We start from the raw sequence: 72089 nt of genomic DNA on the forward strand, positions 1-72089 counted from the left end.
GTATGACAATCTCAATATTTTTGATCACAACACTGGATCGCGTCTAAGTTTCAAATAGATACTATAGTAATTACGAATAATCAAACTAAAGTATCATGAAAACAACTTGTTTAATTCAGGCGGTAGCCTTTACAATAAAATCAGCATCAAAATATAATTCTCGAAATAATTTACACAGAAAAAAAATTTTTTTTGTTACTAAATGTAAAAATTGTGAAATGTTTGAAATGTCATAACTTTTTTGTTTATCAGTTTACCATCACCAAAATTTTATGGTAGATAGCTGATATAATGGGCCATTTCCCCTAAAAAATTGAAGTTGGTAAAAAGATAGGGTTTTGAGATATTTGAGTTTTTGTGACAAATATCATATTTTTTCAAAGTAGAAAAAGAAATTTTTTACAGTGTATATTTTCTAAGGAATCATCATTTAGTTATCTAACTTTGCTGAAAAATTTATAACAATCGAACAATCCGTTTTTGCTGTACAGCTTTTAGAATATTTTAGAACTATTTTCGCATACACCCTTTTGAAAAGTTAGTCGTGAGTGAATATGAAGGTTTAATATCAAAAAATGGCGATTTATATGAAATTGAAAAACTGTGCAAAGTTTCAGATATTTTTGAAATGGTCGCTCAGGATCGACTGACATGACTCCGTGGAATTCCTCTATAGCATCGATTGCGGTGTTGACAAGCTCACATGCTCAAGGCATGACACGCAAGTTTGCCATTTCACTTTTGCTGGAAATAGCAAACATCGGGTTCAAATGGTTTCCTAGATAGAAATTCTCTTTAGGGGCCGTACACAAATTACGGCACACTTTTAGGGGGGAGGGGGGTTTCACAACGTGACGACCCATACAAAAAATGGATGTAGCACACAAAAAGTGTGACATAGGGGGAAGGGGGTTGCAAAAGGTCGATTTTTGCGTATCACCACTTACGAAACTAAGGATCTTGGACTGTACCATGTTGCCATCCTAACCATAGCACAATGGGAAAAATAGGTATAAAACGCGAATAAATTCAATATCTTTGCTCGGAGTCGATGGATTCGAATGAATTTTTGACACAAGCTGCAATAATCTCTATCGTTTCAGATCAGGAGGGTGTTATTCACCGCACGATGCTTGAAATAGGTTAATTAAAGGGATTTGGTTCAAGAACAACCGATCAGTATTCAGTCACGTCGGAAAGATTGGGCTTTGTTAACGTTGAACTGTTCATCATTGAAATCATCGTCATCATCAAACATTTGAAAGCAGTTTTTTCGTTCAAAACAAAAGTTTATGCTATGAAAATATATTCACTGTACTCCACATGAGGAATATAATGCAGTGAATATATGTTCATGATCCTTGTTTTGATTTGCAGCGAGAAAACTGCTTTTTATTTTCCGAAAAATGATGACGGATGCTTGAGCCTTAAGAATCGGACAAAGGTTCCAGAGTAATGGTATAATGCGCTCATGCCCGTGTAGCTGCCGGCTTAGAATAGCACTACGGACCACCTGTTCCGGGGGTAAAAGTCCACCAAACAGGTAATTCCAATCCAAGGTGTCAGGCGACCCGTGCTGAGGGATGAATGGTTGAGGGGGTTTAAAAGATGCTTGATCTTTAACGGAGCCCGTAGCGTTGGTAGATCGCCTTTTTGGGTTGCGTTGCGGTGATAGATCTACCAAACCGAAATCTAGTGTCGTCGAAATCAAATTGGGTTAGGGATCCATGTATGTACTAACTCTTCGAAGACTGGAAAGTGCTAGTACGCAAGGAACATGCTAGAACCCATATTACTGAACACATGTTCCATTATTGGAATGAAATTGCTGCTAATGTTAAAACCCGGGTCCTAAACTTCCTACTGGGGAGAATTTAGCAGTAAAACAAGGGTGATGCTAGGTTTCCGATGCATGGCCAATATCAGTACTCTTGTTTTGTTTTCTAAGAATGTATCAAAATCGATACTTTATTGCCCCTCAATGGCAATTGAGTAATGCGACATGCACTACACTAAGGATACGGGTAATGTCACAATAGATCTAAAAACTGGTCGCAATGACAAACCCGAACAGGAATAAAAAAAATGCGCTCAATTATTTTTAGAAATTTAATCGGTTGTACGAAGGTTCAAAGCTATGAGCCTCTGTACGAATTTGCCCTGTCCTGCTCACTCCCATAGAAAATTTAATAACACCGCGCACAGTAAAAGTCACATTTGACTTTAACTGTGCGAACTGTTTTCAAATTTTCTGTGGGAGTGAGCAGCAGACAAGGGCAAAACACCAAACCGTGCCGCACCGGTGGCGTGTTTGCCCGTAAACACACCACCGTGTGTGTTCATATCACCACCTTCGTTCAGCTTCTACTGATGAACACGCAGTGCGACTGGCGAAACACTCGTGTCGGTGTTATAACTCGAGCCTCCGTGTTTCAGTTTTGGTAAGGCACGGAGGCCGAGTGTTTCCGATTGTATGAAACACCAAAGCAGTGAGCTCGGCCACAGTGTCTGGTAGCTTGGCTGCATCAGAGCCACTGAGTCAGAAGGGACGAGAAAGACACAAAAGGAGCCGCCAAGTACTTCACTCTCGTCGTCGACCAGCAGCATTTGCAACTGGTGCTGGAGAATGAACGGCACCGAGCGCTTGAACTCGCACGAGTGTTTTGCATAATCGGAAACACTCGGGCTCCGTGTTACCCGAAGCGTCAAACACCGTGCCCAGTGCCTGAGCACCGCCACCGACACCGGTGTTGAGCCAGACACGGTGCGTGTTCGTTCTGAAACACGGAGAGCTAGGTGGTGGCTTGGCACCCACGGTGGTGTGTTTGAGCATCGACTCCTCGTGCAGTGCGGTGTTTGGACATGTCTGGTGAGCAGTACGCCAGATTCGTGCAGAGGCTCATTGCTCGAAAATGATGGTACTGGTTGTTTTTGACACTTCTTAATCCAACACTTTTCAGTCCACTTCGTTTCTTAGTTATTGTTTGTTGTTGTGATATTTCAGGGATTTCAGTGATTAACGACAAACGGTGCGGTTTTAACTGAACTTTATTTCTTTCTGTGTTGAATTCTCGCAAAAGTAGGGCTTTCGTGAGAATTGCATGTGAAATTATTCGCTATGCTCTAGGGATGCAAAGTCGATTATCGTAGCAATGTCTCGAGCAAAGTAGGGCGATCGGAGTAGACTCCAGATCAATTTACTTCTTTAAATATATCCATGTTATTGCATAATCTAAATCTCCACCACAAAATTGATCGAATTCTAGGAACTAGGGCCACCGAGCAATTAATAATTTTATGCTACCAAATTTATCCTATTCGTATACTACATAACGATTACGGTATCGATTGGTTTTGTTCTTTTTGTTATCATTCATGCTTTTTGCCAACAAAAAATTAAAAAAATAAGCAATAAACCAACAGCACCTCTCTCTTTTGCGATATGCGTGGAACTTTTGAGAAAACTTCTGTGTTTCTTGAGAACGGCACAGAAGTTCCATTTCCTCGTATTCAAATTCTTCCGGGTGGCGTTTTTCGTTCTGTTTACGCCTCTGTTGGTATCGTACCACATTCTGCCGCGTTCCATGCTGCAGCATCACCGGCCGCTATTCGTTTTCTCCTCTGAAATCCCACTGCACACCACGCCGAACTATACATTCCGACGATTCTGACAGGGCTGTCGGCTACGCCGTTTATGGCTGCTTTTACTGTACTTCAGTCGTCCTCTAGATGCAATGCTGCTTGGAGAATGTGTGGGTGGGTATGCTGACGCGACATCCAGTTGCTTCAGCAGATCTACGTTGTACCGTGGCCTTCGCCGTTTCCATACATTGTTGATGACGAAGAGTTTTGTGTGCAGTTTGATCAATTCCAGGTAGTGGTCAGAGTCTATATTAACGCCACGTTAGGTCCCGAGCTGACGTCGATAATGTCGAAAAAATGTCGTTCATGAACCAAGATATCATGATATTACGATATGGAGGCTGTGCTGGACGACGGTGTTAAAAATGGTTATGTTATTGGAGGTGGCAGGATCAATGAGCCGTAATTAGTTTTCGTTGAGCTGTTGGGCGCTGAACTTTTCAATCGTCTTCTTGGCCTACCTGAGTGTTTGGAACCTATAATGATCTTCACGTCGTGGCTTATGCAGCCAACATACTTGTATCCTTGTCATCATCAGTGCATCCGAAGTAAGGGCTGCGCACGTTGATCATAACAAATTTGAAGAATCGGTCCTAGATTAATATTGTTCAAAGAACTTAAAAAAATAGAGTGGAATGCGTCATTTGATCAATCATTCAATGAGGTTAATTTGTTACAAAAAAATCAACATTACGATGTGTAAGCAAAGATTGAGCTATAAATAAACGAACAAAAGAAAATAAGATCTGCAAGCAAAAAATTGTGATAGAAAATGAAATGACGTAAAAGAGATTTTTGCTCTAATGAATATTGCTAGGTGAACGACTAAATAATAATGTAAATTATAATGGATCTTCCTTCAACACTTTGATTTTGCCCATCTTATTCCTAACTTGAAAAATAAATAAAATAAAATTAGTAAATAAACTCAGCAGCATTAGAAAGAAGATAACCCTGATAAGCATTTTGAGACGATGCAGAATAGAAAATCACTTAATTACCGGTAGCAGTCTTCTTTATTGTTACACTTTATTGTTAAAGCTCTTGATTTTTTTTCTTCGCGTGAAACGAAGGCGTTAATCGGAATGCGACCGATTTGCAACACAAATTAGAATCTTTTCTTTTTGGGCTGCTTAAGTGGGCTCGGTCGACGGGAAAATGCCATAGAAGGTCCCACTCAGATCACTCGAGCTCAGCCGGATCGGTCCGGTTTTTTTTTCGGGTAACTTGAGACGTCTCCATTCCCTTGCAGAATTTCGCACAAACAACCCAACCAACAACAACAGTACATAGAAGTAAGAAGATTGATAGCGCGAACAATGTGTGAAGTGTGCTTTTTCGGTGGATAGGATTTCGCAAATGTAAATTTGGTTCAATAAAAATGTTTTATGTGCTTGGAAACCCACTCCGCGCGCGGGGAATAAATCTTGTCCGAAATTCCTTTGTGTGGTGGGTGGGCGACGGACGACGGACGTACGAACGACCAGTGTGCGGCGGGGGTGGACCGGAGAGAAGACGGCCTTGGTGACCTTTCGGCGAAGATGATGATCACCGTGACCGCCGATGCCGGCAGCCGCAGTACCATGAAATGCTGAAGCGAAGTTGTGTAGAGTAAGGCCGCATTTTTTTGTGTGTTTGCAGGCCGTGTAGAATTTCTCATCGGAGTCAAGAACGCGGACGTACCGAACCGGTTCTGAATGGGGGTCCGGTTTTCTCCATATCTGCTCAGAAGCCGATTGAGGATGGCTCTTTATTCAGCCATCATCGGAGCAACCCCGTTTGCGGAATAGATATTACATAAATTTCAAATTTAAACATTTATTCGTTGAGGTTAGAACCGTCGGAATGTCTGTCGGAAAAAAAGTTTTGGGGACCATCTGAAAGTTAGCAAATATAAGAAGAAATTAAAACCTGCTTACAAATTTAATATTCTAGTTAAATGGGGCACGTTCGGTGTAGTACTAGAATTGTAGTAATGAGCTGAATTTTAGTATGGTGAGAAGGTCAATAGGAGGCAATCAGTGAAGTACTAGATTGAAAGTAGTGAGCTGGATTTTTGTATGGTGAGATGATCAATGGGGCACGTTCGGTGTAGTACTAGTTTTGTAGTAATGAGCTGAATTTTTGTATGGTGAGAAGGTCAATTCTCCGTTTCTGCAGTGAAATGGTGCAAAAAGCGTGGGTATTATGATTCCTTGCCTAATTTGATGCTGTTTGAGCAAAACTTTGGATAACTATGTTGTTTATGTTGCAAGAAATGAAGAAAACAACAACACTGTTGCCCGAAGTTTTGCTCAAACAGCATCAAATTAGGCAAATAATCATAATACCCACGCTTTTTGCACCATTTCACTGCAGAAACGGAGAATTTACCTTCTCACCATACTAAAATTCAGCTCATTACTACAAATCTAGTACTTCACCGATCTGTCCTATTCTCCATTTCTGCAATGAAATGGTGCAAACAGCGTGGGTTATATGATTTCTTGCCTAATTTGATGCTGGTTGAGCAAAAGTTTAGGTAACTGTGTTGTTATATTATTTATTTCTTGCAACTTCAACAACACAGTAACCCAAGCTTTTGCTCAAACAGCATCAAATTAGGCAAGAAATCATATAACCCACGCTGTTTGCACCATTTCATTGCAGAAATGGAGAATTGATCATCTCACCATACAAAAATCCAGCTCACTACTTTCAATCTAGTACTTCACTGATTGCCTCCTATTCTCCGTTTCTGCAATGAAATGGTGCAGAAAGCGTGGGTATTATGATTCCTTGCCTAATTTGATGCTATTTGAGCAAAACTTTGGATAACTATGTTATTTGTGTTGCAAGAAATGGAGAAAACAACAACACTGTTTTCCAAAGTTTTGCTCAAACAGCATCAAATTAGGCAAGGAATCATAATACCCACGCGTTTTGCACCATTTCACTGCAGAAACGGAGAATTGACCTTCTCATCATACTAAAATTCAGCTCATTACTACAAATCTAGTACTTCACCGATCTGTCCTATTACTAATACGACCGCTTCCCTGCTCCATGCAACTATCAATCCCTTCCTACTAACAATACTTTTTGCTGTGACAACTGTGGAGGGTCCAGTAGTACATACAACCTCTACTAGAATCTGTTGCCGAACTAACAATCCTTCCCTTTCCCGGTAGACCGCAAGGATGTGGCCGGTGCTGTTATTGACCAAATAAACTTTGAGCTCTCGAAACGTGTACAATATTGCGGATGGTGTGCAAATCCCAAGCCCCAAGCCTATTGGTTCTCTGTGCAATTTCGCTAGCTTAGATCAATCACGGAGTACCGGAGTAGCAGCTACGAAGTGTACCGTCACCGATGAACAGATACTCGGGAACTGTTGCTGTAAGACTCAGAACTATTATTCAGCACACTGTAGTGTTTACCGAATGGGGCTGTCCATAAACCACGTGGTCATTTTTTTGGGACTTTTCAACCCCCCCCCCCTGCGTGGTCATTAGTCCATACATTTTTTTTTTATTTGTCCATACAAAATGGTCATTGGCCGAACCCCCCCCACCCCCCCCCCCCCCCTCATGACCACGTGGTTTATGGACAGCCCCAATGGTTGTGTGAATAGGATATCTACCTACATGAAATGCTATTCATGACGGTACCTAAATGTCTAGTCTGATTCATTATGTCTACCTAAGGTAGTATAAATACGGGTGGTCATTGGACCGCACAGCTGATACTGCACAAGCCTTGGACTATGTCAACATCTTTAATATTCTTCTTTTGAAGGATATAAAACACACTATATACAATTCAGTGTATTCTAAAGGTCCATAGAATAAGCTGCCAGTTTGGCGTGCGCCTTGGCGTCAGGCACATCAGATGGTCTCAAATCTGCTGGCCGCCCGCCCGGCCCGGCTAGACGCGTGTCGCGACTTCATTTTCGCGCAATAATCTCGTTAATCTCCATCAACCAAGCTCATTAGATTTGATGCCGAACTGCTCTCCGATTCGGCGTGTGATAACCACCGCAAAAGGAGTCCAAATAGATTACCAAGAGGGGATTATGGCAAGCTGAGTATGTGGCTCATGCCGCGGTGGTTTTAGATCGAACGGTAGACAGTAAAGCTCTCTAGTCCCGATCGTTTGGCGCGACAAAACGATCAATATATCAACGATTGAGCGGCTGGCGAGAGTTCCGGAATGTGACAGGTAGGCCGTCGTCGGCTGACCGGCGACATTGAGGAGCGTCTAATTTTGGCGACACGGATGCTTTATGAGCTGTTGATTGGGAGATTCGATGTGATTTGAGGAATTCGTATAGAATCAGTAGAACTTTGACGTAAATACGCATACTATTTTCGTATTTGGTTATTCTGAACTACTCTTTATATCTGACAGAAAATTTATCGAACACATTTCAAATTTTCTTATTAAATAATTCCACGGAATATTCCGATTTTGCAATAAATACTGTCAAGAGTAACTTCAGAGATTTTACAGAATTTCTTTCCAAGATTTGTTTTAGGATTCTCCTTAAATGATTTTCCGCGATTCCTTCCGGAGTTCATCAGGAGATTTTCCGGTAGTTTTTGTCAGAGCTTTTACAGGAGTTTTTTTTTTTTGTAATTTCTTCAAGATATTCCCGTGAGCTTTCTACTGGAGTGTCTTCCGGGATATTTCTGAATGGTTCTCGCGGGATTTCTCTTAGAGTATCTTCCTGGACTTCGCTTAGAAGAAACCGTCCGATGATGCTCTCAGAGTTTTTTCTGCATTTATCCTCTAACGTGTGCAGCATAGTTATCACATGTTCTATAGGAATCCCTATTAACATGGGACAACTATGCCACACGCCAGTCCTGGAATTGCTCACTAGATTTTTTTCTGAAGGATCTGGAGTTGCTTTGAGGACTTCTGTAGAAGCTGTTGCCGATTGACGCAGAAATTCTTCCATAGTTTTTCCCAGGGTTATCCTCGCAGTTGTTAGGGGCCGTTCATATACCACGTAGACAACTTAGAGGGGGGAGATGGCTCAGAGAAAGTCCAGGCTTACTTCGGAGAGGGAGGTAAGAGTATTTAGAATGTCCACGTAAACAATATTAGGCAACCGGTTCTAATCAGTCGAAATTAATCAATTTGAGTGACCCCGCTTACATCGACGCTTTGATTTGAATAACAAGGAATAACTCTCAGAAATCCAGGAATTAGTAGCCAAAACTTTAAGAAAGAGCTCTGGCAGTCGGCATACTCAGTGCGATGCAAAGAGTCTTGTGCTTCCCAGGGGGTAGTGGGTGGTTTCTTTTCAGGGAATTTCGGAAATTATAGGAGGTTGCGTTTCATTTACGTTTAACCCTTATGTGGCCGACAGGGTACCCGGGTCCAGCACCCATTTAAAATACACGGAGTAGAAAAAAGCAAAAAAAAAAAAACGGACACATAACGGTTAAGAGTGCCTCAGGGGGTTTGAAGGACGTAGCATTTTAGGGGTAATTTCTGAAAGCTTTAGGAGAGTTTGAAATGGCTTAAGGTGGCTTTACGGATGCTGCTGAGAAGTACAGAAGTGTTCAAGGGGATGCAGGGAGCTTAAAGAAATTTGACTATCAGGGAAACTAAGGCTGCCTTAAAATTTTCATGAAACTAGCTCTGAAAATACTTGAAATGGCCTCACCTCCCCCAAACCCCCCATATGCCCCTCTTGTCCCTTGAAACGCCCTGATGCTTTCTAAACCATCCCTCAATCCCCCTGTAAGCTCCTAAAGGGATGTTGGGTTGGGTCATTAGGTCGAAGCACGTTAGGCCGAATGTGTTATTGAGCCGAATAGGTTCATCATCATTAAAATTTATATTTTGAGTAAATTCTGATCAAAAATAAAATACTTCATCCATTGCTTAATCTGCGTATACATATAGATAAGGTAACAATTCATTTGTTTTTATGGTGGACACACTCAAACTCTCGTAATACTTTATTTGCTGCTACTTTGAAATTAAAAGAATTTCACCATATGAAAAACATGTTTCAATTTCAATGATATTTTGATTATTTTGGAGGACTATAGACTACCTAAATGGTTCTTTTGAAAAATAGAACAATGACTTGTTCTTTCACACTTATGCATTGAAAGTTTATCATAAAAGTAAACGATTTCGGCAAAAACAGGAGTGTCCATTTCGCCCCGGGTGTCCATTATGCCCCAATCTCCCCTAGATTCCAAATCTGGCCTTGAACTTATTAACGAAGTGTGTTTTTACGAGCTGGAACCATTTTTGTAAATTGGAACATAAATCTCCATACATCGTTAAACGTCTACAAGTATGCAATACCCTTGTAATTTCATGTAATTAAATCTGTGGTGTTCAAAATTTGTTTATTAAACATTCAAAAACAACCCAAAAACAGAGAACTCACAGTGAATAGTATATTTTAGCATAATAAAATAGCATATTTTAATTTGTAAAACAAAGTTAACAATTTTTAATAGCTTAACAGCTGGTACTACACAAACTCATTTTTAAATGAAGAATTTTGTGAATAATCCATGTTTAGTTATAAAAATTCAATCTGATATATTCCACATGGCTTCTCTCATCTTGTTCATAATTCAATCTGTGATTTTTTAAAGATTTGATGTTTTTTCAGGGCTTTATCAAAGTTAACCCAAAATGAAAACGTGATTCTCGCTCAAACATACATTACATACATTTATTTGTTCAACATCACATATAAGACAAGACATTATCAACAATAGTACGCCACAATACTCGGTTTGTGGCTGGCGCTCTCCATCCTCGGTCGCGCCAAATGCTCGCCAGATCACGCTCCACCTGGTTCGCCCATCGTGCCGCTTCACGCCTTCTTGTGCCAACCGGATCAGTAGCAAACACCAGCTTTGCAGGTTTGTTGTCCGGCATTCTTGCAACATGCCCTGCCCACCGTATCCTTCCGGCTTTGGCCTCCTTCTGGATGCTGGGTTCGCCGTAAAGTGCAGCGAGCTTGTAACCGGTTGGTTCCAATTGTTAGATTTTCTTTTGTATGAGTGTTTGTTTTGTTAGAAAATTCACGTTTTTAATATGTCAATATCAGAAGGCTTCACCCTAGCAAGAAAATCCGTACAAATGTAAATATGTTTTTCATCGTTGCTGAAGGGTGAAAGGGAAGCTCACACGAATGGGTACTAAGATGGCTTACGTGGAAAAGAAATAGGCTTTGAGATGAGTGCTCATGGGCGCGGCCATCTTCATAAACTGAAGATAGGCCAGAAAGAAAACAGGCGTCCGTGCGTGAAGACTGTTGAAAAGTGCAGTGCAACTATTATTACCCCCCCTTAGTAGGGGTTGGGCAAGGGAGCTGCCTCCGTTCAGGTAATTAGATCGAGCATAATCCTTTTAACAAACCTGACGGACCAATATAACCCGATTTAGGACCTCGTATCCGTTATTAAGAACGGTCACACACGGCGGCTCGGAAGTCAAGATGGCTTCCGAGCCTAACAGCAAAGGAACCACCATCGTCCCATTCAGGACGATTCCCTCAGGCCGTTGGCCTTAATCGCCAAGGAGGGGCCCTTCTCGGCACGGTCATTCCGGTATTCCGATTAGGCCAAAGAAGGATGACGCCTGATGCCCAATACCAACCAGCAACGCCCGCTGGTTCCCGTCGGCCAAATATCGGCCCGACAAACCCGCCATTGCATTCCCGAGCTGCCCCGGCGGCGAAATTCCGGCCACACGGTAGTGCAGGAGCAGCCGTGTGGGCCAAAGCGACGAGGCGGAAGTATCTGCAGCAGCGGTCGTGAGTACCATCTACAAAAGTCTCGCTTACACGCCACAAGAACTGTCCAACCCACACCCACACGACACCCTAGGAACCAATAAATTGTTCAAAAATGTAAAAGTTCCATGGTTTTCATACGTTGTCCGCGAAGCCCCTCCGATTACCGAGTAGCATGCCGGCCCTGAGACCCAGCTCGAGGGGTCTCATGCTACTGAGCTTGTTTCCGGGAGTAATTTTGAGCCACTGTGGCTGCGGAGCAGCCCCATAAGTCTCCGTAGTTACAAGCTCATGGTTCAGCCTTCTTCGCCACACAGTTCTCCTGCACACCGCCGAAGATCGTCCTTAGCACGCGTCGCTCGAAAACTCCGAGTGCCTGCAGGTCCTTCTCGAGTATGGTCTATGTCTCGTGTCCGTAGAGGACCAAGAGCGGTGCGTTTGTGCATGGTGCATTTGGTGCGTGAGCGTGGGTGAATCTTTTTAGACCGCAGCTTTTTCTGGAGCCCGTAGTAGGCCCGACTTCCGCTGATGATGCGCCTCCGAATTTCACGACCCACGTTGTTGTCAGCCGTCAGTAAGGATCCGAGATAGACGAATCCTCCACCACCTCGAAAGTTACCCCGTCTATCGTAACATTACTACCCACACGGATCCGGTCGTGTTCGGTTCCGCCTACCAGTGTGAACTTTGTTTTTGAGGCATTCATCACCAGTCCGACCTTTGCTGCTTCGCGTTTCCGGCGGGTGTACAGCTCTGTCATCGTTCCAAATATTCTGGCAATAATGTCCATGTCGTCCGCAAAGCACACAAATTGACCGGATTTTGTAAAAATCGTTCCCCGGCTGTTGAGCCCGGCTCGTCGCATCACATCTTCAAGAGCGATGTTGAAGAGTAGGCATGAGAGTCCGTCACGTTGTCGCAGTCCCCGGCGAGATTCGAATGAACTGGATAGTTCACCCAAAACCCTTAAACAGTTTTGCACACCTTCAATAATGAGCTAGGACCGACTGTGATGTTAATTTGGGGAATATTTCTTGGCGTTCAGTTTATCGTTGCTTTAATCTGACTAGTCAGCTTCCCAGGAAAGCCATTTTCGTCCATGATTCTTCATAGCTCTGCGCGGTCCATACTGTCGTATGACGCTTTGAATTCGATGAACAGGTGAGGCGTTGGAACCTGGTATTCACAAAATTTCTGGAGGATTTGCGTACGGTGAAGATCTGGTCCGTTGTCGACCGGCCGTCGATGATGCCGGCTTGATAACTTCCCACGAACTCATTCGTTTTAGGTGACAGACAACGGAAGATGATCCGGGATAGCACTTTGTAGGCAGCATTCAAAATAGTGATCGTCCTGATGTTCTCACATTCCAAATGGTCGCCTTTCTTGTGAAGGGGTGATTCCTTCCACTCCTCTGGTAGCTGTTCGGTTTCCCAGATCCTGACTATCAGCCGATGCAGACAGGTGGCCGACTTTTCTGGCCATCTTGATGAGTTCAGCTGCAATACCATCCTTACCAGCAGCTTTGTTGGTTTTGAGCTGGTGAATGACTTCCTTAGCTTCCTTCAGCGTGGGAGTTGGTTCATTTCCGTCCTCCGCTGCACTGGCGTCGTCGTTTCCTCCGTTGCCGTGGTCTTCCGTGCCTACGTTCTCTACGCCATTCAGGTGCTGATCGAAGTGCTGCTTACACCTTTCGATCATCTCACGTCCGTCCGTCAAGAGGGCTCCGGTTTTATCCCTGCATATTTCGGCTCGCGGCACGAAGCCGTTGCGGGATGCGTTGAGCGTCTCATAGAACTTCCGTATTTCATGAGAACGGCACAGCAGTTCCATTTCCTCGCACTCCGCTTCTTCCAGGCGGCGCTTTTTCCCCTGAAAGAGGCGGGTCTGCCGCTTTCGCTTCTGTTTGTAACGTTCCACGTTCTGTCGGGTCCCTTGCTGCAGCATTACCGCCCTCACTGCGTTCTTCTCCTCCAAAACCGTTGTGCACTCTTCGTCGAACCATTCGTTCCGTCGATTGCGTTCCACGTACCCGATGGTGCTCTCGGCTGCATCGTTAATGGCTGCTTTCACTGTCTTCCAGCAGTCCTCTAGAGGGGCATCACCCAGACAACCAGTAATCGTATAAGATGTTGCATAAGATGATGTAGTGGAGGCCATATGCGTGCATGCCTTCATTTAGGCGCATGTAAAATGTACGCATATCGCCTCCACTTTAACATCTTATGCAACATCTTATACGATAACTGGTTGACTGGGCATCGAGCTCGCCCTCGTCCGACAACGAGGCCACGAGATTCTGCGCGTATGCTGAGGCGACATCCGGTTGTTTCAGTCGCTCTAGGTTATACGGAGAGTTTTGGGTGCAGTTTGACCATCACCAGATAGTGGTCGGAGTCGATATTGGTGCCACGATAGGTCCTGACATCGATAATGTCGGAGAAGTACCGTCCATCAATCAGAACGTGGTCGATTTGAGATTCCGCCTGCTGTGGTGATCTCCAGGTGTAACGATGAGGGAGGCTGTGTTGGGAAAAGGTGCTACGTATGGCCATATTTTTTGGAGGTGGCGAAATCAATGAGTCGTAGGCCGTTTTCGATCGTCTGCTGGTGGGCACTGAACTTACCAATCGTCGGTCTGAATTCCTCCTCCTGGCTTACTTGAGCGTTTAAATCTCCTATGATGATCTTGACATCGTGGCTTGGGCAGCGGTCGTGCACGTTTATTATCACCCATCACGATGAAAGCTGTTCCCACCTCGCGTGTGTTGCCTTAGCTCTGGTAGATGGTATTATTACCTCTAAACGTTCGCACCATGGATCCTGTCCAACACACCTCCTGCAGCGCTACGATGCCGAACCCGCGGTCCTTCAGTAGATCGGCGAGTATGCGGGTGCTCCCAATGAAGTTGAGAGATCGGCAGTTCCACGTACCGAGTTTCCAATCGCAAGTCCTTTTTGTTCGCTGGGGTCGTTGCCGTTGGTCTCGGTTCGTATTTTTCTTTTGCTGATTTTCCGATCTCGTTGCTCGTAGTTTCCGGCCGGTACCACGAGGAGGTAGGGATAGGAGTTGCTGGGCAGAGGCTAGTGGATCACACTGTGATCTGAATTGCGCAGCATATGTCCACATTGAATAATCGAATGGAAAGTATTCATCAGACTAAGCATTTTACAAAAATTACTCTAACTTGGATTTCCATGCAAAAAACAGTTACGCTATCCACGCACTTTGAGTAGAAGATGTTAAATATTTCACAGAGAATAATGGAAATACCAGAATTTAAGAACCATCATCTATTTTAGTCACCCAATAGCGGCTGAAAGTTGGTAGCATCCGTTCGGAAACGGTTTATGATCTTGTTCACCTTCCCCACATTCCGCTAGTTCATTAGGAAGGCATTTCTCGGCTCTAGCAGCTAATAGCTCGCTCTGCCGGTCTCGCACCCGCAACTAAATTGAGCTATTAAAACTACTCATCTTCCCACATAGGCGGTAGCCGAAGCGTATGCTTACACCTCATAGGCAAACGCTATGTAACCAGCTAGCTAGATAGGACCAGATCCGCCGCCCCTGTACGACTGGTTAAATGTCACATCGGGGACGAGCCTACTAATCACAAGAACGCGGAAATAACGGCCGGGCAGATGCTCTGCGCTGCGCTGCTTCAGTTGCTTCGCACGTTGGGCGCTATCCACGAGCACACGCGCCTATTACCTACCAAGGTGGCCGATCGTGAAGGCCGATTTCACACTGCCTTCAGAATTATCGTTTCCTCTACTACCTGACGATACCGATCGAAGGGATCTCCAGAGGGGTTGCAGAGGGTTGGCGGTGGGATTGAAAAGAATAACATAATATTAAAATATAGGAACGTGATTTACGATTTCCCATCGAAGGGATTCTGTTTTGGAAATTTGGCTCAAGGTCGTGCGAGCCCCTGACCGATATGTGAATAATGATGATGGGCGATGGCGCAGTAGAACTTCCTGTACGATTTGTTTTGTTGAGGTAGGGTTTGGTCTAGGTGTAATTTATTCTGACAGAATTATGATGATTTAATGATAGCTCTTGTAAGTTGGTCATCCGTCTATCCATCAAATTAAACAGATGGATGATTTGATTTTTCATTTTATTTGTTTAGATATCTATATTGTGATGATAATTTCAGAACCTGGTTTGCTACAAATATCTCCTTGAACTTGCGTTGAATACTTGTGACCAAACAGGCATTAGGCAATAGTTAGAAAAGCTTAATCAATCGATACATACATCAATGCACCAAATGCAATATATGTGTATCGTTTATAAGTCTTGGCCTCTATTGAAATAAATTCAACCAACAGGAGCAGGTACCCACGGGTTTGAAGAAATTTGAAGGACGTGTGCTAAAGACTTTCTTTGGCAGTGTGAGTGTTAGGGAGACGATGAAGGATATATCATGGACTAGTAGCGCACTATCCTGAAGGGTTCGAAGTTGAATGGATTCGTTAGGCAGGGCTACTTCCAAGAGTCCAAAAATTGTGTTCGCAAAGGATTCGGATAATAGAAGACGACGTCAAGCTCAGTTGCAGAGGTGAACTACTCCAAGTATCCAAGTAGTTATTACATGAACATAGTTTCAAGGTCGAGTTAAGGAACTTCAACAATATTGACTTAATCAATGACAGTTATCAGAATCCGTTAAATTTAACGATATCAATAAGGTGATAGCATTGTTTGGCAATTTATGAAATGTCTCCAAACGCTCACGCATCGCATCGAAATCACCACACTCAGCTGCGTGCAACCAAAAACATACCACTAATCCATGCTGTCGCCACCGGTCCGGGCAAAAATCCGGGAAGAGGCGACGCGTTGGCGAGAAGCATCTTGCAAATCCATCACAAAACAGCGAAAATCCCCACCAATTGGTTTGGCGCGTTGTTGTTTTGCTTTGTGTCCGACGGGCGATGGCTCGCTGAAAAAATTATGACGGTAGGTCGTGCGAGACAGGCGAAGAAATTCCTTGCTGGAAAAAAATAAAATAAAAAAAAAAAACAAAATAAAAACTAAAAAGAGATGTCCATCAGAGATTGGTTCGCAATCATGTTTTGACCGGCCGGCAGAAAAGAGCAGGGGTTTTCATTACTTTGGGTTGACGTAGCGCTCGAACAAAAATCTTGCACAAAAGATATAACTATCAGACTGGGTTAACAGTTTGAGATAAGAGGTAAAAGTACTGAAAATAATAGCAAAAATTTATTCTTGAACCATCTAACCAATAGCAAAATATGATATTTGAAGATCAATCAAATAGCTCACTGCTATTGGTTAGATCATACCAAGAGCTAAATGTGCTATTATGATGATGTTCCAGGAGTTAAATTGAGATATTATTTTCAGTACTTTTACCTCTTATCTCAAACAAACAAATATCACTTTTTGATCTCCATATCAAAATATGCTCTTATTGAGTTTTTTTCCTCTGCTCGGGGTCTCAACTGAGACAGAGTCTGAGTTTCAGCTTAGTGTCTGATGAGTATTTCCACAGTTATAAAATTCGTAACATACACATGTCCCATGATGGTGAACCTGGGCTTGTTAGGGGAATATCTGTAAGTAAAAAGAAAATCGTGTTAAGTACTGTTCCTTTGAATTCCACTAAGAATTTGCATCCTTTGACAGATACGTATTTCGACCTCAACTGTAAGGTCGTCTTCAGTGTCTTGTACTTGACTCGAGTCTCCAGTGGGGACGTAGAGCCATAAAGAAGAAGAAGAAGAAGAACTTAGCAAAATAAACTTAAGATTTTCATAAGGCCATAAGGCCACATATTAAATGGCTTTTAAATAATTCATAATGATTAGGATGAATTTCATAAGGTCACGCTATGACACAGAATCGTCTCACAGCTCTTATATATGTTTAGCAACATGGTATTCTCAAGCGTCGGTAGCCGTGTGGGTTAAACTCGAGCTCAGTAATCCCGGTGTTCAAGGGTCGATTCCAGTCTGCATCATTTTAAGATTTTCTTGCTTTTTTCATAAATCTATCTTATGAAATTGTTCATAACAAGCACCATCAATTTTCATAATGGCATCCATAATTTTTAGTTATACAGTCGACTCTCCACATGTCGATTTTCTTCATCTCAACATCTCTCCCTATCTGGATGGTTTGGTCGGTCCCATTGCATACATTTTACCATTCTACATGTCGATATCTCCTTATCTCAATAAATATCTCTCTATCTCGATGCGATCTCGTTCTAGATTTTCCCTCCATATGTCGTTATGCCCGTTTTAACGTGTGCTAGATCTCGTTTCTTAGGTGCAAAACATTCTGGGAAGGCCAAGTGACATCTGTTAGTTGACGGTTTTTCCTAGTTACGGGCGATTTTTCAATCTAATGGGCATTAAAAATAGATTCTTGTATTCGATCTCTCCCTATCTCGATGGTCCCTTCAATATCGAGATGTAGAGAGTCAACCTTGGAGTTAACTGTAGCCATTCATAAGGCATTTAATGATTTTCGATAGTTTTTTTTCGCTAAGTGCAGGCTGTTATTCCGAGTTATATAGATATACGAAGAACAGGGGCATGGTCATTTAAGTTAATTATTCATTTTTTGGCCAAACGGCATTCGGCCAAATGGTTTTCGGTCAAATGATTCTCAAATTACTTTTCAGGCAATTCCTTTGGGTATTTTTTTTAGTGTACCCTTCGGTATTTCATTCGACAATGACTGGGAACTTTCTCGCATTTTTTGGAACTGTCTTCGGCAAGCCATTCTATTTTTTTTTTTGATTTTTTGGACTTTCATTATCTTCGTCAATTCTTTCTAAAAATATTTTATAAATCGCGTCTATAATTTTAATGAAAATTCTTTATACAATTTTACTCAGTAATTATGTAAGGAATTCCTATAGCAGATGACTTCGGGATACCTTCGGTAATTCCGATGTTACTTGCATTTATTTTATTACAAATTTATTTGTTTTATTTATTTTTGGTGAATATTTGAGGAAAATTTTATAGAATATGTTTTGGTAACTTATTGGATTCGGCCAATTTCTTTGAAAAGTCTAAAAATTGTCTTCAGAAATTCCTCTAGTAATTCGTATATGAATTCTTTTGGCAACTACTTTGAAAGTTCTAAGGTATTTTTGTATGAATTTTTTCCGATAATTTCTATGAAACTTTGTCATTGAGTTTTTCGTGCATTTTATAGGATTTTCTTTGAGCAAGCCCAGTTTAGAATATCTGAAGCTGGAAAAACCGCAGCAGGAATAGCTTGTGTAATCCAGCTAAAAATCCTGGAGGAAGGCCAAGAGGAGTTCCTGGAGGAATCTCATGAGAAATTTATTAGAGAACCCTTGGATAAAAATTCCTGGAAGAATCACCGGAGAGCTTCTGAAGAAATCACAGGAAAAATCATAGGAGGTATTCTTAAAAGGATTCTGGGATATATCATTGTAGAAATCTCAGCTGAAATTCTAGGAGGAATTGCTGGAGAAAATTATACAGGAATTTCTAGAGATACCTCATCAGGAATGCCTGGGGCAATCCAATGAAAAAAATCCTTGGAATACCCCGAGAAGTCCCCGCAAGGTATTCTGGAAGAATCTATACAGAAGGCCCTGAAGGAATCGCAGGAGGAATTTCTGAAGAAATATCAGGAAGATATTCCAGAAGAATTCCAGCCATAATGCTAATTTAAGTTCCTATAGGAATCACTAAAAAAGAACTTCTGGAAGTATCATAGTAAGAATTCCTGGAGGAATTGCTGGAAGAACCGCAGGAGGAGTTGTTTGAGGTATTCTTCGAAGAAGGCCAAAAGGAGTTTCTGCAGGAATTCCATGAGGAATTTCTGAAGGAATACCTATTTGGATAAAATCTCTAGAGGAATTTCTGGATGAGTCCTTGGAGAAATCGCTGATGGAACAACTAAAGTAATTTCTGTAAGAATTTCAGGAACACTGCTTGGAAAAATCTCAGCAAAAAATGCAGGAGAAAACTCTAGAAAAATCCGTAGCATAATTTCTGTAGTACCACAGTTAAAATTTCTGGAGGACGAATAGCTGGAAGAACCGCAGGAATTGCTTGAGGAATCCCAGCTGGAATATCTGGAGGAATTCCTAAAATTCCGGGAGGTATCATAGAATCAGTCTTAATGGGAAATGCTTGTAGAATTTCAGCTGGAATTCATGGAGGAAGGTCAATAGAAGTTCTTGGAGAAATCCCATATGGAATTTCTGGAAGAACCTCTGGAGGAAGTTTTGGATGAATTCTTGAAGAAATCTCTGGAAGAATCACCAGAAGGAATTTTTAGAAACATCCCAGGGAGATTTTCTGGAAGAACTTCCCTAGCAGATTTCCGGAAGAAATTCCTTAGTAGAAATCCTGAAGGTAGTGAATATTTGGAGGAATTTCATGAGAAATTTCTGGAAGAATCTCTGAATAAAATCTCTGAAGGAATTCCTGGATGAATCACCGGAGGAACTTCTGGAAGGATCTCCGAAAGATTGTCTTGAATAATCCAACTAGGAATTCCTGATTGAATCCCAATAGAACTTTTTGGAGGAATCCCTAGAAGAATTCCGGAAAGTATCATAGTAAAAATTTCCAAAGAAATCCTAGGAGAAATTGCTGAATCAATCTCTGCAGAAATTTCTAGTATGTACACTCCATCAGGACTGCCTGGAAATTCCTTAGAGAAGATTATTGAAATATCGGGAGGAATGCATAAAAGAAGCCTAGAGAGAGGTATTTCTGTAGGAGTGTTGATTGTTCTTACCAATATCCAAAACGCCAAAACGTACAACAGGTATATAAGTAATTTCGGCTGTGCTTAAGTTTTGTTCAAATGTGCCAATTACAAATATTGGAATTATTGTGTAAAGTTTTAAATGTCAAGGAAAAAATCTAGGGGGTGCCAAAATTGTTCTAGGGGGTGCCAGGCACCCCTGGAGCCCCCCTAGCTATGCCAATAGACGATGGCCAAAGCTGGAAGGATACAGTGGGCAGGGCATGTTGAAAAAGGGCTGGACAACAACTCTGCAAAGTTGCGACTGATCCGGTTAGCCCAAGATGGCGTGGAGCGCAAAGAGCACGATGGGCGGACTAGGAGGAGCGTGACTTAGCGAGCATTGGGCGTGACCGACGATGGAGAGTGCATGGTAGCTAAAACCAAGAATAGTGGCGAGCTATTGTTGATTACTCCTTATCTTAAATGAGATGATCAACAAATAAATGTATGTAATGTATGTTTATATGCTGTGTAGAGCAGCAACTTGTTGAGAGACTTTTTAAGTTTTTGTTGATCTAGTTTTATTGTTGTTGATTTTTTTTTCGATGCTTCAAAATAATCTTAAAAACCCCTGTGAAACACTATCTATATTAGTGATAAACCACTCCATCAGAAAAAAAAGGAAAAAAAAACTGAAAAACAAAAACATAAAAGATGAACTTTAGGAAAGGTACGTTTTGCTGTGAATATAAAAAAAATATCATCACCTTCCTCGCAGCTCCCAGAAATTCCAGCTCATCGATTGCCATCAGGGCAGCTTCATCTACTTGTTGGTGTTTTTTTTTCGCAAACATCCAAACAAAATTCGCGAATCGCAAAAAAAATTGATGCCAACGACGACAACTACTACTGCCAAGACCAACCACAACGGCGACGACGACGACGACCACGTTGACTTTTATAAGTCTGGCGCCGCAACCCGGATCGAGAAGACGAGAAAACATGGGGTGGGTTAGTCGCCGACTTATAAATTGAGGTATGTGGCTAAGCCGGGATGAAACCGCGTGAACGAACGCACCCAACGTTTTGCTTCGGGTTAATTCAATCGAATTGCAGGAAAAGGGCAAAGGATTTTGATGACGATTGGCAAATAGTTTGGAACGATTGTTGTTGGAAGTAGGCCTATGTGGTACAGGAATACTATGTTATGGTAAATCGCATTTACCCATGCATTTCTTATGAGGTGTGCAACAATTGGCGAGTTTTTAGGGTGTGCAATAATTGGGTTTTTAAATTATGAAAAATGCATTGATTTTTTGATTTTATACGAAAGAGCACCTTTTTCTGAGCCACTATAATTTTTTTCAGACTTTTAGAACCTTATTTTGGTACTTAATATCATTTTCAAAGAGATTTTTTGAAATCACCTTTTGACAGCTGGGTAACTGTTTGACAGCTCCACCCAGTACAAACTGCGACGAGGGGTGATTCGACAAATTGTTCCCATACAAACTTCAAATTGATTTTTAAATAGGTTCCCGGGCTCCAAAATTCATGAAAATTTGGAATTCGGCTCAGTTTGGCATGCAGATTCAGAATATGGAATTATCTCAACACCACTAAAGAAGCCAATTGGTGATTTACCCTACATATTTTTATTTCAAATCATATGAAAATTTCGAATTTAAATTAAAAATATTGGGATTTTTGAGCCGTGAAATGTGAATTTCACTCTAATTTTCAATACTTCGTTGATTTTAAACCGATTTAACATCTTTTAGCGCAATTCTATTAAACATTAAATTGCTGATAAGTGTTGTTCCTTTTTGATAGCACAGATATTTTTTTATTTTTTTCTGAGTTTTTATAGCTGCATCAAGTGGACTTCAGTAAAAATGTCGTAGGCGGAGAGTGCAGCGAATGAGTGGCAGCTTTTCAGGTGCAAGCACATGTGCTTGTTGACATTTTCGACCCAGCCATCCAACAACGTGACGCGCGCAGGTGCGAAAAGTACGAATTCTGCGCGGAAATTAAGATCATCGCAAACTGAATAAAAACAATAATCGATTTCTTCTTCTGCGCGGCAAAGTCGGTTAAAGGGTGCTAATGAAAACCGGCGCCCGCCATCGAATGGATGGCGGCGACTCGGCGTGACGTGACTAGGGTAAGTATGCTGTGTGTGCGGATGGGCTGTGTTTGATCTCCGAATTAGTGATCTGGCGTGAGTTGTTGTTTTCTATTTTAACAAAGGTAATGAATCAATCCGAAAGAATTTCACTATCAAGCTGTGTGTGTGTGGTGTAAATGGAACACATGCGAAGATGAATCAGGGTTATGAGCATTTATCACAATATGCGAGTTGTTGAATAACGGAATTTCTGTTCCGTCCATGGTATGAGATAGGTTACATGCTGCAGTTGTGCGTAAGTATGTTATGTAAAGATGCGTGAAACACCACGAAACTGCGCATGACTTTGAAATACTTGAATTAGCATCCTAGTGTGATAGCTTCGAGTTTCAGCGCTGATGACGGCGAGTGAAGTTTTACCTTTATTGTTTCTGATCATAATACTACAAGATATCACTACATACTTACATACCTGAGTAACATTTTCAGCTTTGCGTGTTTTGTAAATGATGAGATCCATTATCTTGAAAATCCAACTACCAGAGATATAGTGGCAAGTGACCAAAGTAGGACCCCCTCCTCACATGATGCCACCCCAAATATGGCGATTCCTCCATGAGTAACATCGGGAGAATCGCCAGAAGACCTATAACCTTTAAATTGGTAAGTTCGTGAATCCGCTAATAAATTGGGGAATTTATCATACTCATCGACGTTTATCCTACAATTTACTAATACCTTTTCTAACTCCAAATAGAAATGCACCTAAAAATAGCTCCGAAGGATTTCACCATTTTGAATACAAATCTGTCGGAATCGACTTAATCGAAAAAAAGCTTGATTTGGATGGCTATTATTAGACAGGTTTGATCTGATCTGATTGAAGTGAAGCACATTTCGAAACGGAACGATTAGGCAAAAACGTCAAACGAAAAAAAATATCACCTTTTTGGTTGCATATATATTACCATTTTTCCGAGATGACAGCAAAGTGTCATTCCGTGAAGTAGAAGTTCCGGTTTTGGCAACAGAGTGAATGTTAGGGAGGGTCATCATAATCGCTTCAAAGCAAAAGTGTTGATGTGTAGTGGAATGCTATTTTTTGGAATTTATAATGTTAACGTATAATAGCGTATAAAAATTGCTTCTTATTTGATTGACCACCGAAGATGAAGCACAAGTAGGGTATGTATGCCATTCATCCTATTCGAAAACACGGCGATTACAGCACCGATTGATTCCGTTCTTTTTGTTTTCATGGGTGCTCACTTCTAACAAACAATATAAAAATAAGATCCTTTGTTTTTTTTTGTAGGATGAAAATGGGAGCCACATGCTCAATAAGGGAACCAATACCATATAGTGGAATTGAAAAAAAAATATGCTTATCCCTTTTTTTGAAAAATAAAGCAATAGTCAAGTGTTTTTTTTATTTGCCTACTAGTGTTTCAAGTGAAAAAAGTTCTACTGAAAACTAAAAAAAAAGTGATAGTGAAGGGAAATATAAAATGTTTTTCAAATTTAATGAGTCATACTGAAAGTCTTTTTGTTGCCATTAACTTTCTTCGTGTATAACTGACTTAAATGACACTCACCTCTCAATTATCATTATGACATCCTCATAGGTATTACAATTATAGCGACATTTCCTAAGATATTTTGACGAATTAAGTTAGTTTACTCCGCTGCAGCCGGTGGAGTTCCTTCATGACTAGCATCGAGAGAATATCCGCAACAGTCATGATATTTAAATTCGCAAAACTCTAAATCCTCTAATATATTGGTGGATTTATGACACTCTTTGGGGTTTATCCTCAAATTTGCAAAGGCCTTTCTCTTCTTATTTCAGATACCTAAACATCTAGAAATAGCTCTACAGGATTTGGCCATTGTGAATACAAATCGTTCGGTATATGGGATAGAGTGACTATTTTTAGTCAGGTTAGTCTGGTTGAAGCAAAACTCAAAACGAAACGCTTAGGCTAAAATGTCAAATCAGAAAAAGCAGGATTATCATCGTTTATTCTTTTTTTAACATATATTACCATTTAACTGCGATGACAGCAAAGTGACATTCCGTAAAGTATGTATAGGAGCTTCGGTTATGATGACAGAGTGCATGTTAGGGAGGGTCATCACAATCGTCATATATTAGCGTAGGGGAGCTGTGGCCATAACGCCCATAGGGGGCATTGATGCGTTCCCCTTGTATTAGACAAACCATGATATTTGGAAGATTTTTGCAACTGCAATCCCAAAGTAACATTTTAAGTTTTGTTCGGCTCTATATGAGATCTTCATGACCAATTTTGTAAAACTTACAATAAAACTGATTTGTACATCAAAACCTCTTGATAACCTCTTTAAGAGCATCTTCCGGCTAAGTGGACCACTCTCGGAGAGGTTTTGCAAACCACATTAAGAGTAGCAATAAAACTGTTTTAACACCTAGTTGAAAAATTCTCCATTCTTGTTAATAGGTTATGGTGATTGTTGTTGTTTTTTTTTCAACAAAAACTATGACGGCTCAAGATGCAGAGAAGCTTCTTCGATGGCACGTAAAGTTCAGGAGGATACATCATTCGTAAGTAGAAAGCGATCATTTCGAAGTAATATTTTAGTAGTTATTGTGTTGGTAGGCTTATGCGCATTCAATTTTACCGTGAACATTGACCTTATTAAAAAAAATAAATTGAAATTTTCTTCTCATTGTTTCCACAAATGGTCTTGTTCGAGCGCGAACTATGCACGGAATCGAAGGACTTTCTTCGCTGCCAAAGCAGCTGGTAAAAAGCACACTAAAGTCCGGCAAACACACACGCGAAATTACTGACCGGGGGCTTGGGTCGCCACAAGCCCGTTGCGTCCAGTTCCACAGTCGATTCTTCAGATCTAGGCCGTCTTGGCTCTTCGACTCTTTCGCCAGAGTCCGAATGATGTTCTCGACACTAGAATCTGTCTAAGTCCCGTGGTAACCGGGCACTTAGAAAATATCGTCACTTACTCAACCGATCACCGCACAACAGTAAAACGACTAAGTGTCGTGGTAACCGACAACTTAGAAAAACGACCCGAATCGAACTGCCTCAAAACGCGCAAGGTCCATTGGTAACGGGGGACTGTGTATGACCGTGATAAAGCGACGACACAGAAAACGACCGTAGGTACGTTTCGTTTGGCTTTCTATTTGGTACTGAGGTTTGTTATTTACAATATGTACAATGATTCTGTTTCTCCTACCTGCACGACAGTCCACAGATGGTGGACAGTGGCTAGCGTGCGCATGCGCGCTCTTCTCATTTTCTGCCTCTCGGAGACATTACGATATCAATTGGGTTACAAATCTGTATAACACTTTGGGGATCAATTTCAACATATCTTAAACTAAATGGGTTAGTTGGATGGGCCCGGCTCCAACATTCCGGCCACCTTGGAACACGGAGGTGTTCCAAAAGTTCACATTGGACGAATTCAGTTTGGTTGGTTGTTGTTGGCTGGACTGGACATCGGGACTGGTGGCGTTGATCGCTCCGTCGTAGATTCTCGCCAGAGACCGGGAACAAAAAGAAAGACCAGGTAGATCGAACGATTCAGCTTAGGGTTATTGGAACCGCAATTACCTGTGCTAAGCGCAGGTGCGCTTCGAGCAAGTTCTCCCTTGCGGGTTGCTCTACCTGGAACAGTTTATAGGCTTGGATCTGGTGACGGCAGTAGAGCGATCTTCGCAACCGCTCGAACGATGTCCTTTCCCGGTGCAGTCCGCAGTGTCACTACTCGGACGACACCATCCTTGCCCGGATGAAGCTTGGTTATTCTTCCGAGCGGCCAGTTTGCAGGAGGGACGTTGTCCTCCTTGATGACGACGATGCGGTCGACCTCGACGACGACCGGTGGGTTGCAACCCTTGGTAACTCGGGACTGCAGCTGCTGAAGATATTCCGGGTACCAACGAGCCCAGATGTTCTGTAGGTGCTTCTGGACTAGCTCGTACGACTCCAGACGGTTGTCAGGAATTCCACGAAAATCAATTTCGGGTACCGCTTGTAGATTGGACCCGACGAGAAAGTGTCCTGGTGTTAGGACCTCCAGATCGGACGGCTCACTCGGCATCGGCGTCAGCGGACGGGAGTTCAGGCACATCTCGACCTGGGCCAGGAGAGTTACCATCGGTTCGTAGGCGATGCTGCTGTTGCCGACAGTCTTGAGCAGGTGCTTCTTCGCTGACTTGACGGCGGCCTCCCACAGGCCTCCGAAGTGTGGCGCTCTCGGCGGGATGAATTTCCACCGAATCTCATTCTCGGAGCACCAGTTGAAGATCCTGTCTCGGTCGGCATTGTCCACCTTCAGCATCTGGTAGACGCGGTTGAGTGCGTGAGACGCACCCTTGAACGTAGTCGCATTGTCCGAGTGCAGCTCGGCGATTCTTCCTCTGCGGGCGACGACACGACGAAGCGCTGCCAGAAACGCAGCCGTGGTAAGGTCGCTCACAAGCTCGATGTGAACGGCCCTCGTAGCAAAACAGACGAAAACTGCGACGTAGGCCTTCGTTGGTGCACGATTGCGGACGGTTGGCTTGATGAAAAACGGTCCACAATAGTCGACGCCGCAGACGGAGAAGGGTCGAGTTGGTGAGACTCGGGATGCCGGTAGATCCGCTGTGCTCTGCTGGACTAGTGTGGGCTTGCTACGAAAGCAAGTGTGGCAATGGTGAAAGACGGATTTTGTTAAGTTTCTGCCGCCGAGAATCCAATATTTCTGGCGCAGCGTGGCTAGCAGGAGTTGAGGGCCTGCGTGCAGTAGCTTTAAGTGAAAGAAACTAGCCAGCAGAGTCGTCAGCGGATGTTTGGCAGAAAGCACGACGGGATGCTTCACGAAGTCGGAGAGGGCGGCGTTGCGCAGCCGGCCACCGACACGAACAAGGCCGTTCTGATCGACGAACGGTTTCAGCCATTTCAACGCTGACGCTTTGGTGACTCTTTCCCCGCTGGCCAGATCCGAAAGTTCTTCAGCGAACGACTGACGTTGTGCGAGACGACAGAGGTGCACCTCCGCGGTTTGTAGTTCTCCGGAGGTAAGAGGAGTGACTTCCCCATCGTTGAGGGTGAGCTGATTGAACTTGTCCGGATCGGTGCGGCGTAACGTGGCGCGTTCTTGCAAAGATCGACGATATCGCAAGCAGAACGCAGTGACACGACGAAGCTTAGAGAAGCTGGAGAAACGGGCGAACAGCTCGTCGTGGAATCCGCTTTGTACGACGCCCATCGAAACTACCGGAACCTTCCGCATTTCTTCGGTGGAAGCTTCGGCGTCTTCATCGGCCGGAAGGAGATTCGGCCAGTTCGCCGGAGAGAGTGTCAACCAATCAGGACCGTTCCACCAACGCTTGCACTGTAGAATGTCGATTGGATTCAATCCCCGTGAGATATCGTCTGCTGGGTTTTCGATGCCAGGAACATGTTTCCAGCGACTCACGGCGACTGCATGCTGGATTTGTGACACTCGATTGGCTACGAATGCCTTCCAACGGCTAGGTGGTGACCGTAACCAGTGGAGAACCGTAGTGGAGTCCGTCCAGAAGTAAGCTGGAGCTGGTATCTTCAGGGAGGCCAACACTTTCTGGAACAGCTGCGTCGACAGTCGCGCTGCACATAGTTCCAGCCGGGCGATGGAATGACGGCTAGATAGTGGAGCTACCTTTGACTTCGCAGTTAGCAGCTGCACTGACACACCATCTCTTGTTTCAGCTCGTACGTAGCAGCAGGAGCCATACGCTCCCTTTGAGGCGTCGGAGAAGAAATGTAGCTGGAGGTTGAAGACATTCGAAAGAGATGCGAATCGTGGAACTCGAACCTCGCCTAGCATGTGTAGCGTGGAGTGGAATTCTTTCCATTCCTGTTGAAGCTTGATCGGAAGCGGTGAATCCCATTCGCAAGTTTCTCCGTTGTGTTTCAGCGCCCACAAACGCTGCATGAAGAGTTTCGCAACTACGATGGTAGGACCCACGAGACCGAGTGGGTCGAAGATTTGGGCGATGTATGACATCACTTTCCGCTTTGTCAGTACCGCAGCCGGTGGTGGCAGTTGGACCTTGAACCGTAATGTGTCGGTTCTCGGTTCCCACACAAGACCCAGAGTGGAAACGGCCTGCTCGTCCTGGAGATCGTGCAGTGGTTGTAGGGCCAGGTCTTCCGTTGGAACACCGGCGAGAACTTCCGGAACGTTCGACGCCCACTTCTTGATAGGGAAGCCAGCGGTGTTGAGCATAGACGTCACTTGTTCCCGCACTTGAATGGCTGATTCCACGTCGTCAGCCCCAGACAGCAGGTCATCGACGTAGCAGTCGTGAATCACTGGGTCTACAGCAGCTGGATACAGATGTCCATTATCGTGAGCTATCTGCTGCAGAGTTCTCGTGGCGAGATACGGGGCAGAGGCAGTACCGTAGGTCACTGTCTGCAATTCGTAGGTGGATATTGGATCGCTGGGGTTCTCACGGAAACGAATTCGTAGAAATCTGCGATCCTCGGGGAAGTGCAGCATCTGCCGATACATTTTCTCTACGTCGGCGACGATAGCAATGCGGCGAATGCGGAAACGCAGAATAATTGAGTACAGGTCTTCCTGTACGACTGGGCCGACCAAAAGCGTGTCGTTCAGCGAATATCCGGACGACGTCTTGCACGAAGCGTCAAAAACGACTCTGACCTTCGTTGTTGTGCTGGACTCTTTGAAGACGGCATGATGTGGGATGTAGCAATGGGGTTGACCATCATCTACCGGTTCTTCGAGCTTCTTCATGTGTCCAAGCTGGAGGTATTCGTCCATGAAGCGGTGGTACGCGTCCTTGGTAGCAGGATCACGTTCGAGACGCCGCTCGACACTCAGAAGTCGGCGATCTGCGATTTCCTTGGAGCTTCCTAGGACAACCATTGGATTGTCGGTTCGAGGAAGACTGACGATATACCTCCCTGATGGATCACGAGTCGTAGTTGCTGCGTAGTGCTCTTCACACCGGTTCTCTTCCACCGACCGCGCAGGACCGTCGGAAATGTCCTCGATTTCCCAGAACCGTTGGAGGGTGGCTTCTAGGGGATCATCTTTCGTAGAAAGGTTACAGATCCGAGGGATACAGTTGTATTGGCTTGATGCGGTCCCAGCGACGGCCCATCCGAATGGCGTTTCAGTCAGCCATGGAAGTCCGTCTCCTAACGGAATCTTCCGACCACTATGGAGCTCCCAGAAGGCTTCACTTCCGATGACAAGATCTATCCTTCCTGGGACGTGGAATTGGGGGTCCGCTAGGGCAACCTTCGGGATATTCCACGACGAAATGTTGATCGGAATGGTCGGCAGCTGTGCCGAAGGATTCTTGAGGATGAGAAACTCCAACTTCGTCGAAAACTCCTGTGTTCTCGATTGGATTGTGGCGGTTATTGCACTTTTCACGTTCTGCGTGGAGAGACCGATACCTGCTATGGATATGTCCACCTTCGACCGGGGGTTGAAGAGTAGCTTCGCTAATGGCTTCGAAATGAAGTTGGACATGGATGCCGAGTCCAGCAAGGCCCTCGCCTGGTGCTCATTGCCGTGGTCATCGATCACGTTGAGGACAACCGTTTCCAACAAAACCGTGTTGCATGCAGTTTGGGCTGCCATGCTGACTTGGGGAGGAGCGGAGCTCTGGGATTCCACACTTGTGGATGGAGACGGTTGCTGAGTAGAAGTTGATGATGACACGGAGGAACTCGGCGACTTCGATAGAGCAGGATCGTGCAGTAACGAGTGATGTTTCTCACGACACGTGCGACAAGTGAACTTCGACGAACACTTCTTTGATTGATGCCCGCTGCCCAAACAATTCCAGCACAACCGCTTCTGCGTTACGAGCTCTCGGCGAAGGCGTACATCCTTCCCAAGGAAGATGGGACAGTTGCGTAGAACGTGATTGTCGGGGCACGACAGGGGACATGTTGGCGTTGTATTGGAGGATGCAGTGGCGCTGGCTGCGAACTTGATTTTGGCGGACTTTGGGGTGGTCCCGGCCACCTTTGACGGCGGTGCCGGCTGCTGATGATGCTCGTAGCCGACGGAATTCAGCACTCGCACACGTTGGTAGAGGAACTCCACCAGCTCGTCGTATTTGACATCATCCTGCGTACTTGTCTTCTCCTCCCAGGCTCGCAAAGTGGATTGGTCCAGCTTGTACGACATAATGTTCACCAACGGCGTATCCCAATGCTCCACGGGTTCGTTGAGTTTGGCCAGGGCCCGTACATGGCGCTGGAAATCGTCGACCAGGCTGTGGAGGCGTTTAGCAGATTCCTGCTTCACCGTTGGCAAATCGTAGAGTGCCCGGAACAGTTGACGCTTGAGAAACCGACGGTTGTCGTATCTCTTGAGCAAAGCGTCCCAAGTGCAAGCGTAATTGTCGGCTTCGATTTCGACGGATTCGAAGGGTTTCTTCGCTTCCCCTTCGAGTGACTGCAACAGATATTGCAGTTTGGCGACTGTCGGTATGTCCGCATTGGAGTGGACCATGGACGAGAATGTGTCCCGAAACGACAACCAACGTGAAAAATCGCCATTGAAACGTGGTAGGTCGATCTGCGGTAAGCGGAGGTGGAAGGGGGCTGGTTGTGCGACGAAGGACGAGTTCAACTGGGCTGGGGCAGCATCGGTGGGGCGTTTAGACAGCAAATACCCCTTCGCTGCGCAATATCGATGCTCGAAATCCACTCTTTCCGTCAGATGTGCCTCCAGATTCTCCGGATCCAGCCGCTCGATGGTATCTTGCACATCCGAAAAGGCAACATTCACTCGGTCTAGGGTTTCGATTCTCACTTGCACTTGACACCTGTCCCGCACTGCTTCGAAGTCTCTGACGAACTTCTCAACAGCGTCTCGAATGGCGGTTAACGACTGCCGCTGGACCAATTTGTCCGTAAGGATTTTGTCGTCCTTCGGAGCCATTGCTGGCGAGCACACGAACGAAAAACGTACGGAAACGGTAGCAAATCGAAAACGGATCTCCTTCCCGACGCGAGCTACTCGTTTCTTCGCGAAACCGAACCGGCGAGGCGCAAATACACTAATCGAACGATCAAATCCTTCCCGTCACGGTGTATTGGCCTTCGCGGCGAAAATTTCGACGGGAAAGGGATGTTTAATCGAACGAATGCTCCTTCCCGTCGCGAACAAACCCAATCCTACGCGGAACGCAATCAAGGGCGCGAACGGATTCCACTTGAGTTGCGCACCGTCTCCCACCAATTGCCACAATGACTTGAAAAAATGCGAAAAAGTCACCCAACTTTCATCAACCAATTGAAACAAAGTTCAAATTGGTTGGAATTATCTTTCACTTTAATTTCTTAAATGCTACTGCAAGCCACATGCATACAAAATGGAAAGAACTCACCGGATTCGTTGCTTCGATGGTCGTTCCAACCCCAGCGGCGGTCTATGTGCCACCACCAACCGAAAAGAGTATGGCGCAGCAGCGGCGGGGGAACGGGGTAACTTCACCAGCGTCGAAAATGGCTTCGATGACGATGGCAATCGTGGGGGTCAATCACCTTCCTGGATGACCACGAGTCGCAAGATGGCCACGATGTAATCTCCACACAGCACAGAGTAGTATCCGCCTTGATACTCTCCCAAGCGCAGAAGTTTTGCACCAACACACAATTTCACCCACCGGCGGCGGGGCTTTCGCACTGTAATCCGATTGCACGGGCTAATTGATTAGCTATCACCGTGCGACACACGCGCGCGCGAATCGTTCGTTCCACTCACTGTCCTGAGGTGTACCCGCCTTGGTACAGCCTCCAAGCGCGATGGCGCTTTTGTGCCAATGTACAATGGCACCGCACAATTGACCAACGTGGTCAGTAATTTGGTCTTTTACCGGCACTTTCACACACTTTTCGACCGCGGTATGGCCTTCGATCCGGCTCGAAGGACCAAAAAATGTTCGAGCGCGAACTATGCACGGAATCGAAGGACTTTCTTCGCTGCCAAAGCAGCTGGTAAAAAGCACACTAAAGTCCGGCAAACACACACGCGAAATTACTGACCGGGGGCTTGGGTCGCCACAAGCCCGTTGCGTCCAGTTCCACAGTCGATTCTTCAGATCTAGGCCGTCTTGGCTCTTCGACTCTTTCGCCAGAGTCCGAATGATGTTCTCGACACTAGAATCTGTCTAAGTCCCGTGGTAACCGGGCACTTAGAAAATATCGTCACTTACTCAACCGATCACCGCACAACAGTAAAACGACTAAGTGTCGTGGTAACCGACAACTTAGAAAAACGACCCGAATTGAACTGCCTCAAAACGCGCAAGGTCCATTGGTAACGGGGGACTGTGTATGACCGTGATAAAGCGACGACACAGAAAACGACCGTAGGTACGTTTCGTTTGGCTTTCTATTTGGTACTGAGGTTTGTTATTTACAATATGTACAATGATTCTGTTTCTCCTACCTGCACGACAGTCCACAGATGGTGGACAGTGGCTAGCGTGCGCATGCGCGCTCTTCTCATTTTCTGCCTCTCGGAGACATTACGATATCAATTGGGTTACAAATCTGTATAACACTTTGGGGATCAATTTCAACATATCTTAAACTAAATGGGTTAGTTGGATGGGCCCGGCTCCAACAGGTCTTGCTTACTTACATTATTTGTGTGCCAGGCAGAATCAGTATAAAATTTGACCCTAACATTTTACCACAAGGGTTCACACTTCTGAGGCATGTGGGGGGTAAAATGCCCACCAAAATAGCCGGTAATATTGAAATTCTGGCAGCAGTTATGTAGAACTGAAGTCGGAACCACGCAATAGGAAATTATTATCACATACATGTTCACCTATCACTTAGTTGTTGATCATTTTGCCATACTTCTTGGTAAAACAGATCACTATGCTCTTTAAATGGATTTGACTCATAATTTAAGGTGATCCATAACTATGTAATGCTTGTATACCATGCACGGATGCTAACAGTTGTTCCATCGCCAAAACTGGTTTTGAAATATCATCATATAGGAAACTTCTAAAAATAAAACCAAACCCGTATTAAGAGATCTATCATATCATATAATAAATTATATCTCCTTATACTGTCAAAGCTGTAGAAGAATGTGCTGCTGCAGAAGACAAACGTGATGCACGCTTTACGTTGGAGAATAATCATAAATTCACGACACATAGGGTAAAAGCTCCCTTAGTGGAGGTAGTACCAATAGTGGTGGTAGTGGCAATTTAGCACTATTTCGACCAAAAACTTGCAAATTACATTTTTATTGGATGCATTATACTTAATTAATAACATTAATTCAGTTTTGTTTAAGTACATATTTGTCGAAAACCCTATTTTAAACAATTATTTTCCATAAATTTTTTGCTTCTTTGCAGCTATAATGGTGGTAGTGTTTCTATAGTGGTGGGTCCCATAAGAATTCAATGGAATGCGCCACTATAGGAACCGATGTTAAATTTTACCTCCATAATAGGAACGGTGTATCTATAGTTGGTGCAAGTGATTTATTAGGAAAAACTGAAACAAACGATGGTTTTTACATTTTTCCAAGCAAATTGAAATGAAAGACTACCAATTAACGTTTTCAGAATTTTTATTTTGTGGTATTATCATTTTTATTCAATTACACTAGTTTACAGCATTTTCGAACTCGGTAAGCTGATGATCATTTTTGGTGTAGAATTATGCCCTGCGTTCGAAAACGCGAAGGAAAAAAAAATTACAGTAAAGCGGAAATTTTTTCGACTTACCATACAAGGTTGATGATTTGAAATCGATTTTTGTTCTATTTTTAAGCAACTTCGCTCACTTCATTCATCACATTCTCCGTAACCAATGCTCCGATTGAGCTGAATTTTTTACTGTAACTCGCCTACATATGATATGTCAAATAAACGTTGAGAAAGAATTTCTAGATTGTTTTTTTTATTGAAAAAAATATATTTCTTCTTTTATTTTTGGAAATTTGGCTAAAATTTAAGGAGATCGTCCCTAAAACTCGCCAATATCTTTAATTTCATCAATATGACGCAAAACCTGCATTCAGATGATCGAATGGTATTGCATTCAGCTTTTAATCTATGGAAAAATATTTGAAATTGGTTGAACAAAACGCAAGATATTTGAATTTTAGTAAATTCCATATTTTTAAAAGTTGTAAAACTCGATAATGAGCTAAAACTCAAAAACTGCTCTACTTAAAATTGTTTGAAGCACGGTTTCGAAATCAGTGCTAAGTTGTGCTTCAAAAATTTTGGTCGTGGACAGAAGTTCACGACTTTTGTGTTATTTTGTAAACTAGTGTTATTTTACTACAAGGAGTTACTAATAGCACCACTATTGGTACGTTTACTCTACCTACATATCGTTGAACCAATCTAGTCGTTGTTCACGCATTTGCAGATTGCAATCGCAGGTTCATTGCAGCTAAAATCGGCTAAAGGAACACATTGGCCGTTGCCATTGCATTGCAGCATCATCACACGTGGCAAGCCAATGAAGCGGATTGAGATAGGTCAAGTGGTCCTCCACTATGGAATTGCTGGAATGGAATACCGTAAACTGGGGTTGATTTGATACACGGTGTATATGGTAGAAGAATATTATTAGAAAAAAGCAGTATTGCTAAGTCATGCTAAGGGTTTATTCTTTCATTCGATGCTAAGCGCAAACTGTCCTATCGAGGGTAATTTTTCCATACAACTTTTGGGTGAACAGTACCCAAAAAATGATTTTTTTTCGATAATGTTTTTTGTCACAGACGTGGATAACTTATGAAATGACCAAATTCGAATTACAGATTCCTCCTTTTTTTATTTATTGTTTTTTTTGTTATTAGGGCGTTATTAGGGTTAGGGTAAAGGCGTGGGTATTCAGCATGACCATGCTGAGGGTAACAGATTCGATTCCCGGTCAGTCCAGGAACTTTTCAAAACTGCACTCGGAAGTTCGGGTGCTGGATTTGCTACAGCTTCCTCGTTTTGGCGATGCTGGAGTAACAATTTTAAAGATGTTGATCGAGCCGGGACTCGTAATTTGCCGGGATTGAAGGGATTACTTCTCGTTCGTACTCCGAACGGCGCACAGGAATCACTGGGCACAGATTAGCACTAAGTAACGAGCACTGAGTCTTCTCCTTCTTCACCGCAGGCAGAAATATCTCATCAGTTATCACCGGCCACGCTCTTTGGTATGATCTAATCAAACACAGCTGTGAGTTTCACGCACGCACTCCCGAACGACCGAGGGATAAGGTTTAATTGTCCCGCTTCTAGATTGACCACCACAGTGTATTCGGATACACAGGAATACGGTTTTGGTCAACCATGGATTTTATTGTTTCAAACAAGTGGAATTTTCCTGCGTGTAGCTCGCTGCGTAATGATATTATATTCAATTTATATACTGAAATTATCAGCGGCTTGTAGAGTTATAGAAGTATATCCACAATAATTGCTTATTTAGAGTAAAATGGGGCAAAATGGACCTATTCCTGAGGTCTGCACAGGATGAAACCACCACCACTTGATTTCCCGGATAAAAACCAACCATAGGATGTTTGGTGAAAACCATTCCTGCACCATACAGTGTACCAGCTACAATAAAGTGTATTGTAATGGAATGGTTCGCTAAAAGCTTTGCACATTGTAGCACTATATATTTAATGTTTAAATGTTTTTCTTACGTTTGAACCATTCATTTTTCCGAAAAATTATTTTACCGTGCGTTTTTAATTATTTATTCAGTTTTAGTTTTTTCCGTGCCTTGTTTTGTTGATGTTCTTGACTTTTTTGATGCAAAGGAAAGGAAAGAGAAAAAAAGTGAATAAGTTGAAACATCAATTTAAAGTCAATAAAATGTTTAAATAAGTGGTAAACCAGATGGCCTAAGAACTGCAGATCCAAGAGATATGGCGGGCTAGGTATGTAGAGTGCGATAAAAGTAATACGAATGTAGATCAACCCGGAAAGACGCAGGTCAGATTACCGTAAATCAGTGGATAAATTCAACACTATTCTTTCTGTATTTGCATTTAGGGAAGTTTTCCCCCTTCTCTCATGTGAAATTGCCTTCTATTACAACCTAATCAAATGCGATTGACGAAATTTATCTTCGACGTAGAGCCATCTTTAACATATGGACTGGACTGGACACTGGAACGACTTCTAATATAGGTTCGTCTGCGGGTTCGCTTTTTAACCAAACTTATATTTAAATCGAACTTGACAGTTTTCTCATGAGTAGTTATGTATTTAAAATTTAAGTCAAATTGGAGCCTCAATATTGCAATAACAGTTAAACACGCTGTAATGATACTTATGTACCTCGTCACCCACGTCCAGCAACTAGATTAGTGGTCTAGTAACACTTAGCGCGCTCGGCATAGTTCCATCATGCCGCTCAACGTGTTGCCACAAATAATGCTTAGTATGCAAAACCTGGTTATCTGGCTGGTGGGGCATGGGAGCCTAAGCTTCAACTGGTTATGCAATCAGAGACTACTCAGACTTAGACGTGGGCGATCCTATAAATGAAGAGTTGTCCAAGACGCTGTGGAGGATTCCCAAACAAAGCGCATTCTAATAATGTTGAACTTGATAGGTTCTAGTCCGCACTACACAAGATAATTCTATTTAACATTATTTTCTGGTTAGTTTGGCTCGAAAGCCTAAGATGCTATTCACAGGAGGGACATGACAAGATAATAAAACATTATATGGTTTATGTAATGTAAAACAATACAACATAACAAAAGAGAACCATTCCAAAACCATTTGATTAAATGTATAGCCAGTAGTGAAATTACTATTAAAAACAATATATTTACGGTACATTTTATTGTTTGAAACCATACATGTACCATACAATGTACAGCATATTGAAACCCACGTTTCAGTATTTACAACAATTATTTTACAATAAAATGTATGGTTTTGCAAAAATATACATATGGAGTAAATTGTTTTTGTATTGTTACGATACTTAACAACCTGTATAATATATTGTAAAAATTTTATTTACAATTCACTGTATGGTGTCTACATTACATCTTATTGTTTTTGTATTTTTATTTTTACAGTGGTGCCTATTGTAAAAATATGATTTCAAATAGTAGGAGTTCGAAGAAAAATTGCCAAACTTTTTTTTTATTGCGAAATGAGGGGCAATACAGTGAATTGAGAAAACGCGAAATTTGAGTGTTTTTTTCGTTGATAAACACTATTCTTCTGTGACGATACCACTGAACGTCTCCGGCTGTCATGGCAGCTAATCAAAATAGGTAAAACCTCTACATATCCCTTGTGTGCGTTTTTGAAAAGCAGCACGCGATTCTTGAGGCTGCCATCCTTGCATGAATTGGTTCTCATCATCTTGTTGCGAAAAAACCATACCCAGAGTTCGAACTTCTTGCCAAATCTTCAAATTCAAAGCAGATTTATCAATGAACCCAAGCTTTTTTCTTCCGAGGACACTTCCTTATGCCATGGTTAACAACATCTGTGCACATAACACATAATGGTTTTGACGATATTAACATTTTTCGCGACTGTCGTACCTGACCACGCTAAATTTTCAACGTGTTTGTGCAAGATTTTTTTCCTCCTTTTGTCTTCAATCTGAAATAACTTTTCACTCGTTGCAAGAAAATCGATGAAACAGAACGATTACAATGCCACCTAGTGGCAGAATTCGAAAACTTAAGATTTCTGCATGTATTTGGCTAAGTTTTCCCAACTTAAAGCTTGTTGAGCGCCCCCTTAGGCTTAATCGATTTTGCTCAAATTTTAATCGTAGCTTCTGGGAGTTCAAAACTACTGATTCAGGAGGTTAGACTTCGCATTTTTCGAAATTTTTGTTTTTCATAGCGGTGTGGGTCACCTTAGCAGGCACTCAAGACACTGCTCACAGAAAAAGCTGGATGGTTTCGCCTTTTTGTCTTTTGTTATCAGTTATCGCTTCTAACCGCTTGCCGATGGCCTAAAATATATTTTAGACCATCGGCAAGCGGTTGGAAGCGATAACTGATAACAATAGATTTTCGAGCTGCCGCAGTTGCTGCCGTCACCAACACAATCACTTTCAGGCATTGTTAGTGGCAAAAGTGCAGTCGTTCAAAACAATCAATTAATTTATTTTGAAACTACCAAATCTCTGTTTATTCACACAATCTGTCAAATATTTCAAATTTCTTGCTATTATAACTACAAAATTGAATAACGATGAAATCGTGCTATGATTAGTCAGGTATATATTTTACCTCATTCCACCCTGTATTAGTAGTCTCAGATTAGTAGTATTGACACAGTTAAAACATTCGTGTAAAATTGCATTGATTTCGATGCACATATTTGGAGCATCAAAATAAACGCAAAATTCCATCACATTTCAAATTTACACGATCAGGTGCACAGTGCAAGACGTGTAAATTTACACGTCGATGAATATCACACACAGCATAGCTTAAGAGCTGTTTTGCTCCGTTTTCCGCTCGTTCCCACTGAATGAGGTTTTTCTGCTAGCTGCTAGGCAATAGAAAAATACATAAACACGAAACAGTTCAGTGTTATGCATGTTTTTTTTATTGATCTTGTGCAGAATAACACGCTTACGAATGCACTATATTTCACTTCAAATAGTTAAATAAATTAGACGAAGTACACTTCCAAATTCGATCACCTTTCGCCGCTGGGTGGGAAGATGATCGCTTTTCTGCATCCACTGCTTCCGACGGGTAAGATGCGGGGTCTGGGAAATAACATCAAGGTTATCAATCACAATTGCACAAAAATGAAAGATAGCTCACCTGTAAATATATCCAAATGAGCTAGAGTGGGTTTCTGCACACTTTGCGTAGCTTTCATTCTGCGAAAACTGTGTTGAGATGGATTACACAATACATTTTGATCAGAAGATGCAAAGCTAACTGCACTGCCTCGGCCATGCTTGTTGTTTTGCCATTATATTTTTACACGCTCGTGTAAACCTGGAGTTTTATTGATAGAAAATTGAATGCGTGTTGCTATAATATTCCAAGAACACTGGAAAAATACATAATGCTGTAAAAACGTGCGAATAAGAATTCAAAATCACACAATTTTTCGTATGCATTGAAATGAACTCAATTTTAAATCAAATTTTTGGTTCCTCTCGTGTAAATTCACAACGCTTATAATTAACATATCGTTTAAAAATCAACACTTTTTTCTGTGGATGAATATAACGTCAATAGCTTCAAATGCTTCAATAATTTTAGCTTATGTATGGACAAGTAAGGGGCTGTTCATAAACCACGTAGACCAAAATTTGGTCATCTCAGACCCCCCTCCTCCCTCGTAGACTTTTGTCCATACAAAAATTTTGAAATTTGTATGGAGCGTAGACTTTGACCAGACCACCACCCCAATCCCCCCAAAAAACTACGTGGTTTATGAACGGCCCCTAAGATGTTACCAGCACTGCAGCAATGAGTGACGGTGGGGTCATGTTGTGAAAAGTCTGAGTAATGGCTTATGTTACCCCATTTCACCCTATATTAGTTATTTTGATGAACAGATCTCTATAATTTAGTTTGCTGCAGCAATTTTTATAAAGTAATAGACAATTTGGAGGTTATCATCTTTATTCAATTGGATGAAAGTGATGACATGCGGTGCGGATGTTAGGAAATGGTTCATTTTACCGTATTCCACCCTATATTTATAATTTTAATGAAAATATCCCCCTAAACCCGATGCTGCTGATTTATTGTATAGTATAGTACAAACTTGATGTTTTCATCTTCACATAATTAGATGGCGGTGCGGTGCAGTGCTGAATTCAAGAAGTGGCCCATTCTACCAAATTCCATTCTATTTTTATATTTTAGTCAAAATATCGCGCTACCCGAGCAGAGGAAAAAAGCTCAATAATAGCATATTTTGATATGAAGATTAAAAAGTGATAGGATAGCGAACCACTTGGGCAGCGGCCGGTATTTTGGGCACTCTTCGCTATACCTCAGTCAATTCCAAACCAATTGACTTGAAATTTTGTACACGGCTAGAAACTATACGTATCTCATCGCGTTCCAAAAAATGTGTCAATTGGTTCAGAATTCAGGCCAAACATTTCAATAGGTCCTATCTGCATTTGAGAGGCTCTCTTTGTTCACTTTCTCTTTCAATTATTGCAATGTAATGGTACACTTTTCAACTATTTTTGCAGTACAAATCAAAAGACGATTGTTTTGACCATCGTTCAATCCAAGGAGACAATCATAATACAAATAAACAGCTGAGATATTAACGAAAGAGAGGGAAACCAAAGAGAGCCTCTCTTCTGCAGATTGGACCTTTAGACATGTTTGGCCTGAATTGGCTGAGTTATAGCAGAAAAGTGCCCAAAATAGGACCCCTGCCGAGATGGTTCCACTTTCCTATTTGTTTGTTTGAGAAAAGAGTACTGAAAACAATATCTCAATTTTACTCCTTGAACATCATCATCATAGCACATATAGCTCTTGGTAAGAACCAACCAATAGCAGTGAGCTATTTGATTGATCTTCAAATATCATATTTTGCTATTGGTTAGATGCTTCAAGAACAATTTTTTGCTATTATTTTCAGTACTCCAGTAGGTGAACTTTTATCTCAAACAAACCAATATCACATTTTGATCGACAGTACTTGACCTCTGCCCGGGTACATCCGAAACTGATGTTTTTTGTAAAGTAATGTTCAAATTTGACGTTATCAACTTTCCAGATGGTGGTGATGGTATGCGATGCTTCCAGAGAAATTCTATAAGGCATTCTAGAAGAATCCTGACAGGGATACCAGAGAAATCCAGACAGGCGTTCCACGAGTATCCTGACATGGATTCCTGGAGATTCGGAGGAATCCTGACAATGAAAAGAAATTCTCTTGATATATGTGCTTTTGAAGTTCTGGTCATGAACTGGGATTTCAATCCAAGACGTCACCCTTCAGAGGTGTTTCAGATGGATTCCAGGGGACTTCAAGGGAGTTCCCTGGGGTTGGTTTAACCCTCAAATGGATACCTTAAACGAAGGTCCGTTTTGGGACCCTGGGGTCCATTGGACCCCAACATTCTGGTATATCTCACGATCCTTACTATTTAAAAGGGTGATGTTTTCTGCAAAGATGTTAAGTATGTCAAGTGATCCAGTGATCCTGTACTAAATTGTTTATCCAGTGATAAACAATTTAGTACAGGAAGTTACTGCTAGGTGGCGCTAGAGAGCATTCCAAAATGCTCCCAATCAATAGGATGAAACGTAACTAGCAAGCAGACAAGACACTCTAAACAATAGGGTAAATCGGACTTCTGTAAATGGGTAGACATAGATGTCCTGCCAGGGGGATGACGAAGGGCCAGAATCATCTACCCAGCATTCAATTCAACATGGCTTCCAATGTTTTTGTTTTGATTGCCTAATTCATGGAAAAAATGCGCTGGAAACATCGACACTGCTTCGCTGCTACATATAATATCGTGCAAAGTGATAAGGAAAGAGGAACAATCATCAAAAACAACGATTTCGTTTGAAATGTGTAATTTCTGAAATAAGCACTAGCAACACATGAGCCACACATCCGAAAATCAGGAGCAAGATAGGGTAAACCAACCAGAAAGTGGGTACCAAAACGCGCCGTACCAAAAATGATGTTGGGTGGAGCGGCGATGTACTGAGTTTGACAGCCGTGTCACCCCACTGTGTCCTGCGGCTCAAAAGGGGGTCGTTCATATATTACGTAACAATAGCAGGAGCGAGGGGGGTCAAGTGCTGTGTTACGCTTCACACAAAAATTTCAAAATTTCCCATACAAAAGTTGTTACGTGGGGTAGAGAGGCGTTCTAAAAATTTCAAATTTAGAGTTACGTATTATTTGAATGAACCCAAAGAGACATCACAGACATTAACATTAATTAACATTAAGTAACATCTCATATATCGCATGATCCTGACTACAACTAGAGTTGGTGTCTTCGGCAAAGTTGTTTACTTGGGCAATGATGAACCGTTTGATTTGATACTTCACCACAAGGCGGCGTTAGTGAGCATACAAATATCATATCTCATATATCTCAGAATCCTGATTACTTAGAAGATGGTGTCTTTGGAGTTGTTTGGTAGGTTAAACATTCACAGTTGATGGGCCATTTGATTCGGAACTCTGCCATTGGGTGGCGCTAATGAGCATGTACAGTTTATATCTATCGGTGTGGTACCTTGTGGTATGCACATAATAAATTATTGTATTACTCTATTACGTTTAGCGTGTATGTTTACATTGAGTATCTGTCATATGTGGAGATGTTGTTATTGTTGTCTGGAGTGTGAATCATTGTATGTAATATTGAAGTATCGGTAATAAAGTGTATACAAATAATGAATACAGTTGTTGAATAATCATTACAGAGAAAGATTCTCACATTGGCGACGAGAACGGTGAACAGTGCATGTGAAATTAGTTTAATTTCGGTTCGGGAAGTGTTGTCTTTGGAAAAAGAAAGAGATGAGTGGTGTGTGTGTGTGTGGTGCATGCAGAGTGGTGATGACCTCCAGGTGATGACTTGTGATTGAATTTCAACATTGGAATCAAAAAGGTAAATATTGTGTACTAACTGTTCAATATGAATCAAATGATCTATTTGTACCTTCGACTAATGACAATGATCAACCTGTGAGAGATTTTGATGGTGATTGTTTAGTTCAAATCGATGACAATCACTATTGTCAGATAAAGAAATAAAGAACTGTGAAGAAAACCTAAGTTTTGTTGATGCCGAGGAAGGCGTAGAGGTGAAACAATATTTTGAAATCAAATTTTGCCGTTGCTGTTAAAAGCCAGTGAAGGCGATGAAAGCCAATGAAGGCGATACAAGCTAATGAAGGCGAAATTCTTGAAATAGCCGTAAAAGGCGGAAATGATTACAGATAGAAAAGCCGTTGAAGGCGGAAAGCAGGAAAAATGTTACAGGCAGAAGAGCCGACTAAGGCGAAAAACTGTCGATAACGGAAAGATCCGTCGGAGAGTGAAAAGCTGTTGAAGGCGGAAAAAGCCGTTGAAAGTGGAAATGCCGTTGAAGGCGGTAAGACCTGCAAGGCAGATATAGTCGATTCTTTGTAGAGCCGTATAAGGCGAATTGTGTTATTAAAAATTATAGTACTAAAAACGCAACAGTGTCGTAAATTTCGTAAGAAACAGATTACCAGCCAACGCAGATTTAAGGGCTGTTTGCAGATCAGAAGGAATTTCTCGGCCTATCTTGAGGCATGGGAAATTCCTTGGCTGAATCACTCAAGAAACCGTTTTTTCTTCGATCGCAGTACGCAGTTGCGAAGAAATGACAGTTCAAATGGCAGTCACCGTAGAAAGCTTCTGCCAGGAATCGTTCTAGAAGTTTCTTGAGCGATTTCTCTTGAACTCCAATCTGGGCTTTTTAGTTAAATTGAACCATTAAAAATGAAATTTCACACCAATTAAGTGGCAGCTGAGAAGGCGAAAGACAAAACTAAACTTTAGGCTGAGCGTGACTAGAAAAACAGGAACGAATAGTATTTGAATATGTTCCAAATGCGAATATAACTGAGCTGATACTGAGATTGTTGTGGACCCACCTCAGGTGATATATATTGAAGTTATCATTGCTCAGTAAAGTATAATAAGTCTACGAGACGTAAAAAGGGTTGGCTCTTGAAACCAAATTAATATGAAGACATGATTTAACTAATGCTTTGTCCTGTTACAAGACTAAAAATGTAACTTCAAGAAAATTAACATCAATGTGTGAGAATAATTAAACTGTCTTGGTAGTTTGCAAGATATGAAGTTTTGACTGACAGTTAAAACATTCGTTGAAGCTAGACGACATATTCAGAGCAGTTGCTCACCACTAACCTGTTAAGTATCATGCTAGTCAAATGGCTAGTTGAATTGGATATTTAAAAAAATCGAACAATAAAAAATGAAACTTTTTGGCTTAACTAGAAGTCTCAGGAATTCGAATAAAAAGCGCTTTATAACCTATTGAATGTGTTGTCAGGAGGGGCATTTTGACTTATGATTGCCTAACACTGGATATAGTGCCATTTTTGCTAATGAGTGGCCATCTTGCCAAGAACTGTGGCACAAGTTAGAGAACAAGGTACAGCATTACGCTCAACAACAAATTCTCACAATAATTTCCTTATAGGAAGAGACAAATTTTGATCAGTTAAAGAAGTATTAAAACTATTATTGAGGAGAATAACGTTCAGTATATCAAAAGCACAAGATATTGGAATAAAAAAAGATAATCATTTCTGTAACTACAGGAATAGATATATCTAATGAAAGCTGGATTATGAGGTTTGTTTTTCAGTCGAGGTTATTAATGCAAACAGGTACCATTTACGAACATGTTACCTTGTTTGAATTTTTAGATTTCATACACTGAAAAAACTGAAAATATTGTATGCATGTGTCGCTCACATAGATTTTTGCAATTTGTCGTAGATAACCCTATTCATGTGTAGATACACATTGTTTATATAAGGTCCATCGATTTTATGTGTGATCCAGCGTGGAAAACGAATATGTGTGTATAAATAAAATTTATATATCAAATTCATGGATTTTTACCAATAAAAATGCGTGTACATGTATAAGTGATATTTGTGTTATGAGTTCATTGAAAATTTGAATAAAAACGTGCTTTAAATTGTTTCAGTACAAAGAAATGAATCGTAGAGGCAAGCGTAAGGGCCATCATGACACAGACAATCATGGTTAGTGTGCACTACGTCAGACTTGTAGTCGTTAACAAAAAAAAAAAATATGAGGATGTATTTCATCGAAAAAATGTGAAATAAGTGATATGATAGACAGATGATTGAGCTTTGCAATAATGCAGAATATTCTAGTCCGATCCAACGAACTGAGAATATTATCAATATGATAGGCATATGTAGAAAATCAAAGTTACTTAAAGATAAAAAGTTCTAAATTTTGACGGTACATTGAATGCGAATAATTTGGAAAAGGCTTGTTGAAATAGCTTCATTAGGTATCTAGAGTGAGAACATAACATGTTGAGGTGCTTTTGCAATATTTTGGAGGTACACCATTAAAATAAGTCCTACAGTTCAGAACCCAAAAGAGCGACATCAAAGGAACAAATTTTTGGTTTTGTAATGTTAAAATAGGTTTGATTGAGCACGAATCACCAGTTAATGAGGGAAAATATGCATCGTAGAATGTAAACCTATTGAACGACCAAACCGTAAAAATAAACTCATTCAGTTTGAAAGGTAAATGGTAAATCATAAGAATTCCGAAATTATCGGAAACATGATTCCTAAAACCGTGGGCACCTATATAGGTGAACCGTCGAAAAGTGCTCCAATAAGATGATCGATTTATTTTGTTATCTGGAGAAAATTGCTTTGTATATAATAATTGGCTACTATCATTACGTTTTCGGTTGGAAGCCGAAGTGACTGGCGGTGCGAAAATTGATGTTTAACCTACTTATAAACATAGACACTCGATTTAGATTAGTGCTAATTTCAGCTCTTAAGTAGCTTAATGATGCGCAATACCAGCAACCGGTTCAAATTTACGTCACAACTGCAACTTTGCATGTGCTTAAATGCGTGACTTCGATTTGGTACTGCGACGATGATGTATGTATTAAGATTTTGAGATAATTATAGGATTACAACATGAAAAAAAGAATGAATATTAATATTCTACTATACTTTCAAACAGCTAGTGCGGGTACGAGTTTTGTGAACAATATATTTAAAATATAATTCAAAAAATGGATGTTTTCAAATTTTCAAATTACTATTTAGCTAAAACTAGTATTATAAATATTGCTTTGGACAAGTGACGTTTTTCGAAATCGTGATTTGATTTAAAACAAGTATCAATCCCTTCGATATTTAGAAAACAAAATCTGTAAAGCCAAACTTCTGAATATATTCTGAACAAGAAACGAGTTCCAGCAAAGTTCGCAAAAAAAATCATAAAATGAAATAGTGTTTGTATGACACTTGGACACTTTAGATCGAAAACGAGTTAATTGATATTGATATTTTTTCCACTGTAACATTCGTGCAGTGTTCCGACATATTAGTTAAAAAAATGTCTGAATAATAATCTGAATATACATACCTTTTGTATGAGATTCTTCTATGAAAGGACATGTCAAAAAAAATCAGTGGGCAGTATACAATGTTTGCATGCTAGCTTTTATTGAAAACATTTGAGAAGAGGAAAGCAATTCAAATAATTCATCAGCAAAGTTAATATTTAGCTTGACACTCAGTATTAAAAATATTTTGGGATTTGGGAAAATATTTGGGTCAAAATAATATTTCTTTTTAGGTACAACCACAAGTAACGGCCAAGTAATTTACCAAAATGCCGAGCAGAGATGGATGACCAAATGGATGACTGTACTTCTAATTTTGATGTGAGACTGAAGCGAGACTTTCATAACTGAGGAGACTATAAGCGAAACAACGTGGAGTGACCTTGCTGCGGATCTGGAGAAAAAACGAGATGTGGTACCTTGTGGTATGCACATAATAAATTATTGTATTACTCTATTACGTTTAGCGTGTATGTTTACATTGAGTATCTGTCATATGTGGAGATGTTGTTATTGTTGTCTGGAGTGTGAATCATTGTATGTAATATTGAAGTATCGGTAATAAAGTGTATACAAATAATGAATACAGTTGTTGAATAATCATTACAGAGAAAGATTCTCACAATCGGGTTGCTTATAATTTATAAAGATTTTTTTTATAGTAAATTTAGAGTGTACCAATAGATTATGACGTCGCACAACCCAGACATAGTGGTGCAAGTTTTATATCTTAGAGGAATCCCAGAAGCAATTCCTGGAGGACTATTTACCAGGTGAAATTTTTGCTTCACGGGAGGAATTCCGAGGGATCCTTCTATGATTTTTTAGTTGGATCGCTGCTGGAGCTCCTAAAACAATCTCTGGGTGTTTGGGGCTCCGCAGTGCCTCAAACGGGGAATTTCTTTCCTCGGAAAGAAACACAAGGTTTACACTTAAACCACTTTATTCCTCTTCACTTGGCGTTGTCCAAGCCACGCCAACGCTTGTAAGTACACTTTACTTAACTTAGCACTTCACTTTACACTTGACCGTTAGCCGGGTCAAAACAGACTATTTCGCTGTTCGGTGGTGGAGCTCTCCTTATATAGCACCCAGGAGTGCATCTAGAACGTTCTATTAGATTCTCGAATAAAACATTCTAGACCATTCCACAAATCTGGCTGCACTGTCTGAAGGAAGCCTCTCACCGGTCGCTCACGAGCGGCATGCACAAGCTCGTCCAACTGGGTGCCGCCGCGATGACGCGCGCTCGCACACAGCTGTCATCATCAATCATCATCGCAATCATCGTTGGTGGTGAGTGGTCCCGCGCTGTCGCCGTGTTTACATTTGTGGGAGCTGGAGTGACGCTGTTCATTCTAATAGGGGAAAGAGGGGCACATTTTCCACCGGAGCGCTCGATGGGCGCGAACATACTGCCCCCGGGCTGGAAGCATTCCTGTTGATGCAACGGCATTGGATGCCGGTTGGCTTCTCTGCAATCGAGTTGAAGCGGTGGTCGACTCGTCGGAATGTTTCCCTGTTGTCTTCGTCGTGGCGGTTGGTGGCGACACTTGGTGGGCACTTTCACACAAGATATCTCCATCAGTTTGGATAATCCAGCGTGTCCTTCCTTGGATGGGCTGAGTTGCTCGACAATCATCTCAGAGCAAACTTCCGCACTGGTAAACTCGCCCACCAGAGCAGGCGTCGAAGCATTCGCAGAAGTCCTTGGTGGTGGTTTCGATGGCTTGGTGTGCCACTTCTTCGTGGCCTTCAGTCTTTGAAGGTCATGGAACCTTCCCTTCTCGCTGTTACTGTCAAAAACCGTAACACGTACAGCAGTGTCCAGAGCCAGCATCACGCTGACTACTGTAACAGTTCCACACTCCATGGTCTCTGAGCCCTTGGGAAACACCACTGGCTTTACCGATGTCTTCACATACGACGGCTTAAAGGGCTCCACCTGAGCGGATTCCACTTGGTGGAAAACTAGGTCGAGGACTGTCACAGGTGAGAGCTCTTCGTGTGACAGCAGACGCGGTTCGTCCAGAACGATCTCCCATTGAGTTACAGCTGTTGCACCACACAATGGCTTTACGTGAGACAACTCATCCTGAGCGATCCCCACGTGCCTCGGGTTCTCTGCAGTGGAATCTGGCAGATCATCACTGCACAGCTTGCAATAATCCTTGTAAGCGGACTCGGGTTCCACGGCGGATGTCGCAGTGCGCAGAGGGTATTCTACGCAGAACAAATCAGAGAGCTCCTCCTGAGCGGCCTCTGACTCTTCCGTGCTTGCCGTGGACTCGATTGTACATGAGGCGAGGTTCGTCAGCTCCAGTACGGACGATCTAGTCTGCATTCTCTGGGGGAAGTCGGATTCTTCAACGAAAGTTGCAGTGTGAACGGGCTGTTCCACACTGGACGGACCAGAGAGCTTCTCCTGAGCAAGTTCTGGGCACTTCACGGCTGCCACTGTCACTGGCCTTATGCTGGACTCCACATGACGTAGCTGCTGCTCGATACTGGTTGGCTTGGAATGCTCCTTCTGAGCGGATTCCAGATGCTCAACGGATCTCGTAGAACGGACGATTGGATGTGGTTCCACACTTGATTGCCAGGAGTACTTCTTCTGAGAGTGCTCCGAGCGGTGCTGATGATCAACTTCATGCAGTAGACCAGGAGCTGCTGATCCATCAGACTCAGCGGTGTCACTTGGTAAACCGGAGTGCTCCCCCCGAGCAGACTCCGACTGGTGATGGTTTCGGACACTTACCGGCTTGCAGTGCTCCTTCTGAGCATTCTTCGGTTGGTGATATGATCGCACTCTCTGAGTCGATGGCACTACCCTGGGCGCGTCGGAGAGCTCCTCGCGACCACACTGCGATTGGTGGCGAATCCTCAATCTTCCTGAAGTTCTCCAATCCTTGCTGACCGATGGGATTACCTGGACGGGGATCGCAGTGGCACTCGATAGCTGCACACAGGACTGGCGGGATAGCTTCGTCGGTGTGAACTCTGTCCGGAAGGAAGTCCGCTTCCAATCCGCGCCTTGTCGATCTTCAGTGCTTGGCACGTCACATCTCGTTGTGTGACGCGGTTCCTTCGTACAGGACGACCTATCGTGTTCTCTGTGAACGTTGTTCGGTTGGTCCTTGGACGTCTCAGAGTTTGCCGGCGGCTCTAGACTGGATGAGTCGTAGAGTTCTTCTGAGACGGACTTCAACTGATGCCGATTATGGAGGCTAGCTCGGCACTTTCTCGGTTGCGGCATGGCTGGTTTCTGGGTAGGTGTCACAGTGTGATTAGCTGGCGTCACACTGGACCGATTTGAACACTCTCCTTGGGCGGATTCCACGTTGCTGACGTTCGTCGCAACGTGATGCGACGGTACCACGTGGGACTTGTCAGATTGCTCCTTTTGAGCAGGTTCTGACCACTGCCTGCTTTGGAAGCTTTCCAAAACACGGCGCTCACTCTTGCTGAGTTCGTACTCACCAGCCAAGCTCGCGGATAGCTGCTCTATCCTTCGCAGCGCTTCGGTGTGCAGCCGGTAGAAGTCCATCTCCAGGTCACCCTGATCCTCGAACTCCGATGCCGGGATGCGATTCAAGATCTCCTGGTGAAGCTTAGCGTACTCCTGGTAGTACGTGCCTAGCTTCTTCTCGTACACCCGCAGGAGCGATGATCGTATCTTCGACGGGTCGTGATTCGCCTCTACCAGGTTTTCGATGACGTACCGGATCTTCCGCGTGACCTGTTCACGGAGATGCATGAGCAGCTGTGTCTCATGCATGACGGGGTCCTCAAATTTCGGTGTGCGGTGTCTCATTTCGAATGCTTCACCCGGTTCGGGTACACTTCACTTCGATGGTTGGTGGTTGGTTGATAAGTCCTCTTTTCGGTGCTCACGCAATAATTCACCGACGGTGCCGATCTCCTTTGACCGGTGGAAATCCTCGACTGGTCACCTTGTTGACCAGGGGAACGACTTTGTTAGGACCGAACACCTCACTGATCGGCGGAAGATCTTGTCCTTGGTGACTAGCAGGGGCTGTCCTGCTTCCACTGATACCTCCTTGATCAGCAGAAGGCTTTTACGATACCGTTCGCAAGGCTCGCTGACCAGTATACACCTGTCTTCTCGGTGGTCTTGCCGGCGGCAAGAATGACAAATCCAGTGCCGATCTTCCACTGACCGGCGGAAATTCCTCTCGCCCGTTGACCAAGGAAACACTTCTTCTGGGGCCGATGACCTCGGTGATCGGCAGGAAATCTTCTCGTGGATGCTTTTGCCGGCGGCAAAGATGTTACCCTTGATGCTCGTCGTATACTGACCGACAGGATTCCTCGACTGGTCGCCTCAATGACCGGCAGGACGCTTCGCTGCAGGCGACCGACTCTTCAATACGTTGATGTCCTCACCGGCGGTAAGGATGTCACCGTTGATGCCGATCTCTCGTTGACCGGTACGGAACTCCTCAGCTGGTCGCCTCGATGACCAGCAGGATGTTTCACCTGGATCGACTGACTCGTCAATTGGTGGGATTCCTTCGACTGGTTGGTGTCTTTGCCGGCGGCAAAGAAGTCACCGTTGTTGCCGATCGTCCACAGACCGGCAGGGATTCCTCGGCTGGTCGCCTCGTTGACCAACAAGGGAACAACACGCTGGTGCCGATCTCTTCACTGACCGGCGGAAAATCCTCCAGGGGAAAGGGTCTCGGTTCCACTGATCTCTCCTCGACCAGCAGAAAGCTTCGCTGGGACCGAGGGACTCGTCGATCGGTATGAACCTTTCGATGGTGTCTTTGCCGGCGGCAAAGCAGTCACCGTTGGTGCCGATCGTCCACAGACCGGCAGGGATTCCTCGACTGGTCGCCTCGTTGACCAGGGGAACAACTCGCTGGTGCCGATCTCCTCGCTGACCAGCGTAAAATCCTCCAGGGGAAAGGATCTCGGTTCCACTGATCTTTCCTCGACCAGCAGATATCTTCGTTGGGACCGACCGACTCGTCGATCGGTAGAAATTCTCCGATGGGATGGTGTCTTTGCCGGCGGCAAAGAAGACACCGTTGGTGCCGATCGTCCACAGGCCGGCAGGGATTCCTCAGCTGGTCGCCTCGTTGACCAGGGGAACTACTCACTTGTGCCGAACCCTTGTTGACCGGCGGTCTCCAAAGAAAGGGTCCTGCTTCCACTGATTGTTCCACAAATCAGCAGAAGGCCTCGACGGTTGGTATCCTTGGCGGCGGCAAGGTGTCGTTTGCTCCGGTCGGCTCACTGACCGACAGGGGTTCCTCGCTTCGATATAGAACCGGGGACTGTAGGCCGGTTCCACTCCACGGGCACTGAATCCGGTTCGGACGGATCAAATGTTTGGGGCGCCGCAGTGCCTCAAACGGTAAGCTCTTGGATTTCTGGCGGGATGGAGTCTCGCAAGACCTGGGGTACCAGAAATCCTCCGTTGATCCGGCTCGAAGGACCAAAATGTTTGGGGCTCCGCAGTGCCTCAAACAGGATTTTCTTTCCTCGGAAAGAAACACAAGGTTTACACTTAAACCACTTTATTCCTCTTCACTTGGCGTTGTCCAAGCCACGCCAACGCTTGTAAGTACACTTTACTTAACTTAGCACTTCACTTTACACTTGACCGTTAGCCGGGTCAAAACAGACTATTTCGCTGTTCGGTGGTGGAGCTCTCCTTATATAGCACCCAGGAGTGCATCTAGAACGTTCTATTAGATTCTCGAATAAAACATTCTAGACCATTCCACAAATCTGGCTGCACTGTCTGAAGGAAGCCTCTCACCGGTCGCTCACGAGCGGCATGCACAAGCTCGTCCAACTGGGTGCCGCCGCGATGACGCGCGCTCGCACACAGCTGTCATCATCAATCATCATCGCAATCATCGTTGGTGGTGAGTGGTCCCGCGCTGTCGCCGTGTTTACATTTGTGGGAGCTGGAGTGACGCTGTTCATTCTAATAGGGGAAAGAGGGGCACATTTTCCACCGGAGCGCTCGATGGGCGCTTCCAGAGAAATTCTATAAGGCATTCTAGAAGAATCCTGACAGGGATACCAGAGAAATCCAGACAGGCGTTCCACGAGTATCCTGACATGGATTCCTGGAGATTCGGAGGAATCCTGACAATGAAAAGAAATTCTCTTGATATATGTGCTTTTGAAGTTCTGGTCATGAACTGGGATTTCAATCCAAGACGTCACCCTTCAGAGGTGTTTCAGATGGATTCCAGGGGACTTCAAGGGAGTTCCCTGGGGTTGGTTTAACCCTCAAATGGATACCTTAAACGAAGGTCCGTTTTGGGACCCTGGGGTCCATTGGACCCCAACATTCTGGTATATCTCACGATCCTTACTATTTAAAAGGGTGATGTTTTCTGCAAAGATGTTAAGTATGTCAAGTGATCCAGTGATCCTGTACTAAATTGTTTATCCAGTGATAAACAATTTAGTACAGGAAGTTACTGCTAGGTGGCGCTAGAGAGCATTCCAAAATGCTCCCAATCAATAGGATGAAACGTAACTAGCAAGCAGACAAGACACTCTAAACAATAGGGTAAATCGGACTTCTGTAAATGGGTAGACATAGATGTCCTGCCAGGGGGATGACGAAGGGCCAGAATCATCTACCCAGCATTCAATTCAACATGGCTTCCAATGTTTTTGTTTTGATTGCCTAATTCATGGAAAAAATGCGCTGGAAACATCGACACTGCTTCGCTGCTACATATAATATCGTGCAAAGTGATAAGGAAAGAGGAACAATCATCAAAAACAACGATTTCGTTTGAAATGTGTAATTTCTGAAATAAGCACTAGCAACACATGAGCCACACATCCGAAAATCAGGAGCAAGATAGGGTAAACCAACCAGAAAGTGGGTACCAAAACGCGCCGTACCAAAAATGATGTTGGGTGGAGCGGCGATGTACTGAGTTTGACAGCCGTGTCACCCCACTGTGTCCTGCGGCTCAAAAGGGGGTCGTTCATATATTACGTAACAATAGCAGGAGCGAGGGGGGTCAAGTGCTGTGTTACGCTTCACACAAAAATTTCAAAATTTCCCATACAAAAGTTGTTACGTGGGGTAGAGAGGCGTTCTAAAAATTTCAAATTTAGAGTTACGTATTATTTGAATGAACCCAAAGAGACATCACAGACATTAACATTAATTAACATTAAGTAACATCTCATATATCGCATGATCCTGACTACAACTAGAGTTGGTGTCTTCGGCAAAGTTGTTTACTTGGGCAATGATGAACCGTTTGATTTGATACTTCACCACAAGGCGGCGTTAGTGAGCATACAAATATCATATCTCATATATCTCAGAATCCTGATTACTTAGAAGATGGTGTCTTTGGAGTTGTTTGGTAGGTTAAACATTCACAGTTGATGGGCCATTTGATTCGGAACTCTGCCATTGGGTGGCGCTAATGAGCATGTACAGTTTATATCTATCGGGTTGCTTATAATTTATAAAGATTTTTTTATAGTAAATTTAGAGTGTACCAATAGATTATGACGTCGCACAACCCAGACATAGTGGTGCAAGTTTTATATCTTAGAGGAATCCCAGAAGCAATTCCTGGAGGACTATTTACCAGGTGAAATTTTTGCTTCACGGGAGGAATTCCGAGGGATCCTTCTATGATTTTTTAGTTGGATCGCTGCTGGAGCTCCTAAAACAATCTCTGGGGGAATTTCAGGAAAAAAAAATCCGGTGAATATGTGGATTTTCTAGATAAAGCCATGGAAGAATTTTGGCAAGAATCACTGTATTAATTTAAAATAAGAAAAAAAAACAGGAGTTCCTTTAGAAATTCCTGAAGGTATCCGTATGAGAATTCCTGCAGCAATTATTGATGGAATTATTGGTGACAATTTTATAAAACCCCTGATGCAATTATTGGAACATCATGAAGCCATCCTGAGAGAATCCCTGAGAAATACCCGGATCCCTAAAGGAATTTTTAGAAAAATACCTGAAGAAACTTTGGAAGGAATGAAGTGAGGTGTTTTCGAACATGTTCTTTTTTTCAGATAAGCTGTGTGACTTTGTCAAAGATGCTGACTTTGTATGCTTCACTGGGCCAAAATTATCAGTAAAATATGGGGTACACCAGGTGCCACCCGGTAGGAGTATTAATCACTAATAACTACATCAACGGGTAACGCTTAGTCAGACGAACATCTTTACAGAAAATACCAAAAAATAGCTTTACGTTGGACTGAGATATCACCGAAAAAAAATGATTGTACAGGAGCGCCATCTAGTGAGATGATATCAAATAAGAGATTATTGAAATTGAAAAATTACATTCATATGAATAAGTCTGACAAAGTAATCAACTTAGAATATTTTCTCTCGATCGAGATATCAAGTACCTACAAATGTATATTACATATTTAAACTGTGGTTCGAAAGTCTTATCCATATGTAATCTTTGAAGCTATACTTTTGCCAATTGGTGAGTCAATTCTGAAGAAAATTATCGATCAAATAAGAAGATTTGGTATTGTTTGTCATTATATTGCATCAAGACATTCACCTCAAAAGAAGTTTACTTTTTTGAGGACGTTTGTCGCTAAGGGTTTCTAAGATGCTGAGCGAATATGCATCTATTAACGCCAGCTTGCAGAAAAACATTTGCATAATTTTTATTATCAAATAGATTTTGATGTATTGAACACTTTTGCCGAAGACACGAACATTCTATGCATTTAGAATATCAAGATATTCGAGCTTTCAATTCGTTATTTGAATACACACTAGCGCCATCTGTTGGACTAATTTCGATTCAATTAACTTATCATAAGATTGCCCATGGTCTGCTGAACAATTTTGTCCAAGACAGCATTATTTTAGGAAGTCATGATCAAAAGATACAATCATTTGTGCCGTGGGGTCCAATGGACCCCAGGGGTACAAAATCGCCCGGTTCAACTTTGACATCGAGAATAATCAATAGTACGCCTTGAAACTATTGGTATTTTTACACAAATAACTCATCGCGATGTATTTTGAAGGTACTGTAAAAGTGGGGCTGATATGTCAATCCAAACTTGTTTGCGACAACTTCAAAGTGGCTCTGGGGTCCAATGGACCCCAGGTATCCATTTGAGGGTTAAAAGAGCAGCTGAAGAGCTTCAGAGGTTTTCAAACGGGATTCAGACGTTTCAGAGAATTTCAGGGGGTTCAGGTTGCTTTAGCACTATTCCCGGAGGTTTCAAAATGGGTATACGAAGGTTTGTGTTCCTGAGGGTCTCGGAGGGGTTTTAAGACATATTCAGTGGGCCAAGGTTTTTTTTCCCAGGGGCCATACAGGTTTAAATGATGTTTCTTAAAGTGGCTTGGAGGTTTAAGTGGGGTTGGAAGGCGTTTCAATGCACTTCAGAAGGTTTGGGGGTTTCAGGCGAGTTTCCGGGGATTTCAAGGAGCTTTCGGAGTGTCCGGGGGTTCCAGGGCGTTTTAGAGGAGTTCAGAGAATTTGAAGGCGTTTCATGGCATTGCAGGGAATTTCATGAAGCTTCAGGGGAGTTTGAGAGAAATTTTATGGGATTTTCAGGGGGTTTCGTAAGGGTTTCAGAGGGGTTTCAATGCGCTTGAAACCGTTTCAGGGGGTTTGTGTGGGTTTACGGATTTCTTGAAAATGTCTAAGAAGGGTATCAAGGTGTTTCAACAAAGGAGTTCCCATGAGTCTTAGGGATCTTTCGGGACTTTAAGAGAAGTTAGGTTTAAGTGGAGTTTCAGTTCTGCTATTGATTGTGTCCTACGATCTTTGGATGTTCTCTAAGTGGCCTCGGTTTACGGTAGTCCTCGCTTGCAACTTATCACCACCTGTTCATCATATGATGATTGTTAACGGAATTTATCTCCGTGCATCCATCACGCAAGTTACTCCATGCCTGCCAGCTTAGGGTAGTTATCCCTTGTAATTGCCTTGTGACATTCCAGTTAAGATAACCCTATTGCCACTATAGTCGCGATCGATAACCGATTTTGACGTATTTGACAGGTCTCTTGACCTTGCGAACCCGGATCATTATCACCCCGGATTTGTGCTAACATTGTCGACGACGCCGGACGAGTGCCATCCGTTCTTATTGAGTTTAAGTGACCGTCGCCGAGTTCGGGGCACAAAGGTGAGCCAGCAGCTAAGGAATGCGAAAAATGTTTGACGTTTTCTGATTGTTTCTAGCCCGAGCGGGAGGCGGTGGCAGTGGACTGCGACGATTCGCGCGCGCAGCTCAGGTTCGATTTGAATAACAAGAAAATTTTTATGCTAATGATAAAATGTTTGCTCCAATCCAACCTACAACAACGCTCTCGCGGTTCGTCCGAGTGACTTTCAACATTTTCAATCTCTTTTTGGAGACTTTTTCGCACATCCCCTCGTGAGGATTCCACCCTCCCCCTCCCCCTTCGTGGCAACGGGAATTTTGCAAGGAAGGGGGGGGGGGGAAGAACTCGTTGGACCGGGTGAGGTTTTATGGCCTAATGTCGCCTAGTCAAGGTCGTTTGATGGAGCGAGGGGGGAAGGTGGGATGCACAGCCGAAGGGGGGAGGTCAAACAGCCAGCGCTTTGATGGGATTTTATTTTCGGTAATCCGGTTATGGAAGCCGGCTGGTTGGGCGGGCTGGCGGTCATCAGCACATTGGCGACAGTCCGCCCCGTCGCCGGATCGTCGGCGCCAATCGGAAGAAAGTCCAATCAACGCAACGAGAGGAATGAGCTAGCCGTTTGCGAAATGTGTTGATTTCAGAAGTTAATTTGGCGAGGTGGTAATAAATGGATACATTTTTTGAGGCTTGGCTCATCGGTGTTAGGACACGGAGCCGTATTTATACGGGGATTTTATTTCGTTGCAGTTCGGACTGCGTTGGCTTCATGAAAATAGATCACGTCGGTAAGACTTATTCGAACACTTTTTTTTTCATGGAGAAAGCAAAAGTAAAAATTTGTTTGTCAAGCCAAGTTAAGTTAGCCTTTTTGTTTTATCTGATAGTAACTTAATTAATTTTGAAATCCTTAGGAGTGTTCGCTTCAAACAGTGATGTCTTAGTCCATGTTTCAGTAGTTCATTAATGAAGGAAGCTACGATCAGTTCCAGTTTAACTGCAAAATGAACAAAAATGTATAAAGCAAAAATCTTGGATTTGCTGAAAACAGCCAAACGATATTTTAAAATCGGATGGGTAATCTAATGTGCTGTTGTAGGGTTCGAATAACGGATTAGGTCATCACAACGGGCACAATATACAATAAACATTATAAATACAGGGGATAGACAAAATGATCGGGACAAGCAAAATTTTCCCTTCTCAAAAAAAAAAAATCAAATAGTTGTAACTTTTCGAAAAGTGCATCAAATATTCTCAAATTTCCACTGTAAGTTCATCAACTATTTGTGTATCAGTGGACAAAATTTGGAAAAGATCGAACTATTCTGCACAAAGTTAAAAAGATTCTAAAAAACCCTAATTAATCCACGTAGCGGTGATGGCGCCTTTCTCGTGCCTTCGAAACCCCATTTCAATAAAACTCAAGCAAAATGTTGATATATATCGCACTTTCATACAATTTACAGAAATCCGTTACATGATACCAGAAGCTTTGAGCCTCAAACTCTTAAGAAAAAGACGCTATCTTGAATTTGAAGCCGCCATTTAGGATTTAAGATTGCCATCTTGGATGTTCTGGTCGCCATTTTTGGCGTCCAGGCATCTTCCCTACGAAAAATCTGAGAGAGAGGAGACAGCTGGCTTCGATTCCGTGCTACTTAATGTCAAGGAGGACCTGTCACAAACTGTCACCGCGAACCGAGCTGAAAATTGCACATTGATGGTGCGGAGTGGCCAAATATCCAAAAGATCTTATCAAAATTTTGCTCCGTTTGTTGTATTTAAAAAAGATAAAATAATAATGATCAGTTTCCCACGACCAGCGCAACGAATCCATTTACTTTCCATACTCTGTCGCAACGAACTCAATATGCAATTCATTTTTGACCAATAATATTTTTTCAAACCATTGTGCGGCGCTAAAAGTTGTAAAAAGAAGTAAGAAGAAGACATGTAAACATCATGGCTGTCAGGGAGCTGTCTCCTCTCTCTCAGAGAAAAATATACTTCATTAAACAGCCGCCATCTTGAATTTGAAGCCATAATCTTGGATTTTGAACCAACATCTTGGCTATTCTATTCGCCATTTTTGGAATCCAGACATCATCCCCATACCAAAACCAAATATACCAATAATGCATTGTTTCAGGCCCCAAAACTCCATTAAACAGCAGCGATTTTTAATTCGAAGCCGCTAGCTTAAATTTTAGATCGCCATCTTGGATATCCTGAACGCCATTTTGGACTCTGGAAGTCTTCCCCATACCAAATATACTAATAATGCATGGTTTTAGAGCCTAAAACTTCATTAAACAGCCGTTAGAGCCTCAATCTCCATCAAACAGCCGCCATCTTGAAACTGAAGCCATCATCAGATCGCCATCTTGTACATTCTTTAATTTTCTTGTAAATTTTTTAACTCCGGACATCTTCCCCATACCAAATATTCCCATATAGCACGCTTTAAGAGCCTAAACCTCTATTAAACAGCCGCCATATTGAATTTTGAGCCGCCATCTTGAACATTTGGCTGCCATCTTGAATTTTGGGCCGACATCATGGAGCTTCTGGTCTCCAGTGTGGATTTCCGCACAAAACTCGTCAAAGGTTACAAAAATCACCGCAGTTTGATGTATCGCATGATGGGGCTAGTTCAGTTTTAAATACGGCCAGTTCTACCGGTGCTGGTCCGGATCACTGAAATGGCCATAACTCCGGAACATCTTGGCCGATCTGGACCATTTTTGATAGCAAACAATTCCGGTTTGATTCAAGCTATAATCCGAAAAATCGGCCAATGGGAAGTGCCTTAAAAGTGAGTGAACTTATTTTGCGCACATACATACATGCCCATAATCTCAAGTCATTGAACTGAGTTGATTGGTATATGCGACTTGATCCTCCGAGCCTTTTTTCGAAAAATCGTTTTTTGAGTGAACATATAGTTTTTTAGTACATTAAGTGTACGAGAAAGGCAAAACACTACCTTTCGAGCTTTTTTGCTTTAGTTATCTAATGTTAAAGTTATCCAAGATCTTTTTTGGTAGCAAATTTAATAATCTTTCAAATGCGATAAGTTTGACCATTTTCAAGTTATAGCCAGTTTGAGACAAGCAAAGTCAAAAACATGTTAAGTTCAATTACTACGTAACGGTTAAGATTTGACCATACGCGTAAAACATTTTTTTCACCGGTCTGAACCAACGTTCATAAGGTTATCAAAAAATCCTAGCTTTGCTGTGTCGCATACATAGGTTCAGTTCAATTTTATATTTAGCCGCTTTCGGAGGGACACCCGGAACTAGTTACGGCACTACCGGCTGTCCCTAATGTGGTCCTAACCTATTTCTTTGATAACCAGTCATCAGGTTATCAGAAAAGCCGTTATTTGTTGTATCGCATGCATGGGTTTGGCACTCTTTTATATTTGGCCACATCCGTCGGGACATCCGGAACCGGTTCCGGAACACTTCTGGTTCAGATATGGTCTGATACTGTTTTCCTGCTTACCGTTCATAAGATTGTCGAAAATGCCGCTGTTTGATGTGTCGCATGCATCGGTTTGGTACTCGTTTATATTTGGCCACTTCCGGCGGAACATCTGGAACCGGTTCCGGAACACTACCGGTTCAGATATGATCTGATACTGTTTTCCTGCTTACCGTTCATCAGGTTATCGAAAATGCCGCTGTTTAATGTGTCGCATGCATGGGTTTGGTTCACTTTTATATTTGGCCACTTCCGGTGGGACATCCGGAAGCGGTTCCGGAACACTGCCGGTTCAGATGTGGTCTGATACTGTTTTCCTGCTAACCATTCATCAGATAATCGTAAATGCCGTGGTTTGATGGGCCGCATGCATGGGTTTGGTGCATTTCCAGGAGTACCAATCCGGAACACCTAAATGGCCATAACTCCGGAACGGCTGGACCGATGCGAACCATTTTCAATAGGAAACAATGGGACCAGATTCCGCGTCGAATGAGCCGTCGATCGTTAAAATCGGTTGATATTTACTATCTGAAAGTGAGGTGACCTTTTGTTGTACACACACACACATACATACACTAGAGTGGGTCAACGTTGTATGGAGAAACCTTAAATTTTACCGCATCAACCCGGAACAAAGCTTTTTTGATTCTTTTTTGCGTCCAAAACAACTGTGCAAAATTTGGGAGCAATTGGTTGCGTCCCCGTATTCCGCATTGTGATTGAAATTTGTATGGAAGTTAGTATGGGAAATCGTACTTTTTTGCATTTTACTCATAAGCTGAATTCTTTTGTTCAATACCGTTTAACCAATGACGTTAAAGTATAGCCTAAGATATGCCGAAAAACTTTGCCGAAGACCGCAAAGTGATCCGACGCTTGTGAAAAAAGTTATTCGCTTGGCAACTTAGGCCAAAAACTGAGATTTTATTATTGATGTTATTCCTTTACATGTTAACCGGGCAATCTGTGCGTTATAACTTTTTTCACAAGTGTCGGATCACTTTTCGGTCTTCGGCGAAGTTTTTCGGCATGTCCTAGGCTATACTTCAATGTCATTAGTTAGATCGTTCAAGACAAAAAAATACAATTTAGGAGAAAAATGCAAAAAAGCACGTTTTCCCATACTAAATTCCATGCAAATTTCAATCGCAATGCGGAATACGGGGATGCAACCAATCGCTCCCAAATTTTGCACAGTTGTTTTGGACGCTAAAAGGAATCGAAAAAGCTTTGGTCCTAAAAATCGACTTTGTTGACCCAGTCTAATACACACACACACACATACACACAGACATCATCTCATGAGGCAGCAGGGACGAAAGTCCTGGGGCCTGACGCACCCCCCCGCTTGCGAGTCAGCCGCGTAGTCGCCGGCTAAGAATAGGTCTACTAACCCCAATTCAAGGTGTCAAGCGACCCGTGCTGAGGAATGAATGATCGAGGGGGTGAAAAAGATGCTCGATCTTTAACGGAGCCTGTGGGGTACCTGGGCACCCCCCACAGTAAGCTGTCCCTTACCGCGTTAATGCAGGGCTCTGGCGTGGTGGACATTCTTTCCCGTGCTACTCGTGGGATTTAATCATGAAGTCAAATAAAAATCAGAATCTAGGTGGAAATAGTGGTGGGATCAACCCCTTCGCAAGAAGCGGGTTGATGAGATCTCCGACAAGGAGAAGTGAGGAGATAGGCGCTGGGAGTTGCGTACGCAGCTCAAGCGTGGGTGCTCCAGTCCACTTCCCGGCAAGCCAGCCGGTGGAGGTTATGGACGGAGCGTGGTTGTTGAGGGCCGTCAACCGAGGATCCAAAGGACGGTCCGCAATAGAGGTGGCTGAGCAGCAGCTTGGCAAAATCATCGACTTTGCGTCCACTAAGTCGAACATAAGCAAGGACCTGAAAACAGCCTTGCTTCGACTTAGGGCGTCGATCGACGATGCCAAGCAGGAGCACGCGGCACTCGCGTTGCTGACTGCTGCAGCAGCGGAGCCTGCAAATGAGAAAGTGCCGAAGTTTACCCAAACGGAGGCCTTCTCCTTCGCAGGAAGTCCGAATAAGGCGGAAGCGACTGCTCGCGACAAACGGGGCAAGCAATCGCAGAAGCGGGCGAGGCAACCGTCAGGCGAGGAGCTGTCTGGCGGTGCCCGCAAGGCCAGGCGAATCATTACCCCGAAAGTCGGTAATAATGCCGGAAGGTCGGACCCCAGCCAGGGTTCCCGGAAAGCTGGGAAGGGTGGGCCTGAAAAGGCTGGCCCGTCCCGGAACGATGGGAACAAGGGGTTGCGACCGCTAGTGGGCCCTCAACAGCCACAGAGTAGGGCGATCCAAGGGGAGGACCCCCCTTGGACGAAGGTAGAGCGGAAGAGGAAGAAGAAGGCGAATCCGCAGGTAGTAGCGCAGGACGCCAAGCCAAGGCGTAGGAGGGCAGGTGCCAAGCGCGAGAAAGGCGACGCTATCGTCATCAAGACGGAATAGTCCAAGTACTCGGACGTCTTGAAGATGATGCGAAGCGACGCCAAGCTTGAGGGTCTTGGAGCCGACGTACGCAGTATTAGACGTACTCGTACGGGCGAGATGATCCTGGAGCTGAAGCGCCAGAAGGAGCACAAGGGCGCCGCCTATAAGAGGCTGGCAGAAGAGGTCCTTGGTGAGGGTGTGCAGGTGAGGGCTCTGACACATGAGGCGACTCTGAAGGTCAAGGACATCGATGAGATCACCGAAGTGGAAGAGCTCGTCACGGCACTGCGGCAACAGTGCGATGTGCAGGTGGCCGCCGCAGCCGTTAAGCTACGGAAAGGGCCAGCAGGGACACAGATAGCTTTGGTTCAGCTACCTGTGGCGGACGTCAAAAAGTCCGTTAAAGTAGGGAGCATAAAGGTGGGTTGGTGTGTATGTCACCTGACATTCCACGAGCCACCAGAGGTTTGCTTCAGGTGTCTGGAACCAGGACACAAGTCGTGGGACTGCAAAGGCCCCGACAGGCGCAAACTGTGCAGGCGATGCGGCGCTGAAGGTCATAAGGCCCAAAGCTGCACGAGTCCGCCCATCTGCATGATCTGTACCGGGAAATCCTCGAACAACAGACAACAGAGATGGGTGGTCCAAGGTGCCCGACCTTCAAGAAAGCCGCAGTGAACAACAAATCACAGTGCAGGTGACGCAGCTGAACCTGAACCACTGTGATGCGGCTCAGCAACTGCTTTGTCAGGCAGTTTCCGCCGGCAACGGCAACTGGGTCGCGGATGGGACCAGAAAAATGGCGGCGATATGGACGACGGGTAAATACCCCGTTCAGGAGTTGGTGTCTACTACCTATGAGGGCTTCGTGGTCGCCAAAGTAAACGGGGTCTTCTTCTGTAGCTGTTATGCGCCTCCGCGGTGGCCGATCGAGCAGTTCACGCAAATGCTGGACCGCCTAAAGACCGTGCTAACAGGGCGAAGGCCGGTGGTAATAGCGGGCGACTTTAATGCCTGGGCCGTGGAATGGGGAAGCCGTTTCACGAACCAGCGGGGTTAGATCCTGTTAGAAACACTGGCCATCTTAGATGTCGACTTGGCTAATGTCGGTACCAAGAGTACCTTTAGTCGAAACGGAGCGGAGTCAATTATTGACGTGACCTTTTGTAGTCCTGGCCTAACAAGTCGTTCGAACTGGAGAGTAGATGATGGCTACACTCACAGCGACCACCTGGCGGTTCGCTACAGTATCGACTACAATAACAGCAGACAGCGGATAGAAGAAGAGGCGGCTAGGCCAAGGCCAAGCCCTCGCAGGTGGAAGACATCATACTTCGACGAAGGGGTATTTAGGGAGGCGCTCCGCCGTGAGCGAAACTTAATCGGTTTAGACGGCGACGAGCTGGTAGCGGTGCTCTCACGTGCGTGTGATGCGACCATGCCTAGGCGAGTCCACCCTAGAAATGGGAGGCCACCGGCTTACTGGTGGACCGACGCGATTGCGGACCTGCGCCGCGCCTGCCTACGGGCTAGGCGGCGGATGCAGCGAGCACGATCAGAGGAAGAGCGAAACGAACGGCGGGTGGTGTTCGCCGCTGCAAAAGCCGCGCTTAAGACCGAGATAAGAGCAAGCAAAAAGGCCTGCTTTGAGGGTCTCTGTCAGAGTGCCAATACGAACCCGTGGGGTGACGCCTACAGGATCGTTATGGCCAAGACGAGAGGTGTGATGGCTCCTACAGAGCAATCTCCAGATATGTTGGAGGGGATCATTGGAGGACTTTTTCCGCGTCATGATCCTAGTCCTTGGCCTCCTTTCGTAGGACAGCCGGGGACTGGGGCTGGCGATGAGGAGAGGGTCACCGATGTGGAACTTGCGGGGATAGCTAAGTCCCTTAGCGTAGGTAAGGCCCCAGGTCCGGACGGAGTTCCGAACCTGGCCTTAAAAGTAGCTATTGCAGAAGCTCCCGAGATGTTCAGGTCTGCTATGCAGAAATGCCTGGACGACGGAGTTTTCCCAGAAGCTTGGAAGAGGCAGAGCCTGGTACTATTGCCAAAGGCGGGGAAACCACCCGGAGACCCGTCGGCATATAGACCAATATGCTTGATTGACACGGCGGGGAAGGTGCTCGAAAAGATCATCCTCAATAGAATGTTGCGGTTCACCGAGGGCGAAAATGGTCTTTCGAGTAACCAGTACGGCTTCCGGAAGGGGAGGTCCACCGTAGACGCTATCTTGTCGGTTACAAAAACCGCCGAGAAAGCACTCGAGCCTAAGAGGAGGAGAATTCGCTTTTGCGCGGTAGTGACTCTGGATGTAAGGAATGCGTTTAATAGCGACAGCTGGTCTGCTATTGCCGATGCGCTCTTGCGTCTGGGGATACCGGAGTACCTGTACAAGATTCTCGGAAGTTACTTTCAGAATCGTGTACTAGTCTACGACACGGAGGTGGGTCGGAAGTGCTTTCACATAACCTCAGGAGTCCCGCAAGGTTCCATCCTGGGTCCGGTGTTATGGAATGTCATGTACGACGAGGTGTTGAGGTTAGAGTATCCAGTGGGAGTGGTGATTGTCGGATTTGCCGACGACATTACGCTCGAAGTCTACGGTGAAACGATCGAGGAGGTAAAGTTGACTACCAACCACTCGATCAAGGTTGTGGAGGCGTGGATGCGGTCCAGGAAACTGGAGCTGGCTCACCACAAGACAGAGGTGACGGTTGTTAACAACCTGAAGTCGGAGCAGCAGACGGAGATCAGTGTAGGGGACTGTACTATCCTGTCAAAGCGCTCCGTCAAACACTTGGGCGTGATGATCGACGATAAGCTTACCTTCGGTAGCCACGTCGATTATGCCTGTAAAAGAGCCTCCACAGCTATTGCGGCACTGTCCCGGATGATGTCCAATAGCTCTGCGGTGTACGCCAGTAAGCGCAAGCTTCTGGCTAGTGTTGCAACGTCCATACTTAGGTATGGCGGCCCGGCGTGGGGCACCGCGCTAAGTACTAAATGCTACCGACGGAAGCTGGAAAGTACTTACAGGCTTATGTGCCTGAGGGTTGCGAGCGCGTACCGTACCGTGTCACACGACGCTCTCTGCGTCATTACTGGTATGGTGCCTATCAGCATTCTTATCAGTGAGGACATGGAGTGCTTCGAAATGCGCGGCACAAGAGGCATACGCAGGACTGTCAGGATGGCCTCTATGGTCAAATGGCAGCGCGCGTGGGACAGTTCCACCAAAGGAAGGTGGACCTATAGGTTGATACCGAGGGTAGATAGTTGGATTAATAGGCGCCATGGGGAAGTCACATTCCACCTGACACAGGTCCTTACAGGACATGGTTGCTTCCGACAGTATCTACACCGTTTCGGGCATGCGGATTCTCCCGAATGCCCAGTGTGCAATGGTTTAGAGGAAACGGCGGAACACGTTTTGTTCGTGTGCCCGCGTTTTCGCACAATGCGTGACCGCATGCTTGCCACATGCGGGGAGGACACAACTCCGGACAACTTGGTCCAGAGGATGTGTAGGGATGAGTTTGGCTGGAACGCCGTTTCAACGGCTATTACCCACATCGTCTGGGAGCTACAGAGGAGGTGGCGCGTGGACTCGGAGAATGGCTAGTCCAGATGCAGTACAAGAGGTGGTCCAGGGGTTCGGAGTCGGATTCGTAGGTCATACCGGTGCCCTGCGGTCGAGATCGACCCTTACAACGATTAAGTGGCCGCGGAGAGGAAGTCCCGGTAGCGGTGCTGTCGTGGCGTCGGTCTACTGGGTTGGATCCGAGCCCGCGGTTGGAAAGGGGTCCCCGGCAAGGGTCGGGGTAGGTGAGATCCTGCTGTCTGCAACCTACGGGTGCATCTGATAGGGCCTGAAGGGTAGTGATACCCTTCCTTTGCGGGCAGGTCAGATCGGGTTGCACGTGGGCATCAGTTCTTGATGTCCGCTCAGCAGTAGGGCGCGGGCGGGGTTGACCCTGCCCGCCTTCCGAGGACAAAGGGAGTGGCGAGGACCACTCGGGAAACTGGCTAAGCGCCAGCATGCTACCGTGATGGACTCTCCAAAGCGAGCCATCGATGTTCGTTGCTGCAGGCTACGCAGCTAACCTTGTGGGTGCGATGTGCACTAGCCCCTCTCTGAAGCAATACCTTCTTGGTGGTTCCGGAGAGACGTAGGGTTTGGCGACCATAGGAATGGTTTAGTGGGTACGAGGAGAGAGTAGTCCTGGATTTTACTTTTGTTGTAGAAGACGGCCTGTCAGACCTACACTACCCTAACCTTCTGTTAGGGTGTCTGTTGTGCAGATTATCCCCCTATGGTTTAGAAGGAAAAAAAAAAAAAAAAAGACATCATCTCAACTCGTCGAGCTGAGTCGATTGGTATATGAAACTTGCCCCTCCGGGGGTTCTATTAAAATTTCATTTTTGGAGTGAACATATAGCCTTTCGTAACACCTTGGTGTACGAGAAAGGCAAAAAGGTAGAATTATCCGATAGCCAACTTTGAGCTGTTATATCTCCAGATTCAATGAGCCGAATGCAATGAAATTTTGACCATTTATGACTTTTATAATGAACTTTGAAAAACTTTTGACATAACTTAAAATTTTTAACACGGAAGAAATTTATAACGATTAGATTATTTTTTTAATGAAACATCAAATTTTCTGAAAATTCAACACCGTTTCAAAATTCAAGATGTTAATTATAGTTCATTAATATTCCCTTTGATTCTCTTGAATACATATATGTTTTGAAAGAAAGTAACAACATAGGCGGCAATTCATTGAAAAAGTAATGGGATGCATATTAAAAATAGACCAATTTACTAAAAAGTCATAAAATTAATGAAATCGCTATAACTTTTTCTCTTGTTATTCATTTCAAGTTTAGTCAAACGTTTTTCAGAGCTCATTATAAAAGTCATGAATAGACAAAATTTCATTGCATTCGGTTCATTGAATCCGGAGATATAAAAGCTCAAAGTTGGCTATCGAATAATTCTACCTTTTTCTGAAATGCTTATAACTTCGTGCAGAATAGCCTGATCTTTTCCAAATTTTGTCCACTGATACACAAATAGTTGATCAACTTACAGTGAAAAATTGAGAATATTTGATGCGCTTTTCGAAAAGTTACAGCTAATTGGACATTTTTTTAAAGGTGAAAATTTTGCCTGTCCCGATCATTTTGTCTATCCCCTGTATACAAACCACCTTATATTGTGGTACATATCTGTATTAGGGGTTGTCCATAAACCACGTGGTCATGAGGGGGGGGGGGTTCGGCCAATGACCATTTTGTATGGACGAATAAAAAAATTTGTATGGACAAATGACCACGCGGGGGGGTTGGAAAGTCCCAAAAAAATAACCACGTGGTTTATGGACAGCCCCTTAGACGTTTATATACAACTTTTTTCTTCTTCTTGGCGTTACGCCCCTTTCTTCAGTTAATAACTGGCAAGTGCTTCAGCAAATGACCATTTTGGATGTGTTTATCGTCTGTCAGGCACGAAAATACTTCATGTGTCTAAGAAATTCAAGGAAATTTCCACTATAAGAAGTTTGTGGGCCGGGAATCGACCCTTGTGCGCTTAGAAATTCGGCTATATGGGCACTTAGACTCATAGTTATAAAATTGAGTATGCATTGCCGCCAGTACTATCAAAGTTATGGTCGGTGGTCATTTCGGTGTATAAATAGCGGAATTTTTTCTGCGAAATTTGCATTTGGTTCAGGAAACAAATTTGATAGAAAATACAGTGCGAGGCGAAGATTTACATTTTATTGTGGAAACACTTTTCCACAATTCCAGTTAGGCGGTGATCACACCTTAAAAAAAAACACTACTAATAGAAATGACCAGTACGATGAACACTACACTGCAAAAAGTTGCAAAAGGATATGTGACAAGTTTGATGGCCTTCCAGTTTTCAATTGCTCTTCCTCATCACAGTTGATGATAAAGTGACGCCTGTAGAATAGGCAACAGTTTCAACACTAAATAAATTGCTCTCGCTCTTCATATATGTGTTACTACGAGATGGATATATTTGCGGTGCAAGTTAAGGGAAGGATGAAGCATGATCGATGAGATTTGGCAATTCCAATGCCGTGCCATTAATTGCCTCGGTATCTTAGTTGGAAAAGCACTAGCGAAGACGGGTCTGAGTTCAAATCTCACCTGAGGTGTGGATTTTATCGGAATTTCACTAATAATTTATCCATCTTTACATATGTATGTTGATTTGATTGAACATTCATTAATTGACCACACGGATTGGTATACTGCAGAGTTTGGCCTTAATGATATGTGTATGTTTGCTCAATGGAAAAACTCATTAATGAAAGACATCGTGGTAGTAATACCCTAGTTCAAGTCTATGCCACAGACAAACAGACGTAACACCTTTAACGATTTTCATGGAAATCCATCGCCCAGTTCACACTACCATCACCTGGTGGAAAAGTTGCACGAATCACTGTGTTGTGCAATATCGTCAACAGAAGGCGCTAGCGTGAAATGTCAAACGCATAGAAAAACGATGCACGCGCCTCTGGTTTTGAAAGCCACAACTATGAAAATTTAAAATGATCGTTAAAAGCGTGGTCAATGGAAATTTCGCAAGTGTTACGTCTGTGTCTATGCCATTGGTCAACTGGTAAAATGGCTTCGTTAACAACACGTTTGCGCAACCAACTCTGGAATGTACCCATCGGATTTTTGGCATTTAATGATAGCAACAAATTTAATAGAAATTACAGTGCGAGGTGGAACATTGCATTTGAATAAGGGAGCAGTTTTAATAGAAAATACAGTGCGATGGTCGGTCACTTCCATTATAGGGCTTCTGGACTTTAGATGACCAATATAACTGAATCTTGAAATATAATCGTACCTTTATTGAACGGTGACCAATAATTTGATGTCCCGAGAAGGGAAGCAGTGCCTAGCAGAATCAAACAAGCTATAGGTTAGAACACTACAACAGCTGATTAAATACATGGTAGACTAAGGGTCTGTTCTAATTGGCGAATTAAAATGAATTTTTACTTAAATTTGACTGTTTGACACTTAAACTTGACAATTCTCCTAAGGAAATAAGTATCGAACTGTCAAGTTTAAGTGAACATTATTTTTAATTCTCCAATTAGAACAGACCCTAAAGTGGTCTAAGCTAGACTTAATTCTATTTTTTTTTATTGCCGTTAAAAGGGGGTATCATTGATCAGCGGGGTAATATTGATCGGCTTGACCGACCTCATGAAATGTTCAAATAAGAATTTGCCATTGAATCAGTTTTTGTTCTCGAATGGTATTTCGTAATCTGCTATTATTCAGCTATGAAATGACATGTAATTCATGAAAATTGAATTTCATGAATATAGGAATTACTCTATTTTTCGTTAACTGTGTTTCGTAGCGCAATACAGATACATTGCCAAACATTCATGCTTAGCATGAATATTAGATACGATATGACGTTTGAAATCACTGTATACCTTCAATGTGATATCCTAGAGTTGGATTAATAAACTAAACTAGAATGCGCATGTTCTTTTTCAATTTAATAAGCGATTTAATTAAAGAAGGCTATCAATTCCTCAAGCCATTGCCTACCTTTAGGCGTTATTTGCGGTTTGGGGGATTTTAATCCTAAAATAACTCAAAAAGTGTAGGGTAAAAACACTAGACTTCGCCCCCCTAAAATCTCTGATGTAACTCCTGTAAGAATCTCTGAAGGGACTTCTGGAAGGATACCTGAGTGAACTCCTGAGTAACTCTTAATGAACACCTGAAGGCATCCCCGAATCCTGGAGCTATTAAGGAGATCCCTGAACGAACTCCTTGGGAGATCAACTGGGGGACCTTCTAAAGCAATCCTTGAAAGAGCTTCTATACTGAATGAACTACTATACTGACTTAAACCCTGGAGGAACTTCTGTTGTAATATCTGAAGAAACTTCTAGAGAAATCCCTAATAGAACTCGTGAAAGAATCTCTTATTTTTTTTCATAAGGCTTCCTCAAGAAATTTCAGGAAGCATCCTTGAAGAAATTCCACAAGGGATGCTAGAAGGAATTCCTATAAGAACCTTGATGAAACTCCTGGAATGATGCCTGAAGGATCTCCTCGAGCGATCCCTACAAAACGTAAGGAAAAAGCCCTTGTTGGAATTCTAGAGGAATTCCTGAAGCATCCCCTATATGAATCTCCTGTAAGAATTCCAGAAGGAATCGCTGAAGAAACTTTCAGACTTATCTCTGAAGGACGTCCTATGGGAATCCAAACCATATGGGGGATTTTCTGGATGAATCTTTGATGTATCTCTAGGAGAAATCCCTGAACAGTGTTGGTAAAAACTCAAATTCTCAAATCTCATGGTTTAGTTGTTTCACGCGCGATTCTTGAATCGCCAAACTCTCCGCCGAAAAAATCATGCATGAAACTTGATTCAGTGGTTGGTTAGGTGCGATTAATCCCCAAGCAGCACACTTTGTTACAACTAAATCACGGTAATTTCTACGCGACAAATTCAAAAATCGCTTTTAGAAGACTGCAACGTCGATTTCTACAGCTATGTCACCGAAAAAGCGCAGGAGGCGGAGCCTGTGCAATATATGTCGTTCGTCGCATAAGAGCTTAGATGGTAACCAATGTGTAATATAGTTTGTTTACACTGCAATAGAAAAATAAACTCAAAGTTACATTGCTTGTTTCGTCATAACAGTTATGGAAAATGATGAACATGGCAATGGCGATTGGAAATAAGTATCTTTGTAGTAAAATGGAAATGTGTTTCATCGGGACACCGTCATAAAATTGACTGGCAATTGTATTTTCTGGTGAAATTCTCAATTTTACTAGCGAAAAACACGTGCGCTTGCAAAATTCGACAATTTTAGCATAAACATTTGCACATCGCACTGATTCGTTGTACGATTTTTGAACGGGAAAAAGGGTACTAGGCTTGTTAGGCCAATTTATTTATCACTTCTGATAAGTTTTCTTTTCTATTCTGTTCGCTTAGAACTCCATAGTCATAATTGAAAGCTATATTAAGTCAGTTTTCTGTAACTGGTACAATTAATCGCCATTGTGATTATTGGGTAGAACCTACATTGCCGGTTGGATGTCTGAAGATATCAATATTCACATCAAACATTACTTCAGAATTCCCAACTAAAAGCTTGAAAGCCTTTTTTTCAATTCACGGAATCGTCATACTTGAGTTCTCCTCATGATCCCCCCCCCCTTGGGTCGATGCATCTCTATTTGTTTTTTTTTTTCGGGAAACTAGTTTATTCGATACACTCAATTTTTTGGTAAAATTCACCCAAAAATATAGGTAGTTCGGGTTTTCCGTGAGCTTCTTTAAAATAATAAGTTCTAAACATCGTATTTGTTAAGTTTTAGCATACAAACATATCTTATTACTTAATACTTTCGACATGCAGTGTTGAACTCAACCTGTTAGTAACTGGTAAGTTGCACATTTGTGACCAAGTAATCGAACGTTTTTGCGCGTCTCATATGTGTTTACAATGTAACAACAAAAAGTTACACTGT

At 43.3% G+C, this 72089-nt stretch overlaps 2 protein-coding genes and 1 long non-coding RNA gene across 3 annotated transcripts in view; 2 read left to right on the top strand and 1 right to left on the bottom strand.

Moving 5' to 3' along the window:
- The window catches only part of LOC109417066 (retinol dehydrogenase 13), a 19635-nt gene extending 14588 nt beyond the window's left edge, over window positions 1-5047 (top strand). Inside the window, exon 3 of the mRNA XM_062853662.1 lies at window positions 1-5047. This exon is cut by the window's left edge and continues 8176 nt beyond it. The gene's annotated coding sequence lies outside the window, so the exon portion shown is untranslated.
- A 20893-nt stretch (window positions 5048-25940) lies between these two features.
- Window positions 25941-31226, bottom strand: LOC115264323 (uncharacterized). Its single transcript, XM_062848593.1, has one exon. It carries the CDS (start codon window positions 31224-31226, stop codon window positions 25941-25943), a length of 5286 nt encoding a protein of 1761 aa, XP_062704577.1.
- An 11298-nt stretch (window positions 31227-42524) lies between these two features.
- On the top strand, window positions 42525-47025 carry LOC134287373 (uncharacterized). Its single transcript, XR_009997257.1, has 2 exons — window positions 42525-42907; window positions 46675-47025. It is a non-coding gene; the product is annotated as an uncharacterized LOC134287373 (long non-coding RNA).
- The last annotated feature ends 25064 nt before the right edge of the window (window positions 47026-72089 follow it).

This window comes from Aedes albopictus, chromosome 2 (genome assembly GCF_035046485.1).
Source record: "Aedes albopictus strain Foshan chromosome 2, AalbF5, whole genome shotgun sequence".
Classification (NCBI taxonomy): Eukaryota; Metazoa; Arthropoda; class Insecta; order Diptera; family Culicidae; genus Aedes; species Aedes albopictus.

Coding starts and splice junctions, on each gene's coding strand:
- LOC115264323 (XM_062848593.1), bottom strand. CDS start 31,226: ATGGCTCCGAAGGACGACAAAATCCTTACGGACAAATTGGTCCAGCGG.